At 53.3% G+C, this 69,773-nt stretch overlaps 2 protein-coding genes and 1 pseudogene across 4 annotated transcripts; all 3 read left to right on the forward strand.

Annotated features, from left to right (window-relative positions):
- The first annotated feature begins 14,752 nt into the window (after positions 1–14,752).
- Positions 14,753–28,126, forward strand: PRELP (proline and arginine rich end leucine rich repeat protein). 2 transcript variants are annotated; one of them, XM_059413148.1, is made up of 3 exons: positions 14,753–14,920; positions 22,288–23,267; positions 25,501–28,126. In XM_059413148.1, the coding sequence occupies exons 2-3, from the start codon at positions 22,304–22,306 to the stop codon at positions 25,674–25,676; spliced, it is 1,140 nt and encodes a 379-aa protein (XP_059269131.1). In that variant the 5' UTR covers positions 14,753–14,920; positions 22,288–22,303; the 3' UTR covers positions 25,677–28,126. The 2 variants fall into 2 exon arrangements, with proteins under 2 accessions (XP_059269131.1, XP_059269130.1); XM_059413147.1 differs by having other exon boundaries at positions 14,754–14,930.
- A 2,880-nt stretch (positions 28,127–31,006) lies between these two features.
- OPTC (opticin) lies at positions 31,007–39,304 on the forward strand. Of its 2 annotated transcripts, XM_059414084.1 has the most exons (8): positions 31,007–31,057; positions 31,152–31,349; positions 32,463–32,703; positions 33,426–33,561; positions 35,089–35,247; positions 36,089–36,291; positions 37,963–38,058; positions 38,545–39,304. In XM_059414084.1, the coding sequence occupies exons 3-8, from the start codon at positions 32,488–32,490 to the stop codon at positions 38,713–38,715; spliced, it is 981 nt and encodes a 326-aa protein (XP_059270067.1). In that variant the 5' UTR covers positions 31,007–31,057; positions 31,152–31,349; positions 32,463–32,487; the 3' UTR covers positions 38,716–39,304. The 2 variants fall into 2 exon arrangements, with proteins under 2 accessions (XP_059270067.1, XP_059270066.1); XM_059414083.1 differs by lacking the exon at positions 35,089–35,247.
- On the forward strand, positions 39,230–39,397 carry LOC132026359 (U2 spliceosomal RNA; annotated as a pseudogene).
- The last annotated feature ends 30,376 nt before the right edge of the window (positions 39,398–69,773 follow it).

A 69,773-nucleotide genomic window follows, 5' to 3' on the forward strand; every position in this document is an offset into this window, starting at 1 on the left:
CACCCCTGCATTTGTCTTCTTGAATTTGTGATTTGTTGCTATTGTTCTTCAGTTCTGGAGTGTTATCAGTTGTGATTTGGTCACCATGCTGCCCCGAGTCCGTTTAGCTCTCTTGTGTTCCTGGGACTCCAATTAAACACGTGTTGGTTCCTCTCCCTCTGTCCCTCTACAGCTCTTAACTTGTCTTTAGTAGTATCTGCCTTTTTTGTTTCTCTGGCTAAATTTTGGGTAATTTTTTCTATCTTGTAGTTTATTAGTTCTCTCCAAGTGTATCTTTTCAGCTTTTATTTTCATTAATTGAATTAATTATTTCTGGAAGTTTGAGTTGGTCTTTTTCCAGATATAAATTGTCATAGTTTCTTATTAACTGCAAATATTTTCAAGCATGTCTTATCTAAACACAGTAATCATACTTGTTTTCTAATCTGGGTCTGATAAATAAAAAATCTAACCTTTTTGCAGTTTGGTTTCTTTTGTCAGTTGTATCTGCACTTTCTTACTCATGGTGCTTGTTCTCTGGTATATTTGATTATTTTGTGTTTGCTGCTCACTATGCTAGAAAAATAATTTGGTGAAATAGGTTGACATGGAGGAGATAAGACTGCCTTCCTGCAGAGAAATGTTCTTGTTTGTTTCATTTTGGTTTTTTGCTTTTGGCATGCACCTGGGGGCACTGATCTGGAACCACCTTAAATCAAGTTCAGGTTACTGAGTTTCCCTGAACCAGACTGTGATGAGAACTCTGTGAAATTGTTACCAATATGGTTTAACTTTGGTTTACTTTTACTCTCAGGGTGTAGTCCTTTGTCACCCTTGCTTATAGAGGAGAATATCTTCCTATCTTCTTCAAGACCCAAGCTTTGATTTGCATCTGAGATAAGGTTCAAATGTACTGGGATCAGCATTGCCCTCAGGGCAAACCTTCAGTGTCTGTCTCTGGAGTTTCTGTATTTCCTCTTCAGTTTGGCCTCATTGTTCATTCTCTATTACCAACTCTATTCTCAGCTCTTGTTTTTTAGAGAAAAGAATTTAATATTTTATCAGTTTTACTTTATTACAAAATATTTCTTTATTTTTCAGAGAGAGAGAGCACAAGCAAGGGGAGCAGCAGGATCCCCGCTGAGCAAGAAGCCTGATGCAGGACTCCATCTCAGGACCCCAGGATTATGACCTGAGCCAAAGGCAGACACCTAACATACTGAGCCACCCAGGCATCCCTCAGTTTTACTTTTTTCCCAGTGAAAAAATTAGTTCAAATAACTTAATCCACCATTACTGCAGATTGGTAATCTCACCGAATGGTTTGAGCAGTAGTGGTGACATGACATGGAATTTTCCTGGCTGTTGGAAACATTTTACATCTGATTGGGTGACGGTAGCCACAATGAGTATGTACATTGCCAAAGTTCATCAAACTATATGCTGAAAATGGGTACATTTTACTCTAAGCATAATACAGCTTAAAAAGTAATAAAAAATATCTTTTGTTTCCCATGAAGAATGGATTATAGAGTAGCAAGCAGCCCTGCACAAGATCCTTATGAGACAGTAAAGACTGGGCACTGCTCACCATCCCAGTCATCTGTGAGCCTGAAGTCTGGCTATGGGGAAGGTGGGGTGAGGGGGGAGTGAAATGCTCCCGGTTATAAATACAGCACTAATGAGTTTGTAAGGTGAAGACAGGTCAGTAGGTAGCACATGGGGTTGAGTGGCTCATGAGGCTAAATCCGGAGCTACGTGGGAATGGATCTGGAGCACCGGAGGGGCCAGAGATGGGTGGGATCAACCCAGAGATGCCTCTTGAAGAAGGCAGCCTTGTCTTATAAGAAGAGAAAGGCCTAGAATGCCTTATCCCTCTTCTTTTATGGGCAGAGCTTGAAAGAAGGGAGGGTAGGTGAAGAGACATAAAAGTGAAGACAGTGGGGCATTCTGGGACATGGTTGGCAAGACCTAGAGAGCAGGGTGGGTCTTCTCATGTTTCCTCAGGTGCCAAGAGGGGCATGAAGGCCCCTGAGGCAGAGCCTTCCGAGTAGTAGGAAGCCTGTCAACCCACTCTTCCTGGGTCTAGCAAGAGCCTGGGGCAGAGTTGTCCTTCCCGACCTGTCTGTCCCCATCAGCTTGGTTCCCCAGCAACTTTTGTGGAATCCTGGGACCCCCTCCCATGAGATGATAATGAAATAGAGGACACAGATCTACTACAGCTGCCTGGTGGCTTCTCACAAGTTATTTAATCTGAGTCTCATTTTCTTTTCTTTTCAAAGATTTTATTTATTTATTTATTTATTATTATTTATATTTATTATATATTATATTATATATTATTTATTTATTATATATTTATTAGTGTGAATGAGAGAAAGAGAAGAAGAGAGAGGGGGAGCACAACCAGTGGGAGTCACAGGCAGAGGGAGAAGCAGACGCCCCCTTGAGCAGGGAACCCAACACGGGACTCGATCCCAGGACCACAGGACCACAACGTGAGCCAAAGGCCTATGCTTAACCGACTGAGCCACCTAAGCGCCCCTGAGTCTCAGTTTTCTTTTATTGAAAATGGGGATAAAAATTAAACTGAGGTGATATAATAAGGTTCTTAACATAGCACCTGGCACCTAGCAGCCATTTAATGCATGGAAATTATGATTATTATGATGAATGAGACAAGACTAATACAAGGCAAACAAATGAGAGACTAATTTAGGACAGGATATAATTAAAGATATTTTTAGGTGGTAGAGACCAGACAGCCTTCAGCTTGGAAGCAAGTGGGGGCAAGAAATAGTAGCTAATTGTAAAAATTGTAAAAAATTGCAGTTAATTCCTCATACACTACATAAATGTGGTAGGCACCTCCTGTGTACTCTTCCCTGGCCCTTTGAAGCACTACCTATGACCTGGCCACTTATGATGTTATGCTATTGTGTCTATTTTCTTTTTTGTCAGCTCTGTGGATAGATGACTGACAAAAATTGTATGGACGTTGCTTTTACACTGTGATCTTTTTATTTTTTTATTTTATTTTATTAAAGACTTTATTTATTTATTTGACAGAGATCACAAGTGGACAGAGAAGCAGGCAGAGAGACAGGGGGAAGCAGGCTCCCTGCTGAGCGGAGAGCCCGATGCGGGGCTTGATCCCGGGACCCTGAGATCACGACCTGCACGGAAGCCAGAGACTTAATCCACTGAGTCACCCAGGCGTCCCAACACTGTGATCTTTTTAAAGGTGTTTTATTTTCTGTTTCTCGCATTAGACGAGCTCTCCAGGAGGGCAGAGACCATGTCTCTTTGACCTCTTCAGAGCATCACACAGCACCAGCCTCAAAGTAGGCACCCAAGAAACATCCGTGAACAAGAACAAGAAATATCCGTGAACAGCGCCAAGCCTGTGCAGGGTGCTGGGGACACCGTGAGCCTCACAGAGCTGTGATCTGAAGGGGACCCCAAGTGACTTCAGTTCAGTAATTGTTCTGAAGACAGTCTCAAGAGGTGAGCAGAAGGTATGAGGTAAGGAGCCTCGAGTGAAGAGAGAAGGACAGGCCCAAGGAGGCAGGTGGCAGCAGGGGCGGGCCCAGGAGCCCTGACGGGGAGGCAGAGGGGCACCGGAAGATGCGTTTAGGACAGCCGGATGGCAGGATGGGGGGCCTAAGAAAGGGCCCAGCACTGGGCTTAGAAAGCAGAGTCGGGGGGCGCCTGGGTGGCTCAGTGGGTTAAAGCCTCTGCCTTCGGCTCAGGTCATGATCTCAGGGTCCTGGGATCCAGCCCTGCTTCGGGCTCTCTGCTCAGCAAGGAGCCTGCCTCCCCACCTCTCTCTCTGCCTGCTTCTCTGCCTACTTGTGATCTCTGTCTGTCAAATAAATAAATAAAATCTTTAAAAAAAAAAAAAAGAAGAAGAAGAAGAAGAAGAAAGCGAAATGGGGTCAGGAGGAAGGCTGAAAAGTGGCCCCTGTGCCCCCCTGCGGTGGTGGATGGGGAGGAGGGTGCTTGGATGGGGAGGGGATCCGGAGCAGGGTCCCAGGCCGGGGGCGGGGGTGCGGGGGAGCAGGCAGTGGGCGCCCCCTGCACCCCCCACCCACTGAGCTGAAGCCGGCAGTCCTGGCGGGCCTGCAGGGTGCGGAGGCTGTTGGGCCCGATGGGAGGGGAAGAGAGCGAGGCTGGAGAGCAGCGGCCCATGACTTAATCCTGTGGCAATGTGGCTGCTAATGAATTTCATATCCCCTCCCGAGCCTGGGGCTGCAGGAGGAAGCAGAAGGCAGGAAAGAGGGGGAAGCTAGGATCGAGCAGCCACCCCCGCCCCTGCCCTGGCCCAGGAGGAGGGGAGGCAGCAGAAGGACAGGTGAAGGGGGCCAAGTGGGGCTGAGAAGGCAGGGGAAGGTAGAGGAGGAAGGCCACCAAGGAGGAACCGAGTGTGACAGCCTCACACCCCCGGGGTCACCCACATCACACCCGCCCTGGCCCCCAGAAGCCAGGCTCCCATCAGTGGCCTTCCTCCTTGTCCCCAGGCCCCCGCACACCCCCACCTCCAGGAACAGACAGGAGTGTGGCTGCCTGCCGAGAGCTACTGGCTTCTGGAGGGTCACAGATGAGTAATGCTAAAGATACAACAGTCCAGTGACAACACCAGTTACCTAGCACCCATCTCCAAGGAGCCCAGAGCTCCCTCAAGTCCAAGTTCTGCTGAAGGCGGCAGGGGGCTTCCCTTTTCTCCAGTAGGGTCCTACATACAAGAGAGGAGCCTGAATTCCAGCATGAGAGGCGAGGTGGAAGGAAGGAAGAACTTCCAAACAAGATCATTTCAGTCTGCGGAACACCGGGGGAAGGAAGCATGGTGGGGTGACAGCCTTCATGTCGGGGGGTCTCTGGGGAAAGCAGAGCCACCAGGATCCCACCCCACTTTGCCAACCCCAAAGCCTCTCACTGAGCCCTGGCTGATGGAGCAGACGGACGGGGCTGCCAACCACCTTCCAAAACATGTTTTGCCTTTTTGCCTTCATTCTGTGGCTTGGCTCGACGGGGCTTGAAAATTCCCCACACCTGAAGTGGGCCAAGATGGGCCGCTCCATTGCTAGCATCACTGTTTCCAGCCTGAAAGCACTACACTGTCCTCAGAACCGCCTTCTGGGATGTGACAACAGGCCTGGGGCCCTTAGATTAACGGGGTGGGGGGAGCTTCCAGGGCCACAGAGGGGGAAGGGGTGTCAGGAGGCCATAACTTGGAGCCTCGTGGTCTTGCTGCACAGTCCACAGTCCCTTCCCCAGAGTGCCGCCCAAGACGGGGCGTCCGGGATGGCTGAGGGCAGGCTGGGATGGCCACATTAGCTCACTGCAGGGGCTGCCTCTGTGCCCAGCAAATTACTTCCCTACTCGCAGCCTTTAGGCCGGAGCTCCCTTGGCTAAATCCTCTGTCCCTGGATGCCAAGGCCAGCATAAACACCAAGAAGGAAACACAGTGTCTCTTGGCAAAGACGCTTCATAACAATGCTCTGGATCTTTCCTTAATACTGTTTCATGAGCTGCAGCCATAAAAAATTATTCATCTTTTACCCTGTATCCTTGGGGTCAGACAGTCATTGTGGGTCTGTGTCCCGATTGTCCTGTCTGTGTAGGTACTGCCCATTGTAGTCTGTGAGTCCGCTCTTACAGAGGAAGGAAGCACGTTTCCTGGCTCATTCCACGGAGTTCAGTGAATGGGCCCCGAGCCCCCAGCCATGCTCACAGGGCACTGAGTAGGGAGAGTGGGGATGAAGCCGAGCATGACTGCTCTTTCCCACACCATCAACTGGGAGAAACCCTTGTCATGCTGCTTTTGGGAAATGCCAGTCTGATGGGGGAGACACGGCGTCTGACTGGGGACATGTTCAACCTGATAGTCGAAGGGCAGAGCAACAGCTTATGAAGAGGGGAAGTAGGAGACCCAAGTACCAAGCACAGGCGAGTGAGTATGAGCAGGAGGTGGGCTGAGTGTAGGAGCAGGGGGGCTCCAGGGAGCTGCTGGAGAAGGGGTGTTTGCACACAATCCGGATGGGGGCGCCGCTCTCTGCAGAGCCAAGCCTGGGGAGAGGGCAGGCCAGGCAGCTACCGGAGGACATGCTCTGCCTCCTTCTTCCTGCTTCAGTCTGCTACTGCCCTGTGTCACCAGCCCCAGGAGGTGACGAAGCCCCAGGCAGTGGGCAGGATTAAATCCACACATTGCTTGAGACATCCCACAGGAGCACTTCTGACACAGCGGCCCGGGGCCTCCGAAGCAGGAAACTGGGGACTAAGAACATTCTGGCTTCCATCTTTGTCTCTGGTTGGGTTCTTTCCCTTTGCAAGGGTTGGAGTCAAGAGGCTCATACACTCAGAAGGGAGCCGGAGGTGGGCAGCCCGAGCCCCGTCGTCTGGCTCTGAGCAAGACCGGGGCTCTGCACCACAGGTGGAGGGAGGGGGCCCACTCGGCCAAGAGGGAGATGAGCACTAGTCCTCGAGCTGCAGGCCAACCATTCAGACCTTGCAAAACAGAAGAAAGGAGGCCGAGGCCTGTGAGGTAATAGGAGGGCTGGACAAGCATCTGTGTCACCTGCTAGAAGAGATGATGGCTGTTATTTTACTAAAAGCCACGGACCAGGCCTCCAGAGACCAGGGCTCCAACCTAGCTTGACACCAGGAATGGCCTGGGTAGACACTAAGTCATATCATGTTTTGGGACTCCTGGGTGTCCGTCTCAGTGGGTTCAGCCTCTGCGGTCGGCTCAGGTCATGATCTCAGGGTCCTGGGATCGAGCCCCTCATCAGGCTCTCTGCTCAGCAAGAGGGCCAGCTTCCCCCCATCGCTGCCTACCTACTTGTGATCTCTTTCTCTGTCAAATAAATAAATAAATAATCTTTAAAAAAAAAGTCATATGTTTTATTGACTAATATCCCTCCTCCGCATGCACGTGCACGTGCACACACACACACACACTGTGGATCACCATTCATTCTCTGAACACTAGCAGTCTGGTATAGACAGCATGGACCTTGGAGCCAGACTGCCTGGGTTCAAATCCTGGCTTCAACGTTTAGGGACTGGATAACACTTGGTAAAATGGTATAGACAGTGATGATAGTAATATCTGCCCCGGGGGCTCTTATGACACCAACTGACTCCAAGTGCCCACACGGCGCAGAGTAAGCTCTGGGCACATGTTAGCTATTCTGATCATCACTGATGCGCCGGCTCCTTGCCAGCATCTGGTCTTCTGCCTTGGAGACCCTCAGTCACACAGGGTGGGGAGAAGGGAAATGAGCAGTCACTGACAGCGAGTGCGGGGACACAGTGGTGGCCCAGGAAAGCACAAGCAGGAGCACTCTGCCCAGGGGAATCAGGGAGAATGTCATACAGAAGGTAATAGAAGGTAATAGAAGATTTAGGCCTTGCGCGGTAGATAGGAGCTCCCCAAATGGAGACTAAGGGAAGAAGGTCACGTGAACCCAGGCTGGACAAAGGCCTAGAGACCTGAAAACCAGGGAAACCTAATCCCACAAGTCTGGTTCCCGGGTTCTGGAAGAGCCATGGAAGGACATGAGAATGGCGGGGAAGTGGGGTCCGACTGTGGGAACCGCAGACGTCACGCTAAAACATTTGATTCCGTTCCTCAAATAGCTGAGAAACACTGCCGAATCCAACGCAAGGGAATTTCATGGTCAGGTGTGTGTCTTGGGAAAGAAACACACTCCGTGGGTCCTGGAAAAGAGATCAGAAAGTGAGTGGGCTGCAGAAACACGCCTGTGGGAGCGTTCTGGGACAACTTGAGAACACAAAGGATGACAGACTCTTCTGGTCCTTCCAGGCTTGCTGGGACTGGGGTGCCTACCCAACTGTGTATCAGAACCCTTCCAGGTCCAGGGCTCTGAGGAGGAATCCGGTTGGGCACAGGCCCCCGGGGAGCTGGGGACCAGGCAAAGAGGAAAAGAGGGGAGGGCAGGGACGTGGTGCAGGTCCTGAGATGACCACACACCAGAGGACAGCCGCAGCATGTGGACATAGTGGCCATCCCTCCCTTCGGTTGAAGAGGAGAGCCCTGGCAGCAGACCATTCTAGAAGACAGAACACCTCGGGGAAGGGGTTGCTGTCTGGACAGAAGGAGCTGTGAGCAAACATGTGTAGATACAAAATATCTTGGGGTATTCTGGGTGCTGTGAGACTGCCTCCGAGGTTGAGCAATGGGGCTGGGGAAGTACACAGCAGTCGCAGCCGGGAGCTTGGGCTGCATTCTGTGCGCTGTAGTCGTCAGCCAAGGGTGTGGGCCCGAATCACTCGTGGTGACAGCTGTGAAGGATCCAGATCAGACTGAATCTGTATCTCAGAGGCTGAGGCCTCTCGCCACTTCTCAGAACTCTCAGATGACTCTGACATGCACTATAGGGTAAGAACCATCATGGGGACAGGTAGCCACCGAGGGGAAACCTGGGCAGATCAGTGCCTTAGCAAGAGCCTGGGAGAGTGAAGAGCAGCAGGAGGGGCATGGCAGGGAAGCCCGGAAGGCATCTCCAACAATGGTTCAGGCCGTGGCAGGAAAGGGGCAGTGGGCACAAAAGCCATTAAGGCAATAGACCTGACGGGCTTCGGGGAGCCCGTACGGAGGGTAAGGAAGACAGACATGGAGACTAACTCTCTTGTAGAAATGAGAAACTGAGTCCCGGGTCAGTGTTCTCAACAGTTTCTCGCATGAGGATTTCTTTAAACCCGCATGAATTGAAAATAGCTGATACCCAGCTGCGTGGACCTAGAGATGATCTGAAACTATTTGCATTTTATGCATCATGAGGACACAGAGGTACACAAACAAGAGCGTGGGAGGCAGAGCAACCTGGGTTCACATCCTGCCTCCACCACTACTAGACGTAAGACCTTGAGCTCAGTAGTCGTCTGTGCCTTGGGGTCCTGCCCGTGACGTGGGCATTACAGCAGCACCTGCTGCGGGGAGTTGAACAGGGAACGGAGTTGTACTCGCAGAAAAATGCTTGGCATCTGTGAGCCTCAATGAGTTTTAGCTCTCGCTGTCTCCACTGCGAGAGCTAAACTCCAGTTTAAAGGTGATGCCAGGTGCCCTTGCGGGAGTTAAGGACACCCAAGGCCATAGGTGGTGGCTGCCCTGCTCCTGCCCTCCTAGACCTTGCGACATGGGGCGTGACTGACTGCACACGTCCACAGACTGGTTTTTGTCACCTGGCTGCAGCATGTGTGCCCTCTGTGAGACGGCCTCACTGCCTGGCCCTCTTTTGCGCGGAGCAGGGTGGCACTGCTGGCTTTTCAGATGATACCGGGGACCCGGAAATTAGAACCAGGTGTTGTGACTTGTGAAAAGTGATTTTCACGACATAGAATTAAGTTCGACCGGAGTGCCTGGAAGGGATGATGGCGGAGCAGCCGAGGCCTCCCAGAACCTGGGAGAGGACCCCTTGGAAGGCAAAAGGCCATCACCACTCCTTTGAGCCTGGCTTCTCCGGCCCCTGAGGAGTGTCGGAAGCAGTGCGGACCGTGCACCCCAGGCCAGGGGGGTCGGCTTATACCTGATGACAGTACGGTAGGACGGCTCGGCCGGCCCACGAGTTGACAAGCCATAGGCAGGATCATGTACGGTGAGGAGAAAGGGATTTCAGATCCTTCTGTCCCAGTACATTTACCGCGTGGCCAACAGATACTCCATTCCTTCCTCGCCTGTCTTTGCCGCTCCTTCCCTTGGGTTGGAACCTGCGGACCAGCTCTGTGCGCCCTGCCTCAGGGGACACAGACATGGAGACAGCCTCCAAGTCCCATTGGCTTCATGTTCCACAAGACTCAGCCCTTGGGGGTGCCTGAGGATACATAAGTGTCTTGGCTAGAAGTAAGGGGGACAAGGAAGCTTCTGCCACTCAGAGAAGAAATGGCCCCTGCTTGGGGCCAGGTCGAGGGAGAATGTGGGGCTCTGTGGAAACTGAGGCCCGGGTAGAGAGTCAGGCAGTCAGCGTATCTCCAGGAGGAAATGACAGCTCTGCAGGTTTCTGTCCTCCGCACACAGTCTTAGAAAGGGACAGAAGCCCCACCCCCACCCCCACCCCGGGGCCTCCTGGGATGAAGGGCAGCGTGGCCAGCAGCATCCTGGGGGGATATTAACTAGGAACCTTGTGGCCACCCCCACCCTGACATCCTCCTATCCGGGCCCTGGAGCCCCATTAACTCCCCCGAGCTGCTGTCCAATCCCAGGGGGAGGGATACCAAGGAGGACTGAGAGGAAGTTTTCCACCACAAATGAGCGCTGAGATTCGGAAATTAAGTGAAATGGTAGGAGAAAGTAGGAGAAAGCTCGATTATCGAATAACTGAACTACTGAGCTGGTGGCCTGCAGGAGATCCCGGTCACCTACAGCTGAGAAAACGGAGGCTCAGAGAGGACAAGCCAGAAGCTCAAGGTCTCCCAGTTCACACAGAGAGGAGGCAGAATCAGAACCAGACCCAGACTCGGCACCGCCTACCTTAAAAATGGGACAGGAGGGGGTACCTGGGTGGCTCAGTGGGTTAAAGCCTCTGCCTTCAGCTCAGATCATGATCTTAGGGTCCTGGGATCGAGCCCCGCATCCGGCTCTCTGCTCAGCAGGGAACCTGCTTCCCCCCCTCACTGTCTGACTCTGCCTCCTTGTGGTCTCTGTCTGTCAAATAAATAAATAAAATCTTAAAAAAGAAAAAGGGACAGGAGGACCAGATGCCCATCAAGAAGGACTGGCCAAATAAATATGGAGCAGAGAGAGAGAGAGACTTATATACCAGGATGGAGTGATTGTCGACATAAGCCACTAAGTAAAAATAAAAGAGCGCAGTTGCTCGTACGAATCACTGGTGTGTGCAGTAAATAAATCTAGCAAGACACAAGGAACTGCTATGCTGATTGTCTTCTGGAGGAAGCTGGGGGAGGAGGAGACAGCCAGGGGAAGTAGACTGTACAACCTTCTGTATCTTCTGGATTTTGAATTAAGACACTGTATTACCTGTTCATATTCAAAAACCACATTTTTTATAAAGCGAGTGACAGAGAATCTCCTTGTTCAACCCTCTTAAATGTGATGAAACAGACTCCCACTGAGCGTCCAGGCCGTGCCAAGCCCCTGGTGGGGGCTGTGGGTTATGCCACGATGAGCAGGACGCTACCTCCAACCACCAGGGCTCACTCACCCCAGGTGATCCCGGCCCCCCAGGCTTGGGGTGGGGGGATAAGCGACCAATGGACTCCCACAGCTTCTCACTGTTCCGCACTTGCCAGGATCCCCGGCCACCTTATGCTGTGAGCCTCAGTGGGTGAGGGGCGAGGGTCCCTCCCAGGGCCCCCCTCTGTGTGCCTGATGACCGCGGGGCAGTCTGAGTCAAAACAACTCCAGGCCACACTGCTCCTTCCTGGTAGAGGCTGGGGTGGGGCGGTGGGGAGGTGAGGAGTCTGAGCTGCCTCCCTTCTGTATTTTGATGGAAAGGATGGGACACAGTCATACCCTTTCTTCTTGGGCTGCGAGTTTCACTGCTTGTAACAAAACGGCCATTGCCGTCGTCGGGGTCAAATAAGCAGAGAGCTGTGAGCTCTCAGATAGTTTCAACCTGGGAGGGAGGGTGAGTGGGTCCAGAGTCTCTGTAAACATAGGTCCAGTCCGCCACACTGGAGCGTGGCCTCCCTCCCCTGCCTCTCTCCCCGAATTGGCCCCACATCTCCCACCGTGGGCCCCCCAACCCCATCAAGCTGCCCCAGCCCCCTCCTAGGAGCCACCAGCAGCAGCAGCCAACATATCCTGACTTTTCACCACCGTTGTTGTCCTCATGGGAAGAGATCAATGCCTCCCTTGGGGTAAAGCTTTGCCAGGTGGGGTCTCCAAGACTTAAAGAGAGGAAGCTCTTTCTGGAAGAGTCTCAGGTCAGCGTCTGGCTCTATGAAACCAGTGAACCACAAAATGTTTTCCCATCTGATGTTTCCAATGACCCTTGAGTTATCCTGCATGTGCCCTGGACAGGACATGGGTAATTATCTTAGATCCGCTCACCAACCAGCTAGAGTAGCAGAACTGAGATGTGAGCCCAGGGTCCGGACCCCGCATCTCAGGCTCTCTTCACACTCGGGCTGGAGGAGAAATCCGGGGTCACCTAGCACAAACTCACATTTTCAGATGAGGAACCGAGGCCAGAGAGGGAGAGAGGCATCTGCAAGGTCACACAGAGTGTGGAAGGCAAGGACGCAGCCCCCTGTCTCCCACTCTAGAGGCGGTTTTGTCCTCTACCGAGCAGATGAGAAAGGCAGCTTGACTGGGAGAACCTGCCACCTTCCCCTTACAGCATCTCCAATTTGCCCCAACTCACTTCGTTTCTCAGTTGCTGACCCTGGACCAGGGCTTATGACCTCAAACATCTCCCGGAACAGGCAGGGAAGTAATTAAGGGACTCTACGATAAGACAGCACCAAAGGATGGTGATTGTCTTCAACTGGGAAGTGCTTTCTCTGCCTAAAAGCTTCAAATCCCACTTCTGAAAATATCAATGCTTTGGGGTGACCGGTGGCTCAGTCTGTTGACTGTCAGACGCTTGGTCATGATCTCAGGGTCATGGGATCTCTGGGTCATGGGATCAAGCCCTGCTTGGGATTCCTTCCCCCTCCTTCTCCCTCCCCTCTGCACCTCCCCCAGCTCACGTTCTCTCTCTAGAATAAATACATAAATCTTTGAAAAAAATCAATGCTTAAAAATATTCTAGTGGGTTTTGTGGAGTAGGAGGTATGGATGGACCAAGATGGGCCATGAGTTGGTGATTGTGGAAGCGTGCTGTTGGATATATTGGGTTATTTATACTATTCTGTAATATGTACTGTGTATTGAAACTATTGTGTAATATGTAAATGCATATGTGTTTTCAATTTGCCATAATTAAAAGGGTTTTTTTGTTGTTGTTAATGAGCTATCAAAATACATGTTGGGTTCTCAAGCCATTCTAGATCCACAGGCCACCAATTAGCAAACCCTACTCTGGAGATTCCAGAATATTCCCTTGGTCATCTGTGTGCTTCATTTAGATTCTCTCTGCAGAGCCTGGGACAAGGCAGGGGAGGGAGGAAGAAAGGGAGAAACACTGACTTGACAGGGCTTGGAGATGGTCATCATCAAGGAGCACAGACTCTGGGATGGAACCCCATGGAAATGGAAGCAAGTCACACACACACACACACACACACACACATACACACACCCCTGCTCTATCTCCACCCTTTTCTCCCCCACTCACCCTCTCTGCGCCTCATGTATCTTGCTTATCTTTAACTCCCTTACCACCTGGCATCCTAAGGAAACCAAGCAAGTCTAGGGGTCTACAGGAGGAGACATATCCCATCTGGATGAAAACTGAAATTCAGAGGTGGCCTGACACATCCAGGGCTAATGTGGGTCTAGAATTGTGCTGCCTTCCAGCAAGACCTTCCCAGCAGAGTGTGGAAGGCATGAGCTTTAGGGGGAAGGGGATAAGGAGAGAAGTGGGTTTTTTTTTTTTTTTTTCTTTCTCCATTACTTAGGCTGATTCCCAGGCACATCCCAAACATCTTCCTGGTTTCTAAAGCTCCCCCCCCCCACCACCACCATTTATGATATCATCGAACCCTCCCAACCCTGGGAGGCAGGTGTCTTCCCCACCATGGAGATGAGGACACAGAGCCTCCACATGATCCGGGGACCTGCCCAAAACAGCACAGCTTGTAAGTGGCAGAGCCCGGGGCCATGGACCTTAATGTCAGGGTTCCTTCCTCTACCCCAGATTGGAGGCGGGTGGAGGCAGCTCCCTGTCACTGGACTCCATGGCTCTATCTGGGATGACAAAAAAAGTAAACACTGAGTTTTCTAAGTAGTTGCCTGGGGCAGCAGGAAGTCTTGCTGGGCACTACTTATCTGCAAATGTGTTGTGGCTTTTTAATTAAGGGAGATTGTGGGAGAGTGATGGTCTTGCTTGAAATGGTCTTCTGGGATGATGTGGAGAGGGGGTGTTTGGATTTCCTCATGTACTGTGTGAGGACCATACAGCCCTGGATCTCCCCTGAGCGTGAGATTATGGAGAAATTGAAAGATGACACTGATATTGTTCACGTGAGCTAGGGATAGAGACTTCAGGTCTTACATCATATCTTCATTCTGTCTGCCTGTGCTGTGTGACCCCCAGGCCAGACTCGTCCCTCTCTGGTCCTCAGAGCATCCCTCCGGAAGCCAAATCAATGCCATCTGCCTGGCAGTTCACTGTCCAGCAAGACCCCACCCCCTTGGAACCCTCCCAGAGGAGGTAAGAAGGGCTGGGTGGTCACTGTTCAGAGGAAATAACTCACACGCCTCCCTGGTTTGGGAATGTAGCACCAGGGAGGTGATAGGCATCAGAAGCCCGGCAATGGTGAGGAGGAGGAATGGCACAGGCTGGGGCCGGACCCAGTTACGCAGCTCTGGCCTGTACAGAGCTTGCTTTTCATGCCTTCTTCCTCTGTTAATTTGGCTTGTTTTCCAAACATGGGTCCAACCATCTCCCCCCAGAAGCAACAGCGGCAGAAGGAAATGTTATTAAAAACGAGTCCGTTAGTGGGCATGGTGTGTGGATGGAGTCTCTGGGAGTTTTGGCTGCCAAATAAAGACTTTATTGTTGTCATTCCTCCTTTCCCAAGCTCCCTGCCTCCCTCCCTCCCCCCCCTCCTCCCTTCCCTCCTCCTTCTCCTCCCTCCCTACAATCTGCCTGTCCCTCCCCCTAACCTAACCTCCCCACCCCACTAGGATCTGGTAGAAGAAAAGTCAGGCAAACACAAGCACGCAGGCACCACTGGGAGATCAGAACTTCTGGCTGGCTCTCTGCTGCCACAGCTCCACCGAAAGGGTTGGGGAGGAAGAGGGGGAGCCCTGCCGGGGGACTAAGCCCACAACTGAGAGGAGAGGCAGGTGCGTGCAGGTAAGCCCAGTGGGGAGATGGGGGGAAGACCCCTTCCTCCAGCAGGTTTCCTCCTATCGATCTATCTGTCCCACTGACCTTGCTGATCCGGTCTCTGCTGATCTCTCTACCTCCCTTCCTTCCTTCCTTCCCTCCTCCCACCACCTCGTCTCCTCTTGATGTAGGAAAGACGCCTTTCAGATGAGCTCCAATAAGGCTTCCACATTTCTTCTGAGCCCTCCTCCTCTGCCTTCTCTCCCTCACTCTGCCCATGTATTTGCTCCATGCACAAGTTCAACGTTCTTGGTTCAGAGGTTTGCCGCAGCACAGGGAGCTAAGCGGAGCACAGTATTCCTACACAGCAGGTGTTTCTATGGAAACCTGACTCTAGAACCCATTTCTTCGCACCTTTCGTGTATCGTCACACACTGCCAACCAGGGCGCACACACGTCACATGGAGGCTGCGTTTTCACTGCACACGCACACATACGTACACACACACACGCAGTAGAAAGATGTCCTGTCCGTTCACCTCCACACTCGGCATCCCACATGCTGAGCCGGAGCACGGAGACCAGCTGCCTGTAGACACACACACACACACACACACACTCCATCTTGTCTTTCACACTCTCACATGCTTCCCCAGCTGGAAGAGCAAAGAGAAAGTGCGCTTTCCCACTGAGATGGCAGAGCCAAAAGAAAATCCTGTGTCCTAAGCTGAGGCCGAGAGGGAGGAGGTGAACCAGAGCAGGAACTGGAAGGGGGTTTTTCAATCTTTAGAACTTAATTGGGTAGGAGGGAGAAAAAGTGCCTTTCCAACCCGCACAGTCTTCCCAGTAGCTCTGCCTTCCCCTCTCTGGTCCAAACCACTTGGCTTTTGGAAAGAAAGGGAAGAAAGCAACCCAGCTTCCAAGACTTGGAGGTCCGAATTCCCAGCTCTGGGGGTAGCTCGTTTGGTTTTTTTTTCTGCAGGCAGCCAGAAAAGGCTTCGCTTTAAAGCTATTTCAAAATCATCAGGCAAGGAGCCTGTGGCAGAGGGCAAGAAGACAGTAATTCCTTAGTCAGGGAGGGGAAAGCTAAAGTGGGTCATTGAATGGGGCTCCTTTCCAGGTAGCCCCTCCCTCCCCGCAACTTATTCAAGTCTGCCATAGCAGCGAGAGTGTGTCCCGGGGCAGGTCGATGGGCAGATCAGGGTCGCCAAATATGTTCGATCTTCAAAATCACTTGGGGCAAGGTGGGGGGCCCGAGAGCTTACTAAAAATATAGATGTCTGGACCCGTCACTCCAGACCTTTCAGATGGAGCCCAGGAATCTCCTGTTTAATGCTTGAGGGGTTCCTGACGGTCAGTCAGGGTTTGAGAACCTGAGTCAGGGGCCCAGGACTCAGGGCAGTGTTAGCTGGGCAGAAGAGCTTTGTGGTGTCCTGGACAAGAGCCGTCTGGTAGAGGACCTCCAGAGTGTTCCACATGGGCCACCGTCTTCTGGGGCATGGGAACAAGCTCCTGGAGGAATAGGGGCGATCTGCTGTGGGCTCTCCCCTCCTTCCCTGAAAGCACCGGCAACCACATCCTACGGAACATCCCAGAAAGTTCCCCCAAGATAGCTCCAAAGAGCTTGTTTCCTCTCACTTGCTAATGCACCTGCCCTGGGCACTGGACTGGGCCTTTTCCCCATCCCTCCTAGATCTCCTCTCCCCCTGCCCCACAGCTGTCTCTCCTGATGTGCTCAGAGCCAGGACAGGCTCTGCACTCCTCCTCCCCCTCCCCGGTGGGCATCCCCATTTCCTGGGCAGGTGAGGGAAGACTATCAAGGCTGGAAGGGGCAAAAAAGCCAGGTGCAGAAGGTTGGGAGGGGAAGTCAGAGATCACAGGGGGCCCCAGAGCCAGCTAAGGAGGTGGGACTGAGCCTTCCCTGGCCAGCATCCCCACAACTGCCACAGAAAGGCTTCAGGTGGGGTTAGTGAATTGAAAAGACAAAGTGAGCCTCCCTCCACCCCAGGCGACTGGGGGCCTCTGTGGCCTCTCCAGATAGTTGGTTCTAAGACCCATGTGTGGCATCACAGGCCCCAAAGGGAGGACACTGCTCTGTGTGGAAGAGCTGGGGGAGATCCAGGAGCTAGCACCCACCCGTCTCTGCCTTTGGGTGGAGGGCAGGGCTGCCCTCTCGCTAAGCCAGAGGAAAAGAGACACAGTTACTTTGAAAATACGCCCACAGCAGCTTAATGTTCACTGAGCACTCACTTTAAACACATTTGCTCATTTAATCCTCAGAACAATCTGACAGGAAGCTGTTAATACGCCCACTTTACAGACGGGACAATGGAGCTCAGCAGAGGGAGGTTTGCGCCAGCGGATCCAGCAACAGGAGACTTGCGGGGTTGGGACCCAGCTCTATGAGTGCTCAAGGCATCAGACAGATTCTTCAAGGCTTTCTTCAGGGATGGGGGATGCTGGGGATAGAGGCAGGACGAAGGGTACAGTGAGGCACCAGGCTGTCAGAGGACAGCCCTCTCTCCCCCTGCTCCGTTCCTCGTCCCTCAGAAGGGAAGACGTGCTCTTCTGGACTAGTGGCCTCAGGCCAAAAAACCTTCATTCTGTTTACACTTTGCCTTGTGGTAGACGCTGAGGAGACAGATGGTCTCTGCATAATAGTGTTATATTTATTTTTAGTATTTCTTGATCTGTGGTTCATTTTAAAGTCGCTTATCACACTTGATTCTGACAACAACTGGGTGAGGAATATAGGGATAGGAAAATGTGTTATCCCCATTTTACAGGTAAGGAAACTGAGGCTGAAGACAGGGTCACGTAATTAGGTAGCGGAAGACAGGCCAAGAACCCTTCCCCCAGGTCTGGTATCCCCACTGTCCCAGTCAGCTCACCCTTACACTGACTCACCCCCCAGGAAAGGGACGGCTGCATCAGTAGTGTTGAAGTCATCATCGCCTCCATATCAGACCGCTCGTTCCCTGAGGACCACATGAGCCCTACTTGGAGGGGCTCAGGCAGCCTGGAGGGGAAGGCGGCTTGTCTCAACTCCTCTGCTAGCAAATGACCACCTGATTCTCCTGGCTTCCAGCCTCCTTCTGGGCTTCTGGAAGAGATAAAGGGAGCCGGACAGCTTTCAGAAGTCTGGGTGTAGAACAGAAGGGACAAAGAAAGAGGGTCACCCCAGTGTCCATGACTGTGGCTCTGGGGCCAGGGACAGCCCCCTTCTCCACAGAGGGGTGACTGGCTGAGACATGGAGGCTTAGGGATGACCAACTAAGCAGGAAATCTGGCAAGAATAAGACTGCCAGTGAGTATAGCTGACCCTTGGAAAAGCACAGGGGTTGGGGTGCCAAACCGCACAACACAGTCGAAAATCTGCATGTAACTGTTGATTCCCCCCCAAACTGATAGCCTACCAGTGACGAGAAGGTTAACAGTGGATTAACACATATTTCGTATGCTAACACTGCATTCTTAAAATGAGGTAAGCTAGAGAAAAGAAATGTGATGTGAAAAGTCATAAGGAAGAGAAAACACGTTTATAGGACTGTACATGCAAGTACTAAAAAATCTGCGTGTGAGTGGACCCACGATGTTCAGACCCGTGTCGTTGAAGGGTCAACTGGAGTGTGGAGTAATCCTCCTTCAACCCACTGGGGAGACACACGCAACCTTCCTCCCAGCCCAGCCCCAATCCCAGACTCTCCAAGTAAAACCAATCACCCTTAAATTTGCCCGTACTGATGTGACAAACCCACGTGAATTTCAGCCCAGCCCTGCCCGGAGCCTCAGTGTTGCGCTAGTCCTGGGCGTCCGAGCCTCAAATGAATGAACTCATGAGCCAGGCAGGGATGAGGGCCAGTTCACTTTAAAAGTCAGTCTCGCTCAAGAACCGGCTCTTTTATAAATAAATAGGTGAAGAGAGGAACCCCCTGCCCCTGGTGGAGATTTTCTGCTTTACAGCATATGCGAGTGATCTCATTTTGTCCTCGCACAAATGATGAGACAGGGGAGGAGGGTCAGAGCCAGGATGCAAGCCCAGATCTCCAGTACTTGGAACTGAAATTCCAGCTGAGAACTCTCGCAGGGAATGTTACCAAGCGAGAGAGTGGGTGTTAGCTTGGGCTTTGCCCCCGTGAAGCAGCAGCTCTCTTGAGCCAGTGCTGGGGCACGGAACTGCGGGCGCTGGGGCATGGGAGCCCAACCACGGAGCGGGGAGCACCACCTGGCGAGAAAGTTGGGGCTGGGGAGGTGTGCCTACAAGAGAGCACGGAATTTAGAAATCGTGCCCACTCCTGACCCACCCCAAGGGTGTTTATGATTGGACGGAAGGCTCTGGAAGGCAGAAGAAGAAGTATGACTTCGGGCTTCGGAGTCCAGGGGCCTCTACCCTGTCACACAGATTCTGCTTTCGGGGACTTGGAACCTCGCTGAGGACCCCGGGGAGCAAGGGCTGCGGTCAGGACCTCCGCCTCTGGACACTCGGGCTACAGCAGGAAGAGGCGTTGCCCATTGTAAAAAGCCTTAGAAATGAACTCTGTTTTCTCAAGAAAGAAGCATGGAGACACACACACACACACACAGAGACACACACAGACACACACACACACACACACACACACACACACACACAGTAGAGAGTGGTTGAGCCCTGGGGCTTAGAAGGGGAGCTGAGCAGAGGCAGTGTTTCTCCATGGGACTGGCACAGAGAACTTTTCCTCCGAACCCTCCTCCTGGCTCTGAGAGGAGCTTGGCCAGCCTCAGAGGTTTGGAATGTAGAAAGGTCACACAGCGGGTTGGGGGTTGAGGCCTGGGAGTGAGGGGAAGATAAGAGAAGTTCCAAAAGGGTCTGACGCAGGAGCTCAGGATGGGGAAGACTTATGCTCACTGTGGATGGAAGGAGCACTCTCCCTCCTGACCATGAGCCCCTCGGGGACATCCATGAGCAGTCCCAGAGCCCCACAGAGGGGCCTTTGCTGGACGCTCTGGACAAGTTTTACTTGCTTAACTCAAGGTCTGATACCTGGTAGATGTTGCTGGTGACAAAGGCAGGGAAAGGAAATGGGGAAGCCCGCAGCCAGGTCTGGGGAGCCTCCCTGAAGCAGCACTTCCCATCCCGAGAAACCTCTGGCTTATCTCCGGCTCCCAGGTAATCAGAAAATAAAAAAAAAAAAAAACCCACTGGAACAAATAGGGCCATAAACATTGGGGCTTTTTAAAAATGTTTGCATTCCGCATACTAATCTTTAACCACCCCTTTAAAGGGCATATGACTGTGCTATCTTCAAGAAAATTATAGGACTTACGACATATTAATTCATAGTTCACCAATCCTAAGTGGTGAGCTTGAGTTTACAATGGTTGTCTGTTCTTTTCAGGCCTGTGGGACTGTTGGATCCTCAGCTGGAGGTAAAGCCAAGGATCTAACCGCATGGTTCTTCTTCGTGACAGGAGGCCAGGGAAATGACCCTCGTGGACCCCCTTGGAGAGGCCCGCTTGGGGAGGGACCCCCTAAATGGGAGATGGAGAAGGAACAGAGGCCACAGGGCAATCTCTTCCCCGCTCCTTCCCTCTCTCCTGTCCCTCCCTCCCATTCTCAGAGTACTGTGTAAGGACTCACACACATACACACAGTGAACATGTGAACATGAACTTGGTTATGTGTGTGGTGCGGGGAGGTGTGTCTGTCTGTGTGTGTGTGCGCATGACAGAGAGCGAGCAGGGTAGGCACGAAGGGTGTCTGTTAAAAGGGGCAGGGAGACACCCTCTACCCCCTGGGGTTGTGCTCTGCCCTCTCTCACCTTCAGTGCCTCCTGAGCCCCTGGCCCAGGACTATGCCGCTGGTGAGCGGTTTCTAGCATCTTCCTTTGAGCAAAGCCAGCAAGAAGCATCCAAGGGAGGCCTGGAAGCTCATGTGGGCTCAGAGGAAATCCAGTGAGAGGCCTGGCCCAGGGGCAAAATCCCAAGGTCCAGATGCAGCTGGGGACACAAGGTGGAGGCCCACCCTAGGTCAGAGAGCCTATATCCCGGCCCCCCCACCAGGACTCCAGAAGGGGAGGGGCAGACACCACCTCCTGAGACTGGTAGCAAGGTGGGCCAGGGGAAGCAGTGTGGGAACAGAGACGACTGAAGGCCCCAGTGGGGGAGAGCGGACAGGATGGCCAGGGGAGGTAGCTAGGGGACCGGCCAGTCAGTGGGCAGCCCTGGTCCTCTCGCTGTTCTTCAAGCTTGATTCAACACAACCCACGTGATCCCCTCTGAAGGCTCATCAGAGCCCCTGGGGAGCACAGCCCCAAAATAGCCCTTGATGACCTATTCCGCTATGTCACAGGGGCCAGCAGGAAATTCTTCATATCCAGTCTCAACACCAGCAGCTCCAGTGGATGTGGGGGCGGCGAGACCGAGTCAGAAGAAATGAAAGTGATTTCCCCACAGCTTTTGATCCTTGCCCTGTTTATTTTCACAGGAGCCTCCACATCTGGGGAGAAATTCTTGGTGTGCCTCTGGCTGGCAAAGAGTAGCGCTCCCTGAGCCCGGAGTGGGTGGGTGGGGGGAGCAAGCAGGGGCGGACCCAAGACGGGAGCGTGTCTACAGCATTTTCCGTTCTTTCCAGGACCTCCGCAAGCCCTGCTCTGGAAGTCAGGAGACCCCCCTGCCCAGGTTTTTGTCCCGGGTTTGCTGTTCAATAGATTCCTCGCCTGGGCAAGCCACTTCCTCCCTCCAGGACCCCCCATTTCTGTAAATCACAGAATCTGGGCTTGAAGGGTGGATTTCAAATCATTTTTAACAACACGGCACTTCTTTCAAATACATGCTTTGGCCAAACCTCTCTACACAGCAGATTTAAAAATACAGAGTGCTAAGGTTGGCACAGGGGCGAGCTGGGGATGTCCCAGGGCCGCCCACTCGGTCTCCCTCCCTCGGGGGACTCCACAGAACTGGGGGCACAGTCTGAAAACAACTGAATTGTGGGATCTCTAAGGACCCTTCCAGATGGACCGCTTAGGACCCTATGGCTCATGTCTCCTAACATCCCTCTTCTAGGAACAGGATGATTTTCTCACGCTGTAAGTGGGGAGACCAAGCACTTGAGAGGCTAAGGGTCTTCTCCAGCAAGTCCCAGAGCTCCTGAGTCACAGCTGATGTGTGCCTTCTGCCAGGATGGCTCACCCTCACCAGAGCAGGCTAGGTCTTTGGCTGGGGGTCCCGACCCTCAAGTCCATGTTATTTTCTTACTTGCTGGGTACAGGCCGACAAGAGATGCTTTGACAGGTCTCTCCCACGGCCCCCCTGGAGCCCATCCTGGCCAACTCTTGTGCCAAGACAGGGCCTCTAACTCCAGAGGTCCAGCAGGCTAGTAACTTCCTGTGTCTCCTCCCTGCAGGTGTGTCACCTGGACCATGAGGTCATCCCTCTACTGGCTCCTCCCACTTCTCCTCATCTTGGCCTCAGTGGCCCAAGGCCAGCTGACAAGGCGACCAAGACCCAGGCCCAGGCCCAGACCCAAACTCAGGCCCACACCCAGCCTTCCTCCGCCCCATGAGCCATCGGAGCCTACAGACCTGCCCCCTCCTCTCCCACCAGGACCCCCCTCTATCTTCCCTGACTGCCCCCGGGAATGCTACTGCCCCCCGGATTTCCCGTCCGCCCTCTACTGTGACAGCCGCAACCTCCGGAAGGTCCCTGTCATCCCCCCACGCATCCATTACCTCTACCTGCAGAACAACTTCATAACGGAGCTCCCCGTGGAGTCCTTCCAGAATGCCACCGGCCTGAGGTGGATCAACCTGGATAACAACCGGATTCGCAAGATAGACCAGAAGGTTCTGGAGAAACTGCCCAGTCTGATATTCCTCTACATGGAGAAGAACCAGCTCGAAGAGGTGCCCTCGGCCCTGCCCCGGCACCTGGAGCAGTTGAGGCTCAGCCAGAACCAGATCTCCAGAATCCCGCCTGGCGTCTTCAGCAAGCTGGACAGCCTGCTGCTCCTGGATCTCCAGCACAACAAGCTAAGCGATGGTGTCTTCAAGCCCGACACCTTCCAGGGCCTCAAGAACCTCATGCAGCTCAACCTGGCCCACAATATCCTGAGGAAGATGCCCCCCAAGGTGCCCACGGCCATTCACCAGCTCTACCTGGACAGCAACAGGATCGAGACCATCCCGAACGGCTACTTCAAGGGTTTCCCCAACCTTGCCTTCATTCGCCTGAACTACAACAGGCTGTCAGACCGGGGGCTCCCCAAGAACTCCTTCAACATCTCCAACCTGCTTGTGCTCCACCTGTCCCACAATAAGATCAGCAGTGTGCCCGCCATCAACAACAAGCTGGAGCACCTGTACCTCAACAACAACAGCATAGAGAGTGAGTGGGGGCGGGGCGGGGCCACAGCCACAGCCATGGCCACAGCCACGGCCTCAGCCAGGGAAGTGGAGGCTTATTGCCTCAATCCCTTCTAGGAGCTTAGAGTGAGGGGGAGGGGGCGGGTAGAGCAAAAACGCACCCAGTGTGGAACTGGACTTCAAATCTTGACCTTGCTACTTACTGTCTGTGTGACCTTGAGCAGATATTTCCCCTCTCTCGGAAGTTTTCTCACCTGTAAAATGAGAATGGGAAAAATACCTTCGGTCACAAAGTTGATATGAAGATTTAATAGGTTAATATGGACCAAGTACCCAGAATACCATGTTTGGAGGGTAACAGCTCTTCCTCCCCATCCTTTCTCACTAGTCCCAGCTTCTCTGCCCTCCAGATCTACCGGTAAGGTAGACATGGAACATGGTCTGGAACATTCTCGTGAAAGCAAAACAGTGACATGTTCTGAATCTCACTTCTCTGAAATGTCCTGGGCCTGTCCCCTGCACAAGCTGGCAGCTGGGAGAAGAAGCGTGAGGCTAGGTTTTGAAGAATCTTAAAAAGATGTGCACAGCAAGGCAGATATATACTCGGGGTAGGCAGCTGGTAAAGATGTGGCAGCCAGAAGAGCAAGCCAGTGTGCTGGTGCTTTCTGAATTTAGCTGGAAGGCGGGACTACTTAATCACATAAGATAGCACATTTCAGGCAGAATTTGCCCAAGCTAAATCTGTATAGGGTCCTGGGCTAGGAGAAAAAATTGCAGCCCGGAGGCAGAGGCTGGAAGTCCCAGCTTTTCTTCGATCAACAATGTCAGCTCTGAGCAGAGTATCGACAGAACGCTTTAAAAGCAAGAGAGAATATTATCTGGTCCTTGAACTAAACCAGGCTCCATCCACACCAGGAATGTAGCAGCAGTAGGGTTGAAGGGGATAGGGGAAAGGGCAGCACCCCTAAGAGAACATCAGGAATCCTTCATTTCCAAGCCAAAGAATGAGAGGGAGATTGTTGAATTTCTAGAATCTTGAAACAAATGAATAGGTTCATTCACTCATCTGGGGTAATTATGGGAAGTAGGGGAGGGCTTTTTTTAAAGCTTGCAAAAAACAAATTCAGGAAAAGGGGAAACTGTTTAATTTTATCCTGCAGGTCGTGAACTGATGGAATGCATTACCCCAAAAGCTAGATAGGCCGAAAATCCAGGCAGAATGGCCAGCAGTCTCTCTTGGGGTGTGGAAGGGCAGGCTGCTAGGGGACATCCAGCCCTTGGATGCCAAAGTCAGAAAAATCACACTCCCTCCACCTGTCTCCTCTGTGCCCAACCTATCTCCAGTGTCACCAACGGACAGAGAGGGTGGAGCCCAGCCCTAGGTCAGCGTGATAACCATGTTCTCAGCAATGACTTCATGCTGCCTCTTGCCCTGTCCTTGACAGTCTGCACAATACCTTTGCCAACATCCTCTCATCTGGACGGACGGGCAGGTACCACTCTCACCACTTCACAGATCTGGGAACTGAGTTGGGTGGTAGGTCATAGTCCAAAGTCACAGTGGTCATGCGAAAAAAAATCCACTGATTTTTTGCTACTCCAATGATGAAGAGAAGAAGAAGGAGACCAAGTAGAAGAAGAGCATCACTAACAACAACGCTGACCCTACAGATGATGAAAGAAGCAAGATTTAGGGGGAAGAAGAAACTCATCCAGAAGATGACAAACCTGCCCTCACCTCACCAGAGGTGGAGGAGACAATGGAATCTTGTTTTCCATTTGAAAGCCTACCACACAGCTGACCTGTCCGGCTTATCTCCCTAGGATATCTCTCTGTGCTAGTTACTACTCCCGATTCTGCTGTGACCTTCGCTGCCTCTACAACTTCCTTCAAATCGGGAGGTCACTCTAGTGGAACCCCATCCCCCACATCTCCACCCACTGGGGTCCCAACCATCTCTGAAAGTCCAGCTCCCTGCTGACTTCCTCCATGACTCTACCAAGTGAATTTCCAACAACAATGGTTGATTGGTTCTGACTTAATTGGTTCTAAAGTAAAGTGAGCCTGGGGGTGGGTAGGGTTGGCTCATCCTTGGTCACACATTCTCAAGGCCGGCCAACTTCCAGAGAAGAGCACTCCAGTTCTTATCCTCAGCGGCCCACCCCCTTCTCCCTCCTCATTTTTGTCTCCAGCCTTGTCTGTCCCTATGGCCCCCACCCATGTGCCGGCTGACTTCTCCCTTCTTTCTCCACAGAGATCAATGGGACCCAGATTTGCCCCAACAATCTAGTTGCCTTCCATGACTTCTCCTCGGATCTGGAGAACGTGCCACACCTCCGCTACCTGCGGCTGGACGGGAACCATCTGAAGCCACCTATCCCACTGGACCTCATGATGTGCTTCCGTCTGCTGCAGTCCGTGGTCATTTAGGCCTTACTCTGCCCCCTGGATCGCCTCTGACTGCACTTGAAGGCTGGTGGCCCGGGTGCCTGTGCTCACCGTTCGCGTCCTCTACTCACCTTTCTTACTCCCAGCTTTGCCTTTCTTCTCCCACCTCCCCGAGGCAGGGACTAGCCACGTGCTCTGCTGCTCCTGAGGCTTTTAGAGCAAGACTTCTAAGGGCTTGATTGGGTTCACCCAGCTCAAGGACACCCACTGCACATCCTCACTTCTGGCCCCAGCAGCACAGAGCTGTGCCCAAAGACAACCGCTTCTCTCCCTCCTCCTCTACCCTCACACTCCCGGCTAAGTCGGGACCATGGGCTAACATCTGGAACTTGGTCCCGGCCGAAGGAAGCAGAAGGTGGTCAGAACAGCCCAGAGGTGAGGTTTGGAAAGTCCTGCTGGAGACTCCAACATCATGGGCAGCTCTGGCCCCGACAGACCCCTTAGCCATGGATCCCGCCTTCCAGAAATGCTGCTCTGCCGCCCTGTTCGCTGGCACCAGACGTTGTGCTGGCTCTTTACCAGCCCGTGTTCTCCAGCAAGGAAGTGCAAGGGAAGGGCTGAAGGAGGGTGGAGGGTCAGGGTTCCCACAAGGGCCTGCCTCTGGCAGTTTCTTCACAGGACCAGCTCGGGCCCTTCTCAGCACACGCCCTCCTGGCTGGGCCTCTATCTCAAGAGTAAGAGCAGGGAGCCAAGGAGAAGAATAGTTCCAGGAACTTGGAATCAGCTAGTGGGAGAGGGGTGGGAGTCCGAGCCCCGGGGTGGGGCCCCTGTGGGTACAGATGGGTCCCGCAGCCCCCTTGCCCTTGTGATGCCCTGGGCCCCTCGGTGTCCATAGGGTCGGGTGCCACCAGCCCCACCCCACCATCTGTTCTCAATCAGCGCGATGGCCCAATCCGGTCCAAAGCCCGGAAGCAGTTCATGAGAAAGTATTCTGGGAAGGGCGGAACCCCGGGAATCTCCCAGAAGCCTGTTCCACAAGCACAGATGGACTTCCCCACGCTAAGGCAGGCACATCAGTGACACCTGGTGGCTGGTGCAGCTCCCAGCTGGCTCCTGTCTTCCTCACCTCTCTTTGGGCTGGTTTTACAAGGTCAAGGAGCTGGCCTCAGGTTCCAACTTGAAGAGCCATGGGCCGTGCGCACGGTCGCTCCTCTGGGATGTAAAGGATGCAAAGTGACAGAGGCCTTGAGGCCAGGGGCTGATGTCCACCACGAGTGAGCACAAGTGGGAACCTTCAGGAACCCAGGTGAGGATGTGGTTTGTTCCTGTTTGCTGTCTGACCTTGCGGGTCCCTTCTGCCCACAGCCCTCATGTCTGGAAGCTAAGGGGGTAGATAAGATGCCCCGCCCAGGTCTCTCCAACATTCCCGGTCTAGTCCGAGGCTCCACTCTTTAAACCGTGCTCTGATTATCTCTTATCCCTGCCTCTCGCAGTAATTTATTCCCTATATGGACTGTCCCTCCCCCTGGAAAATCCCCTCCCCTCTGCCTGGGCCAGGTGAGCGGCTTGGCTGGCCTCCAAGCAGAGCCTGGGCCCCACAGGGTTCACTCACCTCCCCCCTCTCCTTCGTTCTTCTAGTAGACGCTGCCCTTCTTCAGCTCTCTAGTGTGTATGGCAGCGGGGGGTGGGGGAAGGGGGTGGATGTTCTAGAAACAAGGAGGACACATGCCCAGCCTCATTAGGCTGAGAAAAGTTCCAGAAATTTTTAGCAAATTGGATTAAGCTAGGTCCCTAACTTCAAGAAATTCCCATTATAGTCCATCTTACCTTTCTCTTTAGCTCATTTACAGAATACAGGGCCCACTTCCTCTTAGCCTCCCTCTCGCATTCTCCCATATAACTGCCCCGTCTTTCCTAGCTGCCTCTGGTTTCTCCAAGGCTCCTGCTTAAAGTCAATATATTATCGTGGCTGTAAGCAACCCGGTGCTAAGGCCTGGATAAGCCCCGCTTCTGCACGGTCTTCACCCCTCACAACATCTGCCCCTCGGAGGAGGCCCTCAGGGGAGCTTGGTGCCTGTGGTCCCTCTGGGGACAGGGGACATTTCGGCTCGTGCAAACCTAAACTTTTGTTTCGCAGCAAAACCATCCCCATCATCTCATCAACCCCATGTAGATGAAGTCTCTTTCCTCCATGGCTCCCTGCAGCTGTAAGCTAGAAGGGATTTGAGTGAAATTGCCTTTAAGCGATACCCCCCCTCACCCCAACACACACACACAATGTGCTGACCTCCCGCGGATTTCAGGAAGCCCCTCCTCCATACACAAATTCATTCTTCCAGTGCCACCAACACCTACGTACACAGGTGTGTGAGTAGATGCGTGGGTTACTCTACATATATCTGTTCCTTCTTCAAAACCATGATAACCTTGTGAAACAACTTTTACACTCCAACATGCTTCACAGCAGAGGAAATAAAGGAATATGAAAAATCTCCTCCTTGAACTTGACGGCGTGAACAAGTCAAGACTACCTTGAAGCGCTCTCACCTTCTCCTACCCCCACCCCGCCCACATCCCACCTCTCACCTGGTTCCAAGAGATAGGTGGAGAAAGGATCCCATTCTTAAGAAACCCTCTTAAGAAAACAATTCCAAAGCCTTCTCTTGGCAAATTTCCCCCAAACTCACAACCGACATGAAAAATTGTCCCGAAAGTCAGATCAGAAATCCGATAGCTGCATTTGAAGCCCAGAGGCTCAGATTCCTTCAAACCACAGAAAGCAAATTGTTGAGGGTCTCCCAAATGCTCAGTCTGGGGCCAGGTACTGAAAGACACAGAACAGTCACGGTTCCCCACCAAGGGCCACTGACAGGCTAGTGGTGCAGCTGCAGGTAAGGAAGACAGACCAGGGGCAGAGCTGTACAGGGGCGAAGAACAAAGATTCTCCAGGCTGCACAGAAGGGCGTGAACTGGGTGCCCGGAAGTCTGTCTTTAGACAGAAGGTGGATTCCAGAAGTGGGCTTGGGGGCTTCCCTGCACACATAACCCTCCCCGCCGCGCCCCCCACCATTTTCTTTAGAACGAAAACTGTCAGATGCTCCCTGCCCCGTCCACTCTGCCTCCTTAACACTTGCTTTAGTTCAACTCAGTAGGTTTCAGTGGACCTCGACTGTGTGCGAGGTTCCCAGCTAAGAATTCAAGGGCAGTTAATACCCAGTCCGTGCCTGTGAGGAATTCTTAGCATGGGAAAGGGGAAAGCCCATGGAATGATCCCACGTCCTACGTGTTTGGGGTGATGCAGGGCCCAAGGAGCACGGCAGAGAGGGCTTCTACACCCGTGGAGGGACGCCAGAATCGCTCCCATCATTTGAGCTGGGTCTTCAGGGATGAATCAGATTTTGCCTGGTGAGGAAGAGGTGGGGGGAGCACGAAACCAGGAGGGGAAACAGCACGATCCAAAAGGTAGGAAGGCATGGAGAAGCGCCTGAGGAAGGGAGAGGAATGTGTTCAGGTCACAGAGTTATGTGGTTACAGGCCCTCAGCAGGGACTATATCTCTGTTGTTCAAAAAGCAGGAGGGTTCCTGAAATTTCCACACCCGCCCATGAAAAGGGCAGCAGCAGGGTCAGCTGGCCAGACTCCTGTCCCCACAGCCTGCCACCTCCTTTCCATCAGCACGCCTTGTGCTTCTCCTAATGAGCCCCGGGATCAGCAGGGCCCCCGACCCTCCGGCCCCCTTGTGCCCGCTGGCAGGAAGCTGAGCTGCACGCCACCACAGCCCGAGGGTTAGTGTGTTCTCACACAGGTCACACACACCTGCCACCGACAGTCCTGAACTCCACGGGAATGAGAGAGTGTGACGGGTGAGCTTGGAAAGGAAAAGCACGAGTAGAATCTGGGAGAGGGTCCCAGATGAGACTACTGCATCGGAAGGGGGTCTTTACCGGGGTGCGGGGGGAGCCTATGCATGCACCCCAGGAGACTGGCTGTGCCTGTGGGGTCCCAAAGAGCTGAAAAAGCACGTGGGGGAGGACCGATTGTAGGTACGTGTCACCGAGAAAGTGGGGAGGGAGAGTGGGAGCAGGCGGCAGGGGGAATGAATGAACAGTCGCATTTGCTTTCCTTGCAGGGAATAAATGGCGTAGGATGAGAGGGAGAGCCAAGCGCAGCCTGCCTTGGGAGACGGGAGTGGGGGAACGGTTAGGCTCTGCCTGCAGAGCCCAGGCTGTGGAGAGAAAGTCGGGGAGGACAGCGCGCCAAATGTACCATCTGCTTCCTGGGCATCCTGCTGGCTCCAGGGCTATCTCTCCCTCCCCACTGCAGAGACCCTGTTGGTGCCTCTCCCCAGATGGTGGGCTGCCAGGGGCATGGGAACCGGCATCCCTTTGGTGAGCAGGTCCTTGGGCTGGGGGATGCCGCCTCCTCGCCAGCTGGTGCCCAGGAACACGGCAGACCATGTGCACTGTACCCTGGGCCAGGCTGGCGATCTGCCCCTTCCCCGGCTTTGCCAGGACAGAGACGAGTCCTGCCAATGCCGTCTGTTTCCAGGGCATTGAGGCACATGATCTCCAAGCTGGGGTGGGCAGGGTGGAGGGGATCAGGTGAAAAGGGGCAGGATCGTATGAACCAAGGACAGTGCTCAGGCCTGAGCCTCAGGAAATCTAGGCCCAGACCCTGGCTCTGTGTGACCTTGGGTAAGTCACTGCACCTAGCTGGATCTCTAGTTTCTTGTCTGTTGGATAAGCTGTTTGGACTAGATGATTTTCAGGGAGCTTCACGGCCACGATTCAGTATCTTGTGAGGGGGGCGGAGTAGAGAGCAGGAGGCAGCATTGAAGAACTCAGGTAAACACACAGCACCCACCCCCTCACCCCACCCAGCTCCTGCCTTCACACCACGGGCACCACACAAGGCATTGAGGAAAAGAGAATGTCTCTGACACAGACGGCTTTGGTGGGGCATGGGGAAGAGGATTCTTCTCAACGTCCTGAGGAACCCACCCAACGGCTTCTGGGGTTCCTGATCAGGGCTCGGTCTCAGCAGATGAGAAAATTTCTTGTATCCTCATTGCCGCCATCATCATCATCATCGTTGGGAAACTTGAAGTTGGTCTTCCAATCCTACCTCATCCCCCATTCACCTTCTCTTGGACCCTGCCCCCGCCTTCAGCACCTCCCTCTGGTTATTTTTGTTCAGTCACAGTCCCATGTGGGGGTCCAGGTGGTGGGTGGCTGTGCGGTCACTGTGCCTTCACTCAGACTCTTTGAATCTTTGGGTACCATCCGAAAAAAAACTAGAGAGGCAAGCCCTGTCCCTCCCGAGCGCTCCATCACCTGCCACCCGCTCCCTTAGAAAGAAGAACCTGCCGGCCCTCTCAACAGTGTTTCTGAAAAGAGAAAAGCAGCAGACAGAGAAAGAGGAGAGGTGAGGGTGGGCGGTGGGGAGGGGTATGGCGGGGCGGGAAGGGGGAATGGAGCCAGTGGGGAGAGAGAGAGGAGAACTCCCTCTCCCCAAACAGAACACGGGAATGGGGGACCCGCTGAGCAAAGAGGAGGAGGAACAGCAGGACACCAGGAAGAAGAGAAGTCTGACTGGTCACATGCCCCCTTGGCCAGCTCCCCGCCCAACCCTGGCCCACTGCAGACGACCTTGCCACCAGAGTCCCCACTTCTCTGGAAGCTGTGAGGTTCTGTTCTGCAACAAGAATAAGCGAGGGGTAAGGTTCACGGTTTGAGGGGTGTTGGGCTTATTGGTATAGAAATGAGGAGCTAGGGTGCAGTCCAGTGGCCGGCTGGGGCTGGGGGAGAACGGAGGGAATTTAGGACTCCAGGCTAGAGAAGCTGGAGGGTGGGAGAGGGGGAAGGCTCTGATGGAGAGCTCATTCTTGCTACTGCAAAGGGCTTACCTCTAGCCCAGCGAAAATGAACAGAGGGGGAAAATCTGCTAGACTCTTCCATAGCCGGCTATGGGGAGGGCTACACTATCGGAGATGCATCAGATTCCTCACACCCACGCCGCACACACTCCTTCCCTGGTCTGTGCACGTGTGCATACACTTACACACGCTCATCATGTGCTCACACGCTCATCACGCACATACAGAATCACCTGGGCACGTGCGCAAACACCTAGGGAATGCTCTAGATGCGGACACACTCCCACAACCACCTACGAAGAACACTTTCATTTCTGCAGTCATTTGTTTCTAAAAAGCTGCATTTAGAAAGTATTTTGTAAACCGACATCCTTTTTTAGATCATATGTCCGTTTTTAAACCCATGTGCTGTGAGGGCACTAGGTGTGCCCTGTTTTTTTCTGCAGTCCCAGAGGTAAGTCCAGTGCCTGGGACATAATAGACACCCCATAAATTGTTGCTGAACAAAGGGGTGACAGAATGCATAATCTCTTAAAAAGCACAAGACTCCTTGATGACGAAGTTTCTCTAAATCTGGCTTAGTGACTAATGGCAGTACTTGGTGTGTGTGGTTGTGTGCGATGAGTAAACGAGCCTTCACCGGGTGTCTACACAGGCCTGTGTGAGTGAGTAGAAGTGTGTGTGCAAAGCATGTAGGCACTAAAGTGGGGTGGCGGTGGGAGGGGCAGTCAGGAGACATAGCCCCCCGCCACACACATAGCCCCAGCCTCAGGGGGCTTGCCAAGGCCATGAACGCACTAGTGTATCAGGAATGGCCTGAGTCTCCGGTGTGGTGGCAGGAAGTGGGGCGAGTCTGTGAGTTGCTCCCATGGCGAAGAGACAGACGACTGCCCTTCCTCCTGCCCACTCCGCAGGGCTGGACTCTGAGGTGATTCAGCTTCTTCCTTATTTCAGCGGCCGCCTCCTCCCGGGGACCCCCATGAAGCGAACGGCTTTCCTGAGCCTGCTAGCTCTGGTGCTGCTGGGGCCAGGGACTGTCTCTCTCCCGAAGGGGAGGAAGAGGAGAGATCCGGCTGGGGAAAGCGATGCTTACGGGCTCCTGGGCAACTATGTCCTGGGCCCGGACAACTACGATGAGGTCATTGACCTGAGCAACTATGAGGGGCTCACGGACTATGGGGACCAGCTCCCTGAGGTAAGGGGCACACAGCAGAACAGCGACGCTCCCCTGACGACACTGGGCGCTGGGGGCCTGGCTTTCAGCCTCCCCTTCTTTCTCCAGGAGGTAGAGATTCTTGTCCCTCTGTGGGAACTTGTCACTTAGATGATACTAAGAAAGAGGACAACAGAAGTCCAATTTCTTGGTTGGTTTGTAGTAAACCTGGCGGTATTCACCCCCCTTAAAAGTCCTGTATCTGTCCCCCTGCCCCTAAGTCAGACCAGAATCCATAGCGCTGTGGGAGGGACGGGGTCAACCATGTCTTCACACACTCGCTGGAAAAAGCAGCTCCATGACCCTGTCTGCTCTCAGGCTATCTTCGAGTCTGAAGTCCTTTCTCGGCCCTTCCTGGCCTTTGCAGGGGCTGATCCGAAGCCTGCACCCAGTAGCTATGTGTGTTGGTCAGTGCTGGCCTGGGCTCTCGGCCTGGGTTCTCCAGAGACGTGGATTCTAGCTCTGGCCCAGCTGGGCGGCCAGCTGCCTGCTGGATCCCTGCGCTCCCCTCTGCTGGTCCATTCCCTTCTCCATATAAGGAAGACGCTGCATCAGCCCCACTTTAGGAAGTTGACTTCCTCCCTCCCCCTTTCTCCACAGTGACTTGTTGCAAGTTTGAAACTGGTCACCGAGGCCCAAAGTTCACAGGAAAGTCCTTTTCAAGCAAAAATTGGCCTACTGTGTGCTATGTGCTCTGTCCCCAGGTCAAAGTGAGCAGCCCGGCTCCTCCAACCAGGGTCAGTTCCACTCAGAGCACAGTGACTCCAAGGTCACTCTCCTCCAAGCCGCCAACGAACAGGCTTACAACACTGGGCTTCCTGGACTCCCCAGGCAGCCATGGTGAGTTCACGGTCATAGGTCACAGGGCACGTAGTTCACAGGCCATGCAGCCATGACCCAGTACCAGGCCTGCCACGGTGAAGTGTGGTCAGGGTCGGGAGTGAAAGGGCAGGGCTAGATCTCACTGTAAGGGAGAAGAGGAGAAATGGGCACAGTCAGAAAAGGAAGGAAGGAAAGAAACCCAAAAGGAGAGGCTGGCTATCCCTAACGCTTTTGAGTGAATGCACAAATTGGAGGCGGGGTGGGGGGGAAGTCAACCCTCTGCTTGCCTAGCAGAGCTACCCTACCTTAATTAATAGCATCACTAGGGGACCAGGTTGAGTGGTAATTAGATTAGAGACAATTAAAAGCCTGTTGAGGAGAATAAATAACTTTGTGGCTGTCACTTGGCATGGGGGCAAGTGAAGCAGTCCTACTGCTTTTCGGCTCTAAATTCCCTCTTAGCGGCTCTTTCCCCTCCCTGATGCCCTCCTGGAGCCCGGGATGCTGGTGCATGTGGCAGTAAGGGGTTGGCACTCTGCTGGAGATCAGGACTGGAGCAGAGGCGGGATGCAATTAATTCCTGATTCGCGCGTCCTTGGCTCCTGTTCTCTTGAGATATCTGTCTTGGGTGGATCTAGGGTATTGGGGCATCGGTAGGAATCCGTGACCTCTCAGAGCTACAGGATCTCGGGCTTAAAGAGACCATAAAGGGCCTCAGCTGGATCTGCCATTCAAGGCCTTGGGGTAAGAAGGATGCTGAGATCGTCTCTGCTCTGCCCACCCTGGCCCCTGCCTGCAGAGAAGAGCTGCCTCTTCCTCGTGGGGCTGTGTCACTGCTAACTAACCTCCCCCTTGAGTTGGATGGCCGATGGTCCCCCATCAACTCTGTCCCTTGTAATGGTGAGTGATGGAAACCACCTGCGCTCTTCAGTCAAATGAGCCAGGAAAGCCTCCCAACGTTTTGAAAACAGTTTGGCCCATGTCTAATGACCACCGGCCATGGAATGATAACACGAGAGAGCTGTTGCCCAGCAGAAAACTGGGATGCTGATACCCTAAGAAGGGAAATGAATTCTAGGCAAGCGCTGTCACTCGTGACTTTCCTGTGCTTGTTGGAGCCATACAGGCCATGTCTTACTCCTCGCCCACAAGGCAGCTGGCAGAGCCAGTAACCATTGGCCAGTCCACTTAATTCTGGCTTTATTTCATCTTCCTTGTGCCTTTGGGCACCAGAGAGGAGCCTTATGGAAAAGAGATCAGTGGATGTCCTAAGACACCCACCTAAGCCCAGGAAAACCTGCAGAGGACTGGAGCCTGAAAAAAGCACCAGTGGGCCAGGACTGGGTAGTAACTGGTAATGGGTCTGCCTCTGTTAGGTTGGGGGCTGAGTGCCAGGCTGGGAGCGGCTCCCAGCACGGCCTCCGCGCACTGTGTCGTTCCATTCCGGCCATGGCTCAGACGCTCCCTGAGTGAGGACCTTTGGTCCCAGAGGCTAAAGGAGGACTGAGAAGGGTCTCCCTTTGTTCTGTCTTCCACCTGGGCCAGACCTGCCCACCTGTTTGGTCTGCGTGTGCCTTGGTTCCTCTGTGTACTGTGACGATGCCAACCTGGAGAGCATCCCTCCTCTTCCCAAGACAACCGCTTACCTGTACGCCCGCTTCAACCGCATCCGCCAGATCCGAGCCGGAGACTTCAAAGGGCTGAGTACGTGGTGCCCTGGCAGAAGATGAGGGCGAGCCTGTCGGGGGAACCCCCGGAACCCCCAGACCCCCCTGCCTTGTGCCCCCTCTCCACGAACAGTCACAGACACAGTGTCCCACGTGACTTAGCCTTTCCCCCTTAGCTTTCAGTCTTCGCAGCAACCCAATGGCAATAACCCCAAGCCTTTCTAATCCCCTCCCTTGAAGATTTTGGATAATAAAGTGTCCTGTCTTCATCTGCACCCCCCAAAGCTCTGGAAAGCTGGAAAAGGGAAGATACAAGCCTACATTTTCAGATTCCAAGCCGCTGTAGCTCTGTGCCCTCCCGGTCTCTGGACAGACCAGGCTAACTCAGCCCCACAGCCCTGACACGATGTGCCTAATTGTGGTTTGTTGTGTGTTTTTGCTCCTTGATGCCTTCTACCCTGCCTCTGCTAGGAGACCTGGGCTCTCATCCAGATCCTGCCACTAATTCCCAGAGCCCTCAGGGTCACGGCAACCTTTTCTGTAAACCAGCAGTGAAGGGGCCAGGGGCGGGGGGCGGCGGTAGAATGGGTCCAGACATTGGTGGGCCTGTCGGGTCTTGCCTTCTACCGAGCCCCTCCGAGGTGGACAGCCGCCCCACAGGGCAGAACTCCAGGAGAGAGCACTGCAGAATCTGAGGGCTTTCCCCCGGGGTTCCTGGTTTATGACATTATATCTCCTGGCTTGGACCTCATACAGGTGGAGAACAGACTGGCTTTCCCTATCTTAAAAGGGATGGAGCGGGGTCCAGGTGGGTCCAGCAAGAATGAGGAAACATGGTAGGTCCCATGTCTCTCTGTGTTCTCCCCCATGCCCCACAGCAAAACTGAAGCGGATCAACCTTTCCAGCAATTCTATCTCCTCCATTGATGATGACGCCCTCCGGCTGCTGCCTGAGCTGCAGGATCTGATCCTTCCAGAAAACCAGCTGGGGGCACTGCCTGCGCTGCCCACCAGCCTCGAGGTCCTGGACGTCCGCCAAAACCGGCTCCGGAGCTCGGGGATACAGCCTGGAGCCTTCAGGGTGAGCCAGGGCCTGTAGCCCACCGTCTCCCTGCTGCCACCCCTGCCCACAGCCACACACACACAAATCCCATGCCCTCATGGGACAGCCCTGCTCCAACCCTGTCCTGCGTCTAATCATCAAACCCCATTTTCTTCATCTGTTCCCATTATTGTATTAAACTTTTTGTTGTTGCTGCTGCCAAGAGACTGCTTCTGATGCAAGAAAGGGTGTTTAGGGGCATCTGGGTGGCTCAGTGGGTTAAAGCCTCTGCCTTCAGCTCAGGTCATGATCCCAGGGTCCTGGAATCGAGCTCCACATCAGGCTCTCTGCTCAGCAGGGAGCCTGCTTCCTCCTCTCTCTGTCTCTGCCTGCTTCTCTGCCTACTTGTGATCTCTGTCAAATAAATTTTTTAATAAATGTTTTAAGGGTGCCTGGGTGGCTCAGTGGGTTAAGCCGCTGCCTTCGGCTCAGGTCATGATCTCGGGGTCCTGGGATCAAGTCCCGCATCGGGCTCTCTGCTCGGCAGGGAGCCTGCTTCCCTCTCTCTCTCTCTTTCTGCCTGCCTCTCCGTCTACTTGTGATCTCTCTCTGTCAAATAAATAAAATAAATTAAAAAATCTTTTTAAAAAAATAAATAAAATAAAATAAAAGTTTAAAAATAAATAAATAAATGAAAAAAAAAAAGTCCTTACAATAAAAAAAAAAAAAGAAGAAGAAAGAAAGAAAGAAAGAAAGAAAGAAAGGGTGTTTGACAACGTGCTAGCCATGAATCTCCAGGAAAAGGAAATTCAGGCCTCGTTACTAGAAATGGGGGCGGTGTGCAGGTGGTACTGGAAGTCAAGGTCAGCAGCTCTCCCTCTCTGTCTCCCGGGTATGCCGTCTCTTGGCTTCTCTCCGAGCATCCTTCCATTCACCTGTCTGCACCCGCAGCTTCTGCTCCCCGAAAACACGGGCTTGCATGGGACTTGCCATAGTGCTGGCCCCAGCCCAAACTCTACAGAAACCTTTTTTTCCAAAACCCGCCACTAACTGACTAACCGTTGTCCTTCTGTGAGCAAATGCTTGTGGGAGACAGTCTGATTGCTCGCTGGCTGGCCGGTTCTGATGGGAAGGGCTAACCCCCCAGCGCAAATTGGGCTGAGCTCCCGGAGCGGTTCCAGTGCGGAAACGAATTGCGGCGTGGACCCGACCTCCCCCCAGTCCTCGCCACTGTTTCACACACGCAGACTTGGTTTGCCTCGCGTGCCCGTGGCTCTCATTCTGAAGCTCTGGCTAGCTCCCGAACATGCTCTCCACAGCCATCCCGGGCTTAGCATTGGAGACTTTTCATTTGGGAAAATCCCTTTCTGATGGCAGAAACGTTGAGGCTGGACTGAAAGCGTCCCCCCTCCCACCCCCTCCCTGCCCCTCGCCCACCCTTCACCTGCTCCTCGTTACCAGCTGACCAGCCCTACATGCTCCCCCAGCTGCCAGGCCTCAACGCAGCCCCGATCCTTCTGCATCCAGTAGGAGTTGGTGCCTGTGAGCTCCTGAGAGGCTGGGCAGCCCCTGCAGCACCCCAGTGCCGAGCCTGGCCCACGGCTGAGGCTCAGGAGACCCTCAGTGAATGAATGGGGTGACATCATGCGCCCATCCCTGCCGGGTCCAAGAACATCTGCCAGCCTCCCGTACCCTTTGTCTGCTCCCCAGGCGCTAGAGAAGCTGCAGTTCCTCTACCTGGCTGACAACCTTCTGGGCTCCATCCCCGGGCCTCTGCCTCTGAGCCTACGCTTGCTGCACTTGCAGGTAAGCCACACCCCAAGGGCAAGAACGTTGACCGGGGCCAGGGACACGGAGGTCAGATAACTGGGAGCTTCCTTAGGCAGTGACGGGCGTCTCCTTCACTGATTGCTCACTGGAGGCAGGGATCGGAGGTCTAGCCCAGGCCGTTGTCTACAGCCTCGGGGTGACTGCCTTCCTCTCCTTCTCCTGAAAATGCTTCCTGCCCCCATGTCCTCCATCCCATCTCAGCGGACTGCTCGTTCCTCCCCTGCCTTCCCGTCCCCTCTGTCTCATCCTCCTGCCTTATCCCTCTAACTCTCTCCCCTCACTCTCCATCCATCCTCCACGGGCCACCTCCCCTCGCCCCTTGCTGCATGGCCTTGGCCTTCTGTGCCTCAGTTTCCCCAGCCTCAGGAAGGGAGCTGCCAGGGAAGCTGAGATCCGCCTTCGGCGCTGCCTCAGGGCCCTCTCTAGGCAGAGGGGTAGCAGCTGTCTGTGTGTTCTTTCTAGAATAACATGATCGAGACCGTGCAGAGCGACGCCTTCTGTGACACTGAGGAGCACAAACACAGCCGGAGGCGGCTGGAGGACATCCGCCTGGACGGCAATCCCATCAACCTGGGCCTCTTCCCCAGCGCCTACTTCTGCCTGCCTCGGCTCCCCACCGGCCGCTGCTGCTAGCTCGCCTGCTCCGCACACACACGCGGAGAGGGGCCCTCACCGCCTCCCAAAGCACGACTGCCCCCGCACGGTGGTCTTCCGTTCAGCCAGGAACCAGTTGCAAAACTCACCCCTACTCCCTTCAGCCACCTTCTATATGCATGCACACGCACACACCCATGCACACACACCCATGCAGAGACATACGTATACAGAATCGATACACACACACACAGAAACACGTGCACACACACACACACATACACTCGCGTACATAAATGTCCTTCAGTAGCCAAATTTGCATTTCTCATCCTCTTTCCTTAACACCTTATGGCTCCTGACTCAGAGATCAGCGTCTGCAGCAAAGCTTCGAGAGTCCCCATCCCTCCTACATACAGGGAATGCCGGGAAGTCATGGAAGAGGAAGAGGAGAAAAAGAAGGAGGAAGGGGGAGAAGCAGTGGCATGCTTTAGCCAGCTCTTACTACTAGGCTCGCAGCACCAATTATTACATTTCCCAGAATTTTGTAAGCTGTATTGCTTCTCGGCCTTCTGGCTAAGATCAAGTGTAGGATTTTTGCAAGCCTCTCGTTAAACACAGCTTTTATTAAAGATTAAATTGCCAGCTCGCATTTAAATACATTACATGGAAAATAAATGCAATAAATACTCAAACTCATTCCTTTCTAATTAGTTTACTATATTTTACTCGTAACCATGTTCTTGAGCTTATGTCTATGACATACTCTGGAATGACCTGCCCCTGGTGCTCATCTCTTCCCAGCGACACTCAGGGACATCACATTGGCAGATTGAGCTTGGTCATGGTGAGAGTATTTACACCACAGACAGCAGTACATGCTACACTCTGGGATTCTTTCAGAGAGAGAGACAAAGCTGGTTGTTAAGCATTTGCCAGCTCACCATGGAGGAGAAAGCAGACTATTTTACCCACTATGGGTAGGGTGGGGTTTCCATTGGACTGTCTTTTCTCGCTCTTCCTAGACCAACGGCTTCCTGCTAGATTTGGAAGGAGCTGTTCATAAGGATGGAGACTAACAGGAATCTTCATCTGGATGCCCTCTTTGTAGCGCTCACCTGTCCCTGGCTCACTGAACAGCCTTGGAGCTCGGCTCCACCAGCCCGCGGAGATCCATCCTGGCATTGCTCTCTTCCACGATTAACCACCAGAGGGCAGCCTTGCGCAAAGAGAAATAAATAAATATAACCATTACCTGCAACCTTGGCGTCTCCGTGAGGTCTGCTGTGATGGGAGACGGGAGGAAGGCCAACTGTGATGCAGCTGACTTGTTCCTTGAATTATGAAGAGAGGAGAGATGTCACCCTTCTCCTTATAAGGAGATGTTGGACAAGGGGGATGCAATAAGTGGGTCCTTGGCGTCCGTGTTGATTGAAGCACAGAAGAGGGTTGAGGGGGTGCCTGGGTGGCTCAGTTGTTAAGCCTCTGCCTTTGGCTCAGGTCATGGTCCCAGGGTCCTGGGATCGAGCCCCACATTGGGCTCCCCACTTAGTGGGATGTCTGTTTCTCCCTCTCCCACCCCCCTGCTTGTATTCTCTCCCTCACTGTGTCTCTGTCAAATAAATTTTAAAAATCTTTTTTAAAAAGAAAGGAAGGAAAGAAGGAAGGAAGGAAGAAAACAAGAATTGAGGCAGGCAGTCTGATTGAACATGGACCTGTCATGGGCTAGGCACTACGTTCCACGCTGGCGATGAGATGACGTGTAACAGACTTTTGACGTGTAACACTCCTTTTCCTCGTGGACCTTCGAGTCTGGCACAGAGAACACATGTGCAACAGTCACACAACCACACCACACAACTCATGATACAGACCATAAGAGGAATCCCCAGAAGGCTGTGAGAGCGTACGGGGGAGACCCCATCTAAGAGGCCAGCAGACTGTGAAGGAAAAATTTCTAAGCTAAAACCTGAGGGAGAAGTAGGAGTTAACCAGGTGCTCTGTTACCAAGGCAATCACTCAAGGTGGGGGGCCATGGTGCAGGGGTGGGGGTGGGGGCCCCCCCAAATCTGGCTGGACCCACGTAGCAGCAATTGCACTCCTCTGAGTCCCCTGCATGCCTGGCACCCCTCCTTTGGATCCTCAGGCCAGTCCCGCAAGCAGACAAGTCGTGGATTTTTAGTCACATTCTTGAGATGAAGAAACCAAGAACTCCAGAAGATAAAAGCGCTTCCCGGAGCTCACGTGGCCAGCTGAGGCTTGGACCAAGACACAACACACACGTTGCAAACGGAGTGGGAAGTCTTAAAGGTGAGAGGTGCCCTTGTGGTTCCCGCGCTGCCTGCTTCCTCTTTCCTAGAGATCCAGGACTTCCAGCACGCCTGGGACTGGGAGAACAGTGAGCCAATAGCTCCCTGCCTTTCCGAACAGTAGAGAATAGTAGAATTTCAGGACGGTGAAGTTCTGACCCTTTCTCTTCCTGTCTTCCAAGGAGCTCATTACTGTAGGAAGGCTTTCTGTCTCTCTGCCCATCTCTCTCTCTGTCTCATTCACCAGTCCTCTCTTCCTCCATGTCCTGTTTTACTGGATTATGACAAGGCCTAAGCAAGCAACAGCAGAAAGACTCAAGATCCCAAATGCAAGAAAACTTGGGTTGAAAAAAAAAGAGAAAGAATTTTCCAGAACTGGGGTTCCTGGGGGCTAGAAGTCACATCATACCCACATACCCCACGTTAGTCTGTGCTGAGTACAGAAAGTCATCTGACCCTTGCTCTAGGGCAGAGAAGGGGGCTGGTAATTCCTGGACTCGTGGAATTTGCCAGATACCATAATGGAAGCTATTATGCACATCAACTCATCCAGTCCCAATAAGAGCCCTAGAAAGGAGGGATGTTTATCCCACGTTGGAGATGAGGCAACATGGTTACAGAAGGGCGGGACCCCAAATGAACAGGCAGTAAGTGGCAGAGCCAGTCCCTCCTGGCACAGGGCCCCAAGTCCTGCTCTCACAGCTCACGTCAGCGTGGGCGCCCCTTTCAAGGCCAGCGGAAGAGGCAGCTCCTGACCGTTGCTTCCCTGAGGCTGGGACAGGATCTCCCAGGGGACAGGCTGCCTGTGCAGCTGTCTCCACACTGATCTTCTGATCTCCCATTTGGGGCAAGGGAAGCCCAAGGAATAGAAAGAATGTCTTTGTTGGCTGCCTCTCTGAAGAAATTCTAAACAGTGCATCTGTCCCCAGGCCCCTCCGGAATCCAGAGAGGGGAGGGGCGGGGCCAGAAATCCGAGGCTCCCAGAAGCTGCTCTGTCCTGACAAGGGGGGTGTGCTCTGACTTCTCCAGGAGCTAGAGCACAGAGCACCTCTTTCCCCAGCGCTCCAGTCCTGCTGGATGACAAAGACTGAGGGTGGTTGGGAGCCAGAGGAGGAGACCGTGGTGGAGGGAGAGGGACAGTCAGGCACCAGGGCGGCCTCTCCACCAGTGAGCAGTCTGAGGTTGGCTCCAAATCCACATCTTCCAAGAGCAGGACACTCCAAGTCTCCCTCATCTGGGTCATCAGCAGCCATCGGCATTCGGGCTCAATGCTCAACCTTGGCGATATTCTTTTTTTTTTTTTTTTAAAGAGTTTATTTATTTATTTGACAGACAGAGATCACAAGTAGGCAGAGAGGCAGGCAGAGAGAGGAGGGGAGGAAGCAGGCTCCCTGCCAAGCAGAGAGTCCAATGGGACCCTGGGATTATGACCCGAGCTGAAGGCAGAGGCTTTAACCCACTGAGCCACCCAGGCGCCCCAGCCTTGGTGATCTTGATGAGGGCTCTGGCTCTTGGGTGGCTCCCTGGGGACCATCCTGTCAGCCCCGTAGGAAGAAGCACCTCCATCCTCTTCAGTACCCCGTGGCCTTGGGACCTCTGCCCTGCCCTGTTCCATGAGGCTCAGGGGAGGACGGGGGACACCAGGAGTGGGCGTTTGCAGGGACTGTCCTCCACCTGCCCATCCTCAGCTCCACAGCAAGGCCTAGGCCAGAAGGGACAGGTGGGAGATGGAGGTCCCCAGGGAGTGATCCCCCCCACCCGACTTTCTTCCTCCTGCCTTGTCCCTTAGTCTCCTCCCTGAGCAACAGTCTCTTGTGCTCCTGCTGTGAATCTGCACCCTACAGAGTTCTTTACATACGGGATCTAAGGTATGGTCCCACCGACTCTGCGAGGAAGGTACTATTAATCCTACTTTCCAGATAGATTATGGGAGGCTGAGTGATTTGTTGAAGAGCAAGATGACTTAACATCTAAGAAAACAAGACTGGGACGCTCGATCTGCAGGTTGTGAGTTCGAGTCCCACATGGGGTGCAGAGATTCCTTAAATAAATAAAACTTTTTTAAAAAGGGAAAAGAAAACCAGACTGAGGATAGGGAAGGACAGCCATCGATTCTTGGGAACTCCAGCTGCTGGAGCAAAAGATGAGTCCCTCCCTCCCCAGCCTGAGAGCTCTTTGACCAGCGAGGAGTGGAGAGAACATCTCTCGGGCTGAAAAACTGGGAGCTGCCCACACACCTGCGTCCTGAGCCCGCCTCAAGGCTGTCATGACCCTGATCCTGATGGAGCACACGGGGTGAAGCGGTGACTTCTGAGGGTCTGAGCTCAGGAAAGCCCTAGGGTCAAGGACACACTGCTCCCTCCATCTCTGCCCCCACCCAAACTCACGTGGGTGGCCCAGCACCCACATGCCCGTGTCTGCGTCCTTGCTGTTCCGGCCGGAAGGAGGGAGGCAGACAGACAGGAGGTGGACAAGGCTCTGCCCTGCCCCCTCCAATGTCTGGAGCGCTCTCTCCTCCTTCGCCCGCCCACACCTCCCCCCCCCCACCACCACACCGGCTTGGTTTTGCCCCTCCTCTCTCTCTCAAGGTTGTCTCCCTGGCCAGGCGAGCTTCACCTTCTCCAGCAGCCACCCTCTCTTCCCACGCATCTCCCTCCCGTGGCTGCTGCCAGTCTGAACCAGGGTCTCCTTATAGAGGCAGGACATGGCTTTTTCCCCACCCTTCCCATGGCTCCCTTCTCCAGGAGTGACAGAGCAGCCCAGGGACCACCTTCTTCCTGCTTTGCAGCAAGAAACTCCCCAAACTCAGGCCTCCTTGTTTTTAGATCACCCTGTGCATGCCTAGGAATGCCTGAGCATCCCCTCCCGGAGCATACCCCCTGAACACACTGCCTCTTCTTCCCCCCTCACAGCATCCCCCCCAAAAGTTCTCTGTCTCCCTTCCCTTTGTCCCCTATTGTGCCCAGGGCACCAGAGCAAACAGCTTTTAGCCTTCTCCTGGCAGCTTCTAGCCTTCTCCTGGCAGCTTCTAGCCTTCTCCCGGCAGCCCTGCCTTCTAGAACCCTTTCATCACATGGTTCATACACAGGCAGAAGGGCAGTGTTTCCTGCTGTGGCCACCTGCAAAGGGACTACAGTGCAAGGGATCGAGCACTAGAATGAGAGTCTGCTGCCCCAGGTCCCGACTGTGGGACATGTGTCAGGTTATACCAGCACCTTACTCTGTTCCCCTTCCCCTTGGAGCTCCCTGGGCCCCAGCTCCCTTGCCCAAAGCACATCCAAGCATGAAGGGTGTTTTTTCTATCCCCATCCCCATCCCATGCCTACTGTTCTCTGCAACACAGACCAACAGTGACAAAGAGATGCCAGTGATAAAGGAGAACTAGGAGAAGCAAGGACAGAGAGTAGGGATAGCACAGGACTTGTCCTGTCTCCCACTTGGGCCCAGGAACCTTTGACGGGGACACCTATCCTGAGCCATCTTGACACAAGGGGCAACAGATCTTGAACCACAGCTGGTATGTAATTAACAGATGTCTTCCAAAGGATTACCAAATGCAAGCTCGGCGGGGGGGGGGGGGGGGTGTGCCCCCTCTCCCAGAAGGGCCCCTGTACCCCAGGACAGGTTTCTGGAGCTTGGTGCTTCTCTCGGGCAATCTAAGAAATTCCCAGGGAGCTGTGTCCTAGGAGACAGGCAGGATGGCAGGTTCTAGCCTTGGGGATAAGCAAAGGCCGGCTGGGGAGCCTTTGGCCTCCAGATGAGCGCTAAGGGGGGCGGTGGGGGGCAGTGGGGAATGGGGTGGGCATAGGAGAAGTGGGACCTGACAGTGCCTGAGGTCATGGCTCTGGGTAATCCTACCAAATACCAGGCCTGAAAGATGCAAACAGCCCCCAGGCAGAGGAGGAAGGTATTAAGCGGTTACTCAGTTGTTTTGAGCTAAAGCACCCTACAGGAGAAGGGGGACAATGTCGTCTTCAGGGATTCAGGTCTCTCAGATCATCTATCTCCTTGGGTTAAAATCACCTTGCCAACGTGGATATTACTCCTTTCAACGAGTTGGTCTGAAAATACGGTCTTTCTTAAAATCAGTACATCAAGACATCATCCCTGCAGAGATCCTGGGAGGTAGAGAAAGATGGGAAGCTGGGAAAAATTCAATATTCCAAGGGCCCTGAGAGTCCTTCAGTCTAAGCCCCTGTGTCCAGGCAGGACTTCACCTGGCTCGGAAGGCCATGTCCCCTAGTTTTAAGTCACGGCCGGGGGTCCCAGGAAAGCCACCCGGCCACCATCTGCAGGACCCGATGCCAGGCCCTGTGCCAGCCCTCTGCACTGCATGGATGACCCTATTCTATCCCCAGAGTATCTCTAGGAGGTGGGCACTGCCTGTTTTATAGAAGAGCTCAGACAGGTTAGGCTCTTCGTCCAAGGTCACACAGGTAAGAAGCCGAGTGGAAAGACTGCCGAGCCCTCTGCCAGCTAGGATGGGGACAGCGTGTCTGGTCCAGCTGCTAAATCACGAGCCCCTCACATTTCCACTAGGAGCCTTATACATAGAGCACACCCCATAAACACAGTGCCAGGCCAGTTCCACTGTCAACGGCTCACTTTCTGCCCCCTCCCTCTCCTGACATCCCCAAACGGGGCCCAGGCACACCTGGATTTCTCCTCCAAGCTTTTCCAACGTAGATCTTCCCACACCCCTCCCTTCCCATCTATTGTCTTTGAGCCCAGCTTCTTGGCTCCTGAACTCCTGTTCACTGATTTCTTTCCGGTTCCTTCCACCCCAAGCACAATAGGCTCCTTCCTGCTTGTTGGTAAACAGAATCCCAACAAGCCCCAGGGGGTGTGTTCCTGGAGGAGCTAGAGCTCCTGCAGTAGGAACCCCAGGAGAGGAGGCCTGGCGCCTCCCCTGTCTCTCTGCCACCTGCCACATTCTTGCACACTGTAGCTTGGGAGACAAGGGGCTCCCTTTTTGGAGCTCAGGAACCGCTCACTCATCTTGTGCCTGGAATCTTGGAAGAGGAATGGGAAGGAGAAAGTGTGTGTGTGTGTGTGGTGTGTGTGTGTGTGTTTTGAGCCACTGTCAAGCCAATCCCCACCATTCCACTCCCAGCGTGAGGTCTGGTGGGTGGGCTTTCTAAGTCCCTGCTAGGCTAGGACAGGCTGCAAAGAAGCAGAAGTAGAGAAGGCAGAATCATCAACCGTGGAGAAGGAAGACACGTCCCACGGGGACAGAGCCAGCAGCCACAGTTCCTCCATCACCGAGGGGGGGGTCCCCTACTTCTCCATCTAGGCTCACGTGAACCCTGAGCCTCAGTGTTCTGAGCAGGATGGGAGAGGAAGCCCCGAGGCTTCAGAGTCTTACATAGATCCAAGCCCTGCCTCAGTGTTGACTATCTCTAGCGTCCTTCATGGACTCTGAACAACAACCCTTTATCAAACGCCAGGCACCGGGGGCATCATAATAAAGACAGGTAAGGTCCCTGTTCTCTCTGGGGAGAGACAGGCAGTAATGGAATAAACAAACAATAACAGATAAACAATATAATCCAGGCAGGGACAGATACTAGAAGACAACAGAACAAAAGTGATGGGGCAGAGAATGGTGTTGGAGGCCAGTGACACTAGAAAAAGTAGTCAGGGAGGGCCTCTCAGAGGTGGTGACCGTTGAGGCCCAGCCTTCATGACCAGCAGGCAGCAGTCATGCCAAAAGCGAGGGGACCAATTTCCAGGCAGAGAGGGAAGGCCCTATGCAGACTGAAGCAAGCAGGGCAAATGGGAGGGCAGAGGAGGCCCCGGGGGAGCGGCCAGAGCAGGCTGGGAGGTGGGGTTGGGGGGCAGCAAGGCCCCAGGCATGAAGGTTCTGTGGGATTTCATCAGAAGAGACATGGGTCCTTCTCCAAGGAGCTCAAACACCTTTTATCCCTTTGTGTCCCTGTTCACGATGCTGGAAGTAAGGAAGGAGGGAAGGAAGCGTGATTCACAGCTGGAAGGTGACAGTGACCAGAGCCAGTAGGACGTTTTAAGGAGGAAGACGCCACAGCTTGGCTCCAGGACCTGGGTAGGATAATGGGCGGAACTAGGGAGCGAAGGTGGAGGAAGAAGGGGTTGTGGGGTAATGGGTGGAAACAGAACGGAAGTGGAGGAAGAAAGGAGACACCTGAGGCTGAGGGAGGGGTGACAGCAGGAGAGCCCGAGGTGCTGGAGGCTGGCGCACACGGAGCAGGGAGCAGAGGCCCCTGCGGTGCCATGGAGACCGGAACCCAGGTGAGAAGTGTCCCCACTGGCACCTTCCCCTGCTGTGTGGCCTCAGGTAAGTGGCTTCTCTGTCTCTCTCCTTTGGCCTTGACAGAGGTGGTTTCAATAATCCCCAAGGTACAAATGGTCTGGGAATCTGAGACCCCACATGGCCTTTGGCCCTGAGAAGGTCAGGGCTTAGAGTTGAGGCCACCCACTGAGTCTCAGAGCCCACCAGCCCCCCCATGACACTCCAGGAACAGTGGCCTCCCAACTGTGGTGTTTCCCCCCCACCCAAGTGCGGAGGGAGCAGCGTCACAGGGGCCTGCGTGCCCTCACTCCTCAGACCCAGCCCCCTCCAAGGAACTGCCCCTCCCTCAGGGACAGGAACTCCCAGAAGCTTCCATAAGTGGCCATCTTTCCATGCCAGGACTGGACAGGACGCAGACCCAACCCCTGCAAGGCAGAGAAAGGGCCCCAGTGACCGCGTAAACACCACCCCCGCAAGGAAGGAGTCTATGACTTCAGTGAGGGAATGATCCACACACACACACACACACACACACACACACACACACCCCAGAGCAACAGAGCCCTGTTTCCTTGTGAGAGGGCCTGGGGAGACGGGGAAGGTGGAGCAGGGGAGGAGGGAGGGGGACAGAGGGGTGGGTGGGAGTGAGAGCAGGGGAGAGGCTGGCAGAGCCAAGATTTCAGGCCCTCTGTCCTTTTCACCTTGTTGCTTCAGGGCTGAACAGTCTCCAAACCCCGGGCAGCCCTCTCCTTCCTGGCTCCTTCCCTCCAGCTCCCGCAGGAGCCGGGAGAGCTTCTCGAACACACCGCCTGCTTTCTCATGCACAATAAATGCTTCCCCGCAGAACCCGCTGCGCTTTCCACCACATTAGTAATCAGTGCACAGAACCAGAGCTTTCTCTTCCCTCCTCCCCCGCTCCTGTCTCTCTCCTCCCTTCTCCGTTTCTCTCCCGCACCCCTTACCTTCTCCTCCGGCCTCCACCCCACCCAGCAGAGCCACTGCCACCTCCTGGGAAGCTGAGAAGGTTTCAAGTCAGGCTTCGGCATAAAGAAAACAGCCCTATTTTCCTCACTTTGAGAAGGTGCTGACAGGAACAGCCGGGGCAGGGTGTCTGGTCTATTCAAAGCCTCAGTACCTCCGTGACTGAATCCGGCCCTATTTTCTCATTTCCCTGCACCGCTGCTCCTCTGTCCTGCCTGGGGTCCTGTCCTCCTGCCCCTCGCCTGTGAGCCGTTGCCCCCCAGCTCCCCGAGACCCATCACTCATTCATCACTCCTTCATTCCGCTCATTCAGTCATTCGGAGTCATCTCTGTGCCGGGGCCGGCGACCCCCGGTGCTGGGGAGGGAGCCTGTCGCGGGGCTTGCGGGGGTACAGGGAAGTCGCGGGGCTGCGGGGGTACAGGGAATAAGAGGTGAAAACACAAAGGGTAACCGCTGCCGCTGCCGAGGTGGCCCTGAGCTGTTGGGGCGGCCACTCCCCGTTCCCCGGTGGCAACAGGGGTGGGGGGTGTGCGGAAGGTGCTGGAGAGGAAACCTGAGGCAGAGAGGGGCGCTCGCTGGGAGAAGGGCGGCCGGGCGGGAGGCTTCCAGGCCGGTGGCTCCGCCGACCAGTGGCCTCTGCGTGCAGCGCTGGGCGCGGCTGGGGCAGAGGGAGGTGCTCAGGGCTGAGCCGGGGCAGGAGAAGGGGCTTGGCACCGGGGATCGGGGATCGGGGATCGGAAGGGCCTGGCTGGTGTCCGGGAAGTTCAGTGCAAAGCGGTTTTGACGGGGACCATTGCGGGTTGGGAGCTGGCTTGGAGGCTGATGGGGTGGGAAGTAGTAGGAAGGTGTGAGTTGTGTGTGGGACGGTCTGCCATGAAGGGTGGGACTCTCCTCCCTGGGGCGATCGGCATCCGGGAGTGACCGTGGGACCGACTTCTGGGCGCTCCTGGCCAGGCACTGGCCCAGGATGGCCCTGTGGGCACGCGCTCAGAAGGGACAGCAGAGTGGCCTAGGAGCAGGGGCCGCAGAGGAGACCCAGTAGGGCAGGAAGACGCCAGGCGGGAAGAAGGAGGGAGACAGTAGGGCAGGCCTCCCTGGGAGCCAGTGTGGCGGTGCCCTGGCCGCCCCGCGAGCAGTCCGGGCTCATCGCTGCCTCTCTCCTCATCCCCGGGGTCTTCCTTCCACCACCCACCATCAGTCACAGTGATGGCTCCCAGGCCTCTCGGCAGGCTCCGATGGATGGTCAGCTCAAGATCCTCCTGCTTGGAGAGCTCTCGCTGTAGGGGGCAGGGGCAGCACAAAATCCCCACTCATTAAAAAAATGACCAAGTAATATCAGTAAGAAAGGCACCTAGTGTAGAAGAAGTGCGTGCTAAAGCCATGCCAGGGAGAAGGGGCCGATCAGGGAAGGAAGGAGGCAGGGACACCCTTTCTGGCTCAGGAGCACTGGGACCGAGTGGGATGTGACATCCATAATTCATACTCGATCAATACTGCAGGGCCCGGGGCTCTGACCCCTTCCGAAACCCGGCTCTCCTCTGACAGCTGAGCTCGTCTCCTTGGAGGCCTAGGGCAGGAAGGTTTCCCTGTGAGACAGACTCGGGAGCCCCACAGCCAGGATGACGGATGAGCCGACAACGGCTGCTCCGGGCAACAGAGGCCGGTAGGGCTGAGCAGAGAGAGAAATATGACGGCAGAGCAACTCGGAAACAAGAGAGATGCCCAGGGCCTGGAGAGGGGGCCGCGGGGGAGCGGTCCTTCTCTCAGCCGTCTGCCCTTGCCTGTCTGTCTCTCCAACCAGGTCCTAAGTTCCATGACACAAATGACAGGGAGGTTGGGGACAGCTGACAGGGGAAGGTGAGAGATGAAGGTCCAAAAGATTCTCTCTTCCCTTTTTTCTGGAACATGGATTTGGAAAGCCACGGGGGTACTTTGAGGAGTGGCTCACCCAGCAGCAGAGGCTGTTCCCGGCGCCAGTGCCCCGGAACTGGGCCCAGCCCCCAGCTCTCCCGGCACATAGGTTCAGGCTCCATTGAACCCCACAACTTCAGGTATAAAAGACATGGGTCAGCAGCTAGTGGAGGGAGAGACAGATCTCGTAGGAGTAGGAAAAATCAGGACTCCATTTCAGAGCCCCAGGTAGATTAGAACTGCAGAGATCTGTCCGGAAGCTGCTGTATGAGCTGCCTGGCAGACTGGGCAGTCCATAGGTGTGAGGGGTAAGGCTGCAGCCCACTCTTCCCCAGCCCTCGAGGACCATTTCAGGCCTCCAGGCTGCACAGTATCCTATCCAGGCAGACACAGGCCAGTAAGGATGCTCACAGGGTACCATCGCCCCTGTGCGCCACCCCCCCCCCCACTTCCCATCAGCTGCTGGGGGAAGGGGAACAAAGAAACAGTCAAGGGAGCCTCCCTTTCCAGTGGCTCATTGATAAGAGGCCAGACCCTAGAGGAAGGAGGTCTTGGGGCTGGAGGCAGCTGCCCAATAGGCAGAAGAGGATAGCAGGATTGAGCCATTGAGCTCTTTTCTGAAGGTGAGCTTTCGGCGGTCAGGATTATAGAGCTTCTCTCCAGTGGACACTCCCAGGCCCTGTGGCCCTTAACTCCCAGGTATGAGGGTTATATTGATGAATCAAACACGTACCCCCTCCTAGGGAGTTTACACTCTGAAGGCCACAGAGGGAGGCCTGTTAGCAATGCTAACAGCGTGAGCACAGAAGCTCTGGCTGGCTGGGCTGTGGTTAGCTGGAAGACTACCTGGAGGAGGCAGTGCGGGAGCTTGGCCCTTCCACACTCACTTAGAAAGCCAGCCCTCAAGGGCCAGGTGGCTCAGGGACAGCAGCATCCGTGATGACAGCAGGGATGGGCCTTGCAGTCAGGACATAACACAGATTCAGAGAGAGAGTGACTGCTGGCAGCGCGAGTGTCTCGAGGTGGGAAGCATGCAGACACTCGTCCTGGGTGGGCTGGCCTTTGCTGGTCCCTCTCCCTGCTTCCTGTTTCCTGCAGACCGTCATTTTCTCTCTGACTACCCACCCGCCTCTCTACGTGGCTCCCCTCTCTAAACAGGCAGACCCCAGTTACTCCCCTCGGGCTCCAGCATCCTTGACTCCAGGTGAAGCCACTGCCCTGAATACAGGCCAAACAGCACAGACTGCTTGCCCGGCCAGCCCCTCTCTTGGAACATCAAGCAGGGTATGATTCTCAGAAAGTTGCAGAAGCTCCCTGCATGGACAAGTCGCCATCACTCCCTCCATCGCACCCCATGACTCTCTGTCCTGCTCTGTGCCCTGTGCCTGGAAGACTGACCCCCTTGAAGGCAGCAGCATCTGGGCTCCCTGGTCCTGCAGCTTCCTCGGGGTCAGTGGAGGGAGATGGGCTGCGAGAAGATCAAGACCACGCAGTCCTCATTCACTCTGGTTTCTCCACCTCCTGCCGGGCCTCGGGGTTCTGGGAACAGTCATCTAGTGAGGCCACAGCTCTCCCAAGGGCCCTGGGATGGCTCTTCTCAGGGTCCCTTCAGGGGAGTTTATGCCCCCTCCCTTGCCAGTTTCCCTTCATCCTGCCCAGGGCAGCGGGAGGTAGGGGGAGGAGGAAGTGGGAGGAGGAAGTGGGAGGAGGGGGAAGGAAGGAGCCCTGCCATCTCTCCCCCAGCGGACCCCAACTCACACATATTTCGCCCTGTTCTCACCTGCAGGAAGAAAGAGGGAGAAAACTTGCCCCTAGAGGATCATCCCGGGATGACGCCCAGTCTGGGTAACACATAGAGAGGAACGTGGGTTCGAATCTTAGTTCTGCCACATGTAAGTTATCTTTCTTTTGTTTTACCTTTGTCACCTGTAAATGGGGCAAGCCCTCCCACTCCGCGTTATTACAAGGACTGAATGAAATATTGCACGCACACCGGTGCTTTGCCATGGTTAGGCGCGCAGAGCTTGACAAACAGAAGCGATGGGGAATCGTGCTGTAAGAGACATCTGACGGATGCTAAGCCCAGCCAGCAGTCGGGGTGACCAAGGAGCTGCTCTGGGGCCTCTGAGAGACCACAGGACAGTTCCTGGGATGTGGGGCCAGGTCCTCCTCCCTGGAAAGGCTCTTTTCCTAGGAGACGTCTCCCTGATGTCATTTAAAATAGCCCAGGAGCAGCAGGTGTTTGGAAGGGAATCCCAACCATCGAGGGCAGGGACTGAGAGCAGCCTGCCTCTCTCATGCATTCCCAGGTTCCACGGAGAAGTTTCTAATGTTCATATCATACGGAGATCACAGCGCCGGCTGCTCCCCTGTCTGTGCGATCAGCTTGCTGTGACTCATTTGCCAAGTCTCAGGATGCATCAGGAGCCACAGAGGCCATGGAGATCCAGAAACATCATTTCTCAGGAGCGGGAACGAAGGCTTAATGCCTCAGGCCCCACAGGGGAGGCCAAAGTGGATAGCAGCTCCCGCCGGTGTCGGGGTCCCTGGTGCTGGATGAGTCACAGGCCTGTTTCATCCCGGCTCCAGCCAGATGCAAAGAAGAACACAAATTAGCTAGGAGGAGGAAAGGGAAACAGAGAAGCCGGGTGGAGGCGCCTCATTCCCCACCCCCCACCCCATGCCAGATGCCAGGCTACGCTGAACACGCACTTTCGCCTTCGGTCCAGACCTTTGACCAGGTGCTCTGTCTATTTTACAGATGAGAAAAATCCAAGGCTCAAAAGGAGGGTGTGGTTTGCCAAGTGACCCGCAGCTAATCAGCAGGACTCCAGCCTCAGCCCTCAGCTGGCCTCCCCCCAGTTTATGGGCCCTCCGGGAGGAGTGCACCCTCCCCACAGTCATGCGGGGCTTCGGGGCTGCCTCTGGACATTCAAGCAGGGAGTGATGGAGATCAGGGGACAACAGCAGGGTGAAGTTTGGTGGGCCGGTCAAGCTTGTGGTATTTGGGCCTGGACGGCAGGGGCCTGGAGCAGCACCCTGGGGGGAACCAGGGGACAACCAGCACTCCAGGCCCCTTGAGTGGGGAACTGGGCCCAGGGTACCTGCTGTTTTCTGAGATAGTGGGAGTGGGGCTTGGGGCGGGGGGTGTTGGCAGAGAAAGAGACACCAGCTAATTGAAATAATAGTAACAGCGGGTCTGGCTCTGGGGCCGAAAGAGATGTCGGGGGCCAAGAAACCTGGCCAAGGCAACAGCTGCCTCCCCTGGAGTAGAAGCCCAGCTCTGGCCCTGCCCTGGATATAGGCAGCCCTGTCCAAAGTACAGAAGTCACCTGCAGGTCACCCAGCCAGAGCTCTGTGAGGACAGCCTGGCCTGGCCGTGCCCCAAGCCCTGAGGCAACTCTCAGAGAAGACAGAATCGGGGAAAGGAAAGGGAAGCTGGGGAGGGGGGGGGAGACCAGGGGCTCTGTGCAGCACGAGAGATGGATTTGGGCAGTGGGGGAGGGTGGTGCCACCTGGTTGGCTCCATAGGGTTAAGCATCAGCTCAGGTCATGATCCCAGGGTCCTGGGATAGAGCCCGGCATAGAGTTCCCTGCTCAGCGGGAAGACTGCTTCTCCCTCTCCCACTCCCCCCATTTATGTTCCCTCTCTCGCTGTGTCTCTTTCTGTCAAATAAATAAATAAAATCTTTAGGAAAAAAAAGAAAGAGAGAGAGAAAGGGACCCCTCTCATGGGGCTGGAAGACAGGCCTTGGAGGCTTCCATGTTCGCTCCTCTTTCCAGTCTTCCCAGAAAGTAGAGGGTCCCCACGTCAAAGGAGCACTAAGACATGGGTCTGTACAGGGACAAATCCCCACTAACAGATTTCTGTGACGTTTCCAGTATAAGCATTCAGCAACACATTGCCTGTCCTGAACCCTGGGGCACATGCCAGGTGTTGGGCAGGCCCCCAGAAGGACCCAGAATTCACAGGCGCCAAGCACAAAGCCTGCAATCATTTTTAATTGTTAACACCTAATTCACTTAATATTTTCAGTGGAACTGAAAAATGTTCATATTATACATCCATTTGTTTGTGGGTATACGAAATCCATTTTCATAATGTTTAATATTTTTGATTTATTGCATTTTCATTTGACTTTTATTGGCTACACCCCCTTCTGTACTTGCTTCAAGAGATTCACAAGGTCCTGGTTTGCACAAACCCAGCCAGGAGACAGGACGGCATCCTGAGGGGTGGGAGAGTGCCAGCCACCAGCTGGCAGCAGGACCCGGGGACCACGAGAGTCCCCCAGCCAGGCAGTAAGAGACAAGGGCTTCAGCCACAGCATGCCAGTGCAGAAGGGTGTCTGGAGGGCATAGCCAGGAGCCAGAGCTGAAGCCCAGGACAAGGCCCAGGAGCTCTTCTCAGCGGCCCAGGGCTATAGCCCAACCCCGGAACCCAGGCCAGTGGCCCTCACCGGGGGCAGTTTCCATTCTCCTGGGCTCAAGTGCATGGTGAATGTAAAACTCATCAAGGATCCTCAGTGCCTGCACAGAACAAGGTTGGGACGTGCAGGACTGACATCCACAAAGATCTAGAAGATTCTGCCACCACCAGTCTATGAAATGGGGTTTCATACACCTACAAAATATAAGACCCGAGTCCAAGCCCAGCTCTGCCCCTTCCTAGCTGAGTGACCTTGGGCAAGTCACTTTGATTTTTCAGAGCTTCAGTTTCCTCTGTAAAGTGGGTTTAGTGATGTGCCTGCTGTTGGAAAGGCTGACGTGTGAAGACTGAAGAAAGTATCGCAGGAAGAGTTCCTAACACGCTGCCTAACACAGAGTTGGGCTTCGACATGTTCATTCACTCACCCTCGCCCCTGACCCCAGAGACCAGGACAGGGGGCCGTGGCCACGCCCACCTCTCCATGACCACTGCTCCTTCCTGGCCGTGCAGTCACTCAAGCTCTATCCGGCTCAGCGCTCTGCACGACCGGAGGGAGGTGGGCGAGCCAGCTGGGTGGTCACGGAGGGATGCAGGGAAGATCGGACACTTTGGCCAGGGGAGGGGGGACGGTGGTCCATCCAGGAGAGCCAGTGCCCACCATGCCTCCGCTGGAAAAAACTGTTGATCAGCCTCTGTGGAGATAAGCCCAGGGTGGGGTCCCTGCCCTTTCCAACCCCCACTTCGCTGCCAACAGACTGAGCCTGGATGTTTCTGAGCTAAGTGCTCTGTATGACTCCGGAACCCTGGGGACCTCGCCTGCCTGGCTGGAAAGGTCCCAGCGTTCAGCTCCGCACCTGTCCTGGGGTCCTCAGTGGCTTGTGTTACCAACATGAGCTGCAAATCTCAGTTTAAAATGCTGCCACGGGGAAACTTGATAGCCATTGGCTGCTGAGCCTCTAATAAGTCTAATCATCACCATTAAGGGAAAGATTGGGCGGGGGAGTGAGTGAGGCGACTGACACAGTGATTATATTCATCCGTCTCCATCCCCTTCTGCATCTCTCTGCTCTTGGTGAGCCATCGTCTGGAGCCCACCACGAGGGGCGGGGGCTGCCAGCCGAAACAGGCAGCCTGGCTTCACCCTGCTCCCCGCGTCTGTGGGCTCTGTAGCCCCCAACACCTGCATCTTTCACTACAGGTCTGAGTCTGGGGTTTGGGCTTCAAGAACCTCTTTCTCTGGGGCACCTGGTGGCTCAGTCATTGAGCATCTGCCTTCAGCTCAGGTCACAATTTCAGGGTCCTGGGATCAAGCCCCACATGGGGCTCTCCGCTCAGTGGGGAGCCTGCTTCTCCCTCTCCCACTCTCCCTGCTTGTGTTCCCTCTCTCGCTGTGTCTCTCTCTGTCAAATAAATAAAATAAAATCTTAAAAAAAATCTCTCTCTGAGTCCTGTGAAGCCAATGACTTGTTGAATCACCCGTTACAGAAGCTTGCATAGTGCTTGCCACATGCCAAACATTACTTCAAGAATTTTGCACGTCTAAACTCATTTCTTCCTCATAACAACCCACAAGGGTGATGTTATTCTTAGCCCCACTTCGCAGATGTGGAAACTGAGTCACTGAGCTGGTTAAATAATTTGCCCATGGCGACCAAACCTTAAGTAGCAGCTGAAGGACTTGAACCAGACCCGGTTTTACTGTCTGTGCACTTATCCCCCTTTCTGGTGTGGCTTCTGCAGCCCCCGTTCCCGGCTCGTGTCCTTAGCTGTCTGAGGCAGTAAGCCTCCCCGGGCTCCTGTTTGCACACGCTCTCCCAGTCCCTCCCAACGATGATATTCAGCATACCATACCATACCCGTCTTTTCTTGCATTTAACCCCCCATCCCAGAGTCTGGGGATGTTCTAAAATGTTTTTGTAGCAAGCGCTGGCAAGCGTGAGGCCTTGGCGTGTGGGAGAGCGCCCTCCCGTCCCTCTCCCGCACCCTGGCGAGGTCACGAACACTGATTCGACCCTCCTCATGGCTGTGAGGCCATGAGCACAGAAGTTCCCCACAGTGCTTCCCTGATGATTTCATGTCTGCCCATTCCATGAGTCTCGCCTGCTCTCAAAACCCTTGACCTAAGTGAGCTGGAAACCGCCATCTCCCACAGGAGGAGTTTTCTGGAGGGCGGGCCAACACAGAGGGGTTCACTGAAAATGGTCTGGCCCACCTCATCTACCCAGGACCTGGCTCATATTCCAGAATCCTGACAAGTTCTATTTGGATTTTAGAAAAGAGAACTTTAAATATCCTTTTCGTCTTCTTCAGTGCATTTTTTTTTATTGTGAAAAACATACATAACATAAAATGCACTGTGAGAACCGTTACTAAGGGTACTGTTCAAAGGCAGGAAGCACATTCACATTGTTGAGCGACTGTCACCACCATCCGTCTCTAGAACATTCCATCTTCCCAAACTGAAACCCCGTCCCCATTAAACAGTAACTCCCTTTTCCCCTCTTCCCCCATGGCCCCTGGCAACCCCCATGCTAAGTCGTGTCTCCGTGAATTTGACTACTCTAAGTAGCTCACAGTCGCATACATCTGGGTAGATGGCTCTATCAAAATTTAGTTCACTGTTGTCTTAGGATTAATGGTATAGATTATTTCCAATATTTTTCTTAGTGTCAGTCACACAGCAACAAATATATTTGTGCAACAGCCTTTTTTTTTTTTTAGTGTGTATTAAGGATTATTACCTCGGGTTTGATGATCAAAATCAAGAATTCCTGGGGGGAGGGGAATAACTTAAACATTTTTAGGGTTGTATTACATATTGTCAGTTATCTCTCCTACAGGATTTTAGCGGCTTATATATTATCTCTGAAACATGGCACCGGCAATGTATAAATGGGCCCATTTCTCTGTATTCTTACTGTCACTGGATTTCTCTTTAAACGCATTGCTCATTTGCTAGGCAAAAATCTATACGTCATTATTTGACTAAAAATATGTTGTGGCAACTGGGCTTTAGTGGGAAGAGGGCTGAACTTGGAGTCAAATCTATTTTTAGAAGGTGAGTATAGAGCAAAATGTACCCTGAACTGAAAGGAAAACAAACAGCTGCTACTGATGTTCAAGAGTTTCAGCCCAAAGTGCAGCAGCAAGAAGGGAGCTCGAGGGAAGGGAACGAGCAATGCTCGTGCTCGCCGCAGGAGCCCAGGGGCCCGAGTCTGTAAGGCTGTCCCTCCATCTGCTCACAACCGGATACTTTAAAAAAAAAAAAACCATTTTGCAGATGAGAAAACTGAGGACAAGAGCTGTTAAAGTAACGTGCAGTGTCCTTCAAGGCATCGGTAATAGCATCAGTGGAAATACGTAGCCAGCTACAGATCAGCTCGTTTTCTCCTTACCTCCCCGCATCTCCTAAAGCTGGCCCCACTCGGCCCCGCTTTATGGACTTTTCAAGATCACAGAGCATGGATGCCTACTCAGACAGCCTACCTCCATGGTCTGATAGGGTATGGCTCCATCGTCTCTCACGGCCCCCAGTACCAGTGCATTCAGAAAATGCACTGCGCCCCCACTTCCTTGGCTCCTTGCTGTTTCCTCTTCCTGGAACATCCTTCCTTAGCCCCCAACTTTTTTTGGCTTGGCTAACCTATTTGCAGCCATCAGCTCAGAATCAGCCCTGACTGCCAGCACCCCACTCCACCCCACACCGGGCTTAGGTGTCCCTCCTATGCGCTTTAGTGGACATACCTGCCTGCCAAAGTGCTTAGCACACAGCACTGTAGTCGCTTCTGTGTCTGTCTCCCCAGCCAGGTGTCTTTAAGATCACATGCTGTGTTGTTTTATCTCCATATCCCCTCACCTTAACTAACGCTCCTGCACACAGTAGGTCTTAACAAGCGTTCAGTGGCTTGTTAACTGGTGTTCTCTGCCATTCAAACCCAGATTTGGGCCCGTTCCTGAGGCTGAGGAAGTTCTAGAAAAGAAGGGAAGCAGGGTCGGAAGAAGCACACAGGGCTGGAGTCTTCCCCCTGGGATGACTCTTCCCATTGTCCACTCCTTCACCTTGAGACCTCCAGACCCCGTCAGAAAGAACTCTGGGGTGCCCGGGAGGGAGGCGCCCCAGAAGCAAGACCGTCAGCCTGGCGGCCGGGCACTAATTAAATTTGTCTGCTAACAAGCTCATCCCGGAACAGCCGCCCCTCCAGCCGGGGTCCCCTGGGAATAGGGACCTGGCTCTTTTCGTTTTTAGCTGCCAGACCCAGAGACTGACTGGAAGGGCTTGGAGGCTCTGGAAAGCTGCTGGCACCCGGTGGGGAGAGAGGGCGGGGTCTGGCTCCACGTCACCTGGGGCTTGGGACTGACAGGTTCTCCCAGGGTGGTCAGAGGAGCCCCCAGGACCAAAGGCCACCAGGCAAAGAGTGCCAGGACTCCAGCCGTACCTCAGACATGGACCTGTCCTGTGATGACACCCAGACCTCAGACACCTACGGGAACCCTGGCAAAGCAGGGGCACCGAACTGATACCCAAGTGACTTCGTGCTCTATATCCTACTCATCCTTATGGGAAAATCAGGACTCTTTTGGAGTTCCTTGCTCTTAATTTCTCTTATATTTCATTTTCTGTTATATGGGGAAGCCGGGACAGTTGAGAAAACACCCTAATCTTTTTAAAGCTTAGTACCTCCCAGATATCTTCCTTTGGTGCCTGCGGGCCCATATCTGGGGGAGGGGAGCCCTCGGTTTTAGGAGGAGCGAGCAAGGAAGGCTTCCCGAAGTGGGGTGTGAGGAGAGCAGTGTCCTGGGTCCCCGTGAAGTCAAGCCCCTGCCAGGTTTTGTCTGCCGGTGGAGCCCCGCCCTCCCCTCTGGGATGAGACCCCCACACCAGGGGACACTGGGGGCGGCTGCCCTTTGCCCAGCCCCAGCCCTGCAGGCTGATGGCTCACAGCCCTGCCTTAGAAGCCACATCTCCCACTTCCCAACATTCCGTCCTCACAGAGGAAAGTTACCAGAGGGGAAGGGAGGGGGGTCGGGAGCACGGTGAGGTGCGGGGAGGAGGACTGCGCTCCGCTTGGCAGGATCATTAGTCTCTCGGCACTACAGTGTTTAACGACCAGGATGAAAAATTAAAAAGTAAGGAACAAAACCGGCAAGCCAATTACTCTAAAGAAGCTTCCCTGAAAGAAAAAGGGGAAAATCAATATTTAATTCAGACTCCATTGATTTGCAATTTGGGTCCCACACTCAGCACTTGATTTTGTTTAGGATTCTCTGTGAGGGATGATGTGGAGTTGGTGGCCATGGGTATGAAGGGGCTCCCGGAGTGGCCGTGATGGAAGGCAGAGGTCCAGGGGCCTTACCCCGGAGCCAACCTCCCCATCTGCTCCCCTAGCCACCTCCTTCAGGGCTTGGGGACACAGTGCCTGAGCATGAGAGGTCACCCTCTGCACGCCAGGAAGGATGTGAGGAGAAGAGCTGTGGTCCACCCTCCCGCCTCTGAGAAGATCGGCATCCAAACCCTCCCTAAAAGAGCCGCCTGTGCTCACACACACACACACACACACACACACACACACACCCCACTACCACCATCATCACTGAAGCAACGAAAGTGCCCTAATTTTTCACACATGCAAACTGAAAGATCTAGGAATGAAAAATCATCTGTCATCTACTCTAAAATACTTCAGGAAAAAAAAAAAAAACCCAAAGACTAAAACATTTTCAAAGAGAATCTCAAAGCTTCACAGGGTCTCTGGTCTCTCTCCCTTTGCATCCCCCATGCCTTCTGGCTACCTTACTCTAGGTATAAAGTCCAGCCTGACTCCATTCCCTTGCAAGGGACGCGGGTGCCCTTCTATTGTCATATTGGCTGTCACCTGCCGCCCCATCCCCACCTGGGCTCCCAAACAGACAGGAGGCAGTGACTGGGTATCTCTGCGTCCACGAACTGTCAGTCACCCACTCAGCACACACCGCGGCATGCTGGCTGCTGAGCTGCTGGGGCGGGTGGGAATGGGGGGGTTGGACAGGGAAGGATGGGACAGGGATGGGAGAAAAATGGAGAAGTGGGATTTTTGGTCTTCTCTGCCTGCACGCAGTCTGGTTGGAGACACACAAGTCAGTGGTGAATGGCATATGCCCCACTAGTGGGTTAGATAGGGAGAAAAAAATAATGAATGCATTAAAATCTACAATACCCCAAATCCTCCCCTTGCCCTTCAGACTTCGTGACAATTGTCAGTGCTTTTCCGCCCATCATCTCCACCGAGTCCTGTTCAGAATACTACGAAATGGTATGGGCTGGCATTATTTGTCCCCATTCTACGGATGAAGACACTGAGGCCAGGGAGGCTGTGTAATGAGAAGCATAGGGAAGTCCGTTGCAGGGCTGGGACCAGGACCTAGGCCACTTCCCACGCTGCCGTGGCTCTTCCTGAAGTCTCCAGTCTGAGAGGCAGCTGCGTCTCTGAACTCCCAGCCTCTGAGCCATCTTCTGTGGCTTACCTCCTGACCCGGCCAGCAGAAGATCCAGCCGGCCGCCCATTCTTCTCCCGAAGGGGAACAGGACATCCGCCCTCAAATGTGCACTTTGGCTTGTGGGTCACTTTGATTTGAAGTCAGTCAAGGCCCAAAAGACTCAGGAAGAGATTTTACCTCTTCCTTTACTGACTTAAAGACCTTCGACAGGGGAGCAGCTGGAGGGTATAGTCGGTTTAGCATGAGACTTTTGGTTTTCAGCTTGGCAGTGAGCTCAGGGTCACTCAGAACAGCACAGAGCCTGCTGGAAGTTTCTCTCTCTCCCTCTCCCTCTGCCCCTCTCCATTGTGCTCTCTCTTTCTCTCAAATAAATAAATAAACTTTTTTTTTTTATTTTATAATTTAGATAGGGGCTCTGGCCCAGAAAGAAAGCTATTAGCAGAGATAACTTCTTTTTTATCCAAAAGACAGTCTGCAAGGGCAAACATCGAATTCCCAAACATCTGCTCTTCCTACCTACCGTCCCTCCTCCGCCTCAAAGCCCCGGGCCCCTATTCCACTCCCTAGCTCAGGCTGGCATACAAGTCTTTGACTCTCATATCTTTGGGGCTCCCATACATACAGAAATTAAATTTGTTTTTCCTCCTGTTAATCTTTTCTTGTATCAATTCAGCTATTAGACCAGCCAAAGAACCTGGAAGGAAGAAGGAACGTTTTTCAGCCCCTCCGCTACCCTTCTCAGAACTTCTCCCAGGAGCTTACTGTGTGGTGGCAAGTCTGGAATCGGAAGACCTTGCTTTCCGGTCTGGCCCCACATGGGGTCATTGAGGCAGCCGTTCAACCCTCAGGACCCGGGACTCCTTTTGGTCCCACCTCTGGTGTTTTTCTCACTTCTCCTTCCCAGCCTCTGGAATGTGCCAGAGACTCTGTCTGCCTCCTTTTCCCCTGAAAAGCTGCCACCACCCACACATCCCTTGGGGTTCCCCCTTTCCCGTGGGGTTGGATGCTGTCTCCTAGGTTCCTGTTTCCTTGCTGCCCCCAAATTATGCAGATAGTGATTTTCCTTATTAGGATTTGACTGCTCATCCCTCAGGGGAATAGGATGGGGATGAAGTCACCAAGTGAGGGGGTGACAAGCTTCCAGAATCTCTGGGCATTTAGATAGCCTTGGCCTCCTGGGGCCTAAGGCTCTTTTCTAAGATAGTAAGAGAGAACAGGAACCCCTCTTGCGTCTGTCCTCTGATTGTGCTACCCCCAAGTGGCCTACATGACCTCAACCACCTTCTGACCCTTTCTTCATTAGCCAAGACCAGCTTGATTCCTGTCCCCTTGCAGTCTCTCCTCTTCGCTCTTGAGCCTGAAAAGGCAGTCAAGGCAGAACAGTTCCCGCCCCTCTGGGTGACACCCGGCTCGTTAGCTTTCTATCGTAATTTTTAAAAATCTATTTATTTGAGTGAGAGAGCTGATGGCAGGGCTGTGGAAAGAGGGAGAGGGGGAGAGAGAATCAGAAGCAGACTCCCCGCTGAGCGTGGGGCCCCGATACAGGGTTCGAATCTCATGAGCCTGAGATCACCACCTAAGGCAAAACCAAGAGTTGGACAGGTAACTGACTGAGCTACCCAGGCGCCCCTAAGAATTATTCTTTCTTAGCATTTCCACATTAGCTCCGGGACCTTGACCAAGATACCTCACCTCTCTGAGCTCTGATCCCCCACTGGTGAAAGGGGGCCCCAGATACTTCCTTCCTAGTGTGGAGATAAGTGCCTCAGCCATTACGAAGGGCAATTCTGTGATGACCTCTTCGTTGTGGCTAAGGAAAAAAAAAAAAAAGATCAATGCTTCTCGTTAATAGCGATCATTCACTGAGTTCCAAAGGGTGCCGCACACTGCGTTTAGTGCTTTAAATACACAAATTCCAACACTCGCAAAGACAGTGAGGAAGGCATGGACCTGGTCCGATAAATAAGTTGCCTAAAACATTTCACTAAGTGATGGATCTGAAATTTGAAGTTAGGTGTGTCTGACACAGTCCAAGGTGTTTTCCTCTGCTCCGAGCTACCTTATAAGCAAACTTCTAGACCACACACAGCCTTCTTTCTGTTACTGTATTATCACATCCCACCTGCCATTTGCTTGTCTCTGGGTTTGTCTCCTAGGAGACCATGAACTTGCAAAGGACTAAGATGATACATCTTGGTCATTTGCAACCACGCATCTTGGTTCTATCTCTGTGACTGTCCCATAGTAGGTATTCTGTGTGTGGTTCTCAGTTGGTTATATAATATGGCTATTTGTTTCTTCTTTCCTCCTCAGCATCTTCAGAGGCCTTGTATGTGGATGGTAGAGTGAGGAGTGGAGGACTAAGCACCCAAGCCCTGAGCCACTGTCTGTCTAGGGGCCTCTAAATTCAGGAGCCCTTCCCAGAAGCCCGCCTCTTCCCTAAGTTCTAAGAGCTCATACATATTCATAAGGGGGAAAAGTGCTGGGAAGAAATATTTATTTTGTTTATTAAGCTGTCATCTCAGCAAATTTATAACAAAAAAATGAGTAAGTCTGTTTCCTCCTGTGCTTTCCTAGTCTGAGAGGGGAATGGGTGGGGCCTGGCAGGGTGGCCATCAGCCCATGGCCCCTGGGGTTTGGGAGGCTCAATAATTAACATTCCTCTTTTTTCCACCCAAGTGGGAAGAAAAAGAGAGAAGAAACAGATCCAGACATTTTAAGGATGGAGAAAGCAAAAAAAATGATTTTAACAAAATATTCACACCTGCTTGTTAATATCCCCTCCACCAGGACTGAACTTACCCTCGTGAAAAATTACCATGAATTATAAAGAACTTGGAAATAATGAAAACAAAAATGACTGCTTGTCCTCTCAACGTTATAGTGGATGGTTGTCTAACAGCCCCACCAAGACTTATTTAATTCTCTAGGAGAACTGAGTCTTTGTTTGAGCTCTGTTGACTATGTTTTAGTCCCCAGATTCATTAACAGTACGTGTTGGGGCACCTGGGTGGCTCGGTTAAGCATCTGAGAGGACTGGGATGAGAGGTTAGGAGTATTACTCTACAGAATTCCTTTCTGGTAGAAACAGGAAGAGCAGAGAATGTGTCCTTACCTGGCGGGGCCCCAGCGTGAAGAGCAGCCACAGCCAGTGAGAAACAAGCTACTTGGCCGGTGGCCAGTGGAGGAGGACAGGCAATAGACCTTTCCTGGAGAAGTCACTAGGACCACAACTCCAATGTCACAGCCAATAGGTATTAGGACTCCATTTGCCCAGAGGGTGAGCCTTCTGTGACCCAGGGCTTGGTGGGTCCAAGTTTCCTTGAGCATCATCGCTGCCTGGGTAACTGCTAATTATATCCTTCCTGCTTGTATCACCTGCGTCCTGAGATCCTGAAAACTCTAAATATGGTCTGGCATGCTGGGGAATCAGTCCAGCCATATCTCAGTGGTCCTTTATTTAGACCAGGGAGATGGTAGCATGTCAGCATTAATCAGAGCAGGAGAGGAAAATAATGTACATGTCCCAGGTGCTGGCTGGATGTTTTTGTACATTTTTTTATGTTGCAATCCTCATGACAATTCTGCGAATGAGAACCTACTACCTACTAGATAAATTAAAATGAGAGGCCAAATGACTTGTTCAAGGCCAAGTGACTTGTTCAAGGCCACAGAGCTAATTAATATAGAGATGAGGGAAGAATTCAGTACCTGGCCTAACTCTGAAGACCGTACTGCTTCCTATGAGCAACTACAACAACATCTCCGGGGGCAGAATTCTGTAGACCCAGTTGCTATCCACCATGAGACCTCAGACGACGTTTGAACCTGTTTCTCTTCCATGAGGACCACCAGCTTTGACCTCTTCTACCACCTCCGTGGAGAACAGAAAACCAATATGGTCCCAGAAACCCAATTTCCATTGCAGTTTCTGTTGGAGTTGACTTTGCTTCTGGCTGCGAGAGGTTCTCAAAAAGCTAGCTATGGTCATAAGATAATTAGTGATTGGAACAGACTGAAGATAAGATGGCCATTGAAGAAACCACAGACCAGGCCATGTCACCTCTTTTGGAGCCAAGAGGTCTTGCTTGGGAGATGACTCCCTACGTTTCCTGCTCTTGGAGGACTTGTCCACACCTAGTGAAACACTCACATAGAGGACAATCTAACTTTCACAGCTTAATCAGTGTTACCACTCTGTAGTAGAGAGTCTCAAATCCTTCTCTAGCCATGGAGATGATGGGTACACAGGAATGGTCTATCTTTTTTTTCCTCTCCCTGAACCTCAGTCTAGGAGGGGCCAGAAACAGAGGCAAAGAGGGAGGATGAGTAGAGAGAAAGGGTTAATATTACCCAGCCCCCTGCCCCAGAGAGTCCACCTGTACTATAGCAGGCCCAGCCAGGGATAGAGGGGCTGCAACTTAAGTGGGAAGGCTTATTACATTAATTTCTAAATTGGGACAGTAATAACTTAACCATGAACCAGAGGACTTAACTTAACTTGACATGAACCAGAGGACTTCCTACCTAAGAGTGAACAGAAAGTCGTGAGACAGAGTGTGCTGTATAGGAGCAGAAGAAGAAACTTCCTAGCTGAATACATTTTTTTAAAAAAATTAAAGATTTTTATTTATTTATTTATTTGACATAGAGAGACATAGCGAGAGAGGGAACACAAGCAGGGGGAGTGGGAGAGGGAGAAGCCGGGCTCCCCCTGAGCAGGGAGCCCAACGCGGGGCTCAATCCCAGGACCCTGGGATCACGGCCTGAGCTGAAGGCAGGCACTTAACAACTGAGCCACCCAGGCACCCCCCAGCTGAATACATTTGAAGGGGAGTAGAAGACAAATACAGTCACTCTGAGATTATAGCCCTCACGTCCTGTGGGTACCATATCCAGGTCCCACTTCGCAGAGGCCAAATATGATCTGTGCTCTATTTCTGGGTCTTTGCCTTGATCGTCCCCTGCAAAGACTGCCCACCCCTCCCTTCCTTGCCCCGACAGCTTTCTAGCCTCCCACTGAAGCTGGTCTTTTCCTTGTCCCCAGAAGTCTGGCAACCTGTGGCGGGCTCTTTTTCCTATCAGTCTCTCAAAGCCACACTCCAGTCCCAGACACAGAATAAGCCTGTTGGGGCTGAATCCTATGTCCCCCAAATTCATATGTTGAAGCCTCCTACTCTACCACACCTCAGAACGGGATTGTATGTGGAGATAGGATCTTTAAATAGGTAATTAAGTTAAAATGAAGTCGTCGGTGTGGCCCTTAATCCATTAAGACTGGTGTTCTTCTAAGAAGAGGAAATCAGGACACAGGCCCATACAGGGAGGAGACCACTTGAAGTCAGAGGGAGAAGACGGCCATCTGCAAGCCCAGGAGAGAGGTCTCCGAAGAGACCAGCCCTGCCAAAACCTTGATCTCAGACTTCCAGCCTCCAGAACTGTGAGGAAATACATTTCCGTTGTTTAAACTACCCAATCTGTGGTCCTTTGTTGGGGCCACCCCAGCAAACGCCCACAGGCCCTGCCATCAATATTAGCTGAATTGTTTTTGAATAATACAAATTTGAAGTATCGTTTTTCATGTCCTCCTTAGACTTCATTATACGGACATTTCATGTTTTATTTAACCAGCTCCTATTGTTGAACTCTTGATGGCTTTCAAATGCTCTACTAGAAAGAATGCCTCTGTGAACACTATTGTTCAAAGAGCTTTTGGTGTTCTGTTGAATTATTTCCTTGAGCATAAATTTTCTAGAAGCAGGATCCCTCGTCAAAGACATGAACATGTTTATGGCTCTTAAGAATGGCACCAATCTGGAATATCAGCCCTGAATGAGTGCACCCATTTCCTGAAAGCCTTTCCAGAAGGGAATTTATCAACTTCAAGTCATTGAATTCTGACCCAGGGATGCTGCTTTTTTCTACCTCTTAGCTCTTCCCCCTATTTTTTTTTTTTTTTCAACTGGGCTCCACGCCAAGCAGGCTTGAGTTCACGACTCTGAGATCAAGACCTGAGCTGAGATCAAGAGTCAGATGCTTAACTGAATGAGCCCCCCTCACCAGGATCCCCAGCTATATATTGCTCAAAGGTAACCCCATCCCCCTTGCCGACACAATCTACCTGCCTGCCCAAATTCTCATGCATTTCTAACTCCTGATGAAAATTCTTTCTCCAGGAAATCTGTCTTGGTTTACCTTGCTTGCATGGCTCTGATCTTTCCCATACTTTGCCTTTTCTCATGCACTAATCTCTTTGGACTCTCTGCTAGGTTGCTAGGTAATTGTGGGCAGAGTAGTGGGGTAGGAGAAGCCCTGAGAGGAACTTTCTGGAATTCCTGGTGATAAGGGCACCTTAGGCTGAAATGTGGAGATAAGGGAAAGCAATGTGGTCGGATTGTACCTAAGCTGGTCAAGCAAGTCATGGTCATTGCAGAGGCTTTCCAGTGTGTGTGGGGAGGGGCTAGGGTTGATGATGGGAGCAGGTGGTTCCAGATGATCAGTGTGAAGGGTATCGAGGTGGAGTGAAGGCAACTGGAGCCCTGCCAGGCAGGCAGGGATCAGACAGCAAAGAGTCTGGTACCCTGCTAATGAACTCAGATTTCTCTCCGAAGAGAGAGGAAGCATGGAAGGATTCGAAGCAGGTCAGTGACTTGACCAGATATGGCTTTTGTCTACCAGGCAGCTATGTGGGGATGAGTCAGCAAGGGGAGATACTACAAGCAAGGAGGTTAGAAGGTTGTTTCCCCCAAGGGAGAGATGCCCAAGGCCTGAACTAAGGGTCCTGAATGTTCTCATGGGTGCCTCTTTGGTCTCTTCAGGGAGTCTGGAGCATGGGACTCCTGAGAGAGATAGGACCCCTGGAGGGTAGGACTGTTTTGTCATCCTTATGTTTCTCTCAAGATGACAGCACCATGCTCTGCTCACCGAAACATTTATGAACGGGCTGGACACAGGGAGTATCCAGGGGGAGAAGTATCCAGGGAGTATCAGTTCCTCTGACTTTAGGAAGCTCCCATTCTGTGTGAGAGAGCTAGAAACCAGAGAATATCTTTAGTCAGAAGGACCTGAGAGATCATCTAGTGAAACCCCCTCATTTTACAAATGGAAAATTGAAAGTCAGAAGAAATGACCCAAGACTGGAATCCAGATCTCCTGGCTCCCGGTCAAGGACATGAGACACTTCATAAGCATTTTGCGTGGAGGGCACATAGCGCCTGCTCTTGGGAGACATCCAGCCGGGTGTGGGAGGCCCCACAGGTAGCTGGTTGTGCGGGTGAGAGGCAGGACGCAGATGCCGACCGCAGACATCAACACTCGGTCATGGACAAACACGAGACAACTGTGGAGTGCAGTGGGGGAGGGGTGAGCAGGGACAGAGCACCTTATAGGAGCCAGGCGCCATCACCGTGACCTTCACCAAATACGCACACCCCCCTCGCCACGGATGGAGGAGCTGAAAAGGCTATTCATTCCCGTGCAGAAGATGAAAACGGCCGCCAGGCCTGATAAGAGTCAGAGCTCTCTGGCTTGATCCAGGCTTGATCGCCTCCCCAGGCGCACTCTCACCAGGGCCCCAAGCTGCCTCCACGGAGGAGGCACAGGGTTCGGGTGACAGGAGGTCACACTTGGTGTGGGGGCAGGAGGAACGTGGGGCCGGGAAGCACCGGCCAGGCTTTACATCTCTCTCACCCCATCCCTGCCACATGGCAGGAGCCATGGGACTTCAGGAAGTCATTTAACTAACCCCCTTCAGGCTCAGTCTTTGGTAAAACGAAGTTAAATCTGTCCCTGCCTGTCTCAGTGGAGAAGGTAGTTGAGAGCCTTAATCAAGATAGCGTTTCAGAAGTTTGTCTGTAAACTGCAGGAGAAAGTTCTGTGCAGAGGCAGGGAGCCCAAGATCAGGGTTTCTCCGGAGGATCAGCAGCCCCAGCCCTGCGTTGACAGGGGTAGAGGTTATGCCGGGAGAGCTTGGTGCTGAGGGCTTTGAGCAGACCTGAAATGCAACCAGGGCCTGGGCTTCTTGGCTCCATTTTTCCTGCCATTAAGTACCCTGTAAACTACAGCGTTTGCCAAATGACCGACCTCCATGGGAGCATTTGCTACTTGTGGTTTGTAATAAGCCTCTGAAAGCCAGAGCTGGCTTCTCCATCACACAGAGTTCACCACCTGTGTCTGGCGCAGCAGTTCCAGAGCTCCCAAGAGCAAGGAAAGCCACCACCCGGGCTGACAGTGGATAGTTTGGGAATCTGGAAGTGGCTTCTGGCTCTGCCACTTGCTAGCGGTATGATTTGGGAAGTGCCCTACCTACTTGAACTCCAGTTTCCTTATTTGTAAAATGAGAAAGCACTAGGAGTCTGGTCGTTCGATGGGACTGGGACTAGGAGTAAATAGGTTATCTACTGTGGGCACTTTTCCAGTCCATTTTGGTTAATAAAAGCAAAAAATCATAAAAGCAATACATATTCACTCTAAGTATTTATTTACAAGGACATGTATAGGTCAATCCTTTGATGTAAGGCCAGGGCTTTGGGGTTTGCTGATCGGATTCCAAGAGAATTTTCTGACATGAGCTGTACTAGCAACACATAATCAGTGACTACTTCAAAATGGAGTGACAGGGGTGCCTGGGTGGTTCAGTGGGTTAAAGCCTCTGCCTTCGGCTCAGGTCATGATCTCAGGGTCCTGGGATTGAGCCAGGCATCCAGCCTCTGCTCAGCGGGGAGCCTG

The sequence above is a fragment of the Mustela nigripes genome, chromosome 10 (assembly GCF_022355385.1).
Source record: "Mustela nigripes isolate SB6536 chromosome 10, MUSNIG.SB6536, whole genome shotgun sequence".
Lineage (NCBI taxonomy): Eukaryota > Metazoa > Chordata > Mammalia > Carnivora > Mustelidae > Mustela > Mustela nigripes.

What these genes read in the sequence shown, in the direction of transcription:
- PRELP (XM_059413148.1), top strand. Translation starts at nt 22,304, where the DNA reads ATGAGGTCATCCCTCTACTGGCTCCTCCCACTTCTCCTCATCTTGGCC. An exon ending in CAACAACAACAGCATAGAGA is followed by an intron (nt 23,268 to 25,500) that starts GTGAGTGGGGGC and finishes CTTTCTCCACAG; the next exon opens with AGATCAATGGGACCCAGATT.
- OPTC (XM_059414084.1), top strand. Translation starts at nt 32,488, where the DNA reads ATGAAGCGAACGGCTTTCCTGAGCCTGCTAGCTCTGGTGCTGCTGGGG. An exon ending in ATGGGGACCAGCTCCCTGAG is followed by an intron (nt 32,704 to 33,425) that starts GTAAGGGGCACA and finishes CTCTGTCCCCAG; the next exon opens with GTCAAAGTGAGCAGCCCGGC. An exon ending in CGGAGACTTCAAAGGGCTGA is followed by an intron (nt 35,248 to 36,088) that starts GTACGTGGTGCC and finishes CATGCCCCACAG; the next exon opens with CAAAACTGAAGCGGATCAAC.